The 72,089-nt window shown below is 37.2% G+C and overlaps 3 protein-coding genes across 8 annotated transcripts in view; 2 read left to right on the forward strand and 1 right to left on the reverse strand.

The window, feature by feature from the left end:
• The window catches only part of LOC113281115, a 4,570-nt gene extending 476 nt beyond the window's left edge, over window positions 1–4,094 (forward strand). The window contains exons 2-8 of one of the 6 annotated variants that reach the window (XR_003325916.1): window positions 469–609; window positions 1,815–1,949; window positions 2,401–2,539; window positions 2,841–2,906; window positions 3,143–3,258; window positions 3,464–3,540; window positions 3,760–4,094. Coding sequence is in view for 2 of the 6 variants with exons in the window: in XM_026529764.1 (XP_026385549.1) it covers window positions 1,907–1,949; window positions 3,143–3,258; window positions 3,464–3,540; window positions 3,760–3,838 (315 nt within the window). In the remaining 4 variants the exon portion in view is untranslated. Of the gene's footprint in view, window positions 1–463; window positions 610–1,814; window positions 1,950–2,400; window positions 2,540–2,840; window positions 2,907–3,142; window positions 3,259–3,463; window positions 3,541–3,759 lie in introns of all 6 variants that reach the window. The other 5 variants (XR_003325918.1, XR_003325915.1, XR_003325917.1 and 2 more) reach the window with 5 other exon arrangements.
• Window positions 4,095–26,970: 22,876 nt separating this feature from the next.
• Window positions 26,971–29,693, forward strand: LOC113281116 (trichohyalin-like). Its single transcript, XM_026529765.1, has one exon. It carries the CDS (start codon window positions 27,144–27,146, stop codon window positions 29,469–29,471), a length of 2,328 nt encoding a protein of 775 aa, XP_026385550.1. The 5' UTR covers window positions 26,971–27,143; the 3' UTR covers window positions 29,472–29,693.
• A 1,056-nt stretch (window positions 29,694–30,749) lies between these two features.
• LOC113281117 (translocon-associated protein subunit beta-like) lies at window positions 30,750–33,394 on the reverse strand. The gene is made up of 6 exons (XM_026529766.1): window positions 33,163–33,394; window positions 31,890–31,988; window positions 31,685–31,793; window positions 31,523–31,594; window positions 31,386–31,391; window positions 30,750–31,273 (listed from the first exon to the last, which is right to left on the reverse strand). The coding sequence occupies exons 1-6, from the start codon at window positions 33,339–33,341 to the stop codon at window positions 31,154–31,156; spliced, it is 585 nt and encodes a 194-aa protein (XP_026385551.1). The 5' UTR covers window positions 33,342–33,394; the 3' UTR covers window positions 30,750–31,153.
• Between the last annotated feature and the right edge of the window lie 38,695 nt (window positions 33,395–72,089).

Here is a 72,089-nt window from a genome sequence, read left to right on the forward strand (position 1 = left end):
AATCTTCAGTAATCCATAAATTTTTGCTGGCTTATCCTGATAGTGTTCGATTAATTGGGTTTGATGGAAAATTTTCCCCTGTCAATATCACTTATTTTTGTGTTTTTGATTTGTTTGATTTGGTTAAAAAAATAATGGACATTAGCTATGCAGCAAAAGTATGTTTTGAACATGGTAAAATTGTTTTTTTTTTCTCACTTCCTGTTGTTCTTTTCATTTCATGTTAATTTTGTTAGTAATTAGGTTTGTTACTGATGAAGTTTTTGGGGTCAGGATTCCTAATCGAATTAGGTATGGTATTCCAGTTTGATTCTCATGATTTCAGCCAAAATCCAACTTCTCAGTTTGGATGTTTGTTATTTTTGGATATGATTTACCTAATGTTACTTTTATATTGTGATTATGCAAGTATTGGATGTGTTTTTCGTTGGCATAGATTGGTAAATTGACATCAAAATGGCAGCGCAGGTCAAATGCAACCCACCAAAGGTGGGCTTCTCAGCCAACCAGGAAAACTTCAAGTGCTTGCGATCAGCGGAAGAAGGAAAGTCAAATGCTGTCACAGTTCGAGTGACAAGGAAATGGGAAGAGGTTATCGTTGACGAGGAGGTATTCATACTTCCATTTAGTTTGCTTCACTATATTTAGTCGATTTTGTTTTAAGTTTAGTGTTAAAATACCCCATGAGGGGCTCAAATATACTGCTGATCTAAACAATTGATTCCAAAGGAAGACCAAATTTCAGCTGTGCTCATACCAAGACTAACTCATGAATCCAACAATTGAAGTTAAAGGAAAGTTCGTAACCCATGAATCTAAATTTCAGCTCCGCTAACTATCCTATTTAATGTGTATATACATTAAGAAAAGCCATGAGTTTTTGGTGATTTATTAATAGGTTTTTCTCACTGTCTAAACCTCTACTGAGAAACAAATTGAGATAATCTGATGCTTATGATTTCAGTCGAATCAAAACTGTTTAAATTCATTTGCGCATCGTTAGTGAAACCACCTGGAGTTTGAGTGAATAATTTTGTTTCTACTTTATCACTGGAACGTTAAATTCACTACTGTGTATGAGTGTAAGTGTGAAAATGTCATAATACAGGCGCATTTGCTACATGTTGTGCTTTATTTTATGTTAGGATGACCATGAATTTGATAAATGCTGGCCCAAGTGTAACATGCCATCGATTCATTGCAACATTGTATAAAAACGATACGGGATTGCTTTGTAGTAATTGCCATAAGGATTTTGATCCTGCTTAGGATGCATTACATTTTTCTCAAAAGGATATCGCGGTATATGTTAACATGAAAGTGAGTTAAATCAATGTACATTGACGCAAAGGGAACTTCAGTATATATATGTATGAAGCAAGTTGGAAAATTTAGGCTTTACATAATAGTCAGTGGTTGAATGTTAGTTCTTAATGGTTGGCGAAAGTGTCTTGGAAAACCTTGCGTATACTAGAGCTTATAGAGATAGAATGTTGCTCTCAGTGGAATTAGTCGCTCATATCTTTGCAGCCCGAGGAAGTTTGATGTTAGTCTCTGTAAAAACACACTAAATCGATTAAATTGACTCATAATTGAGATATTAATGTTGCTTCAGTTTGTTGTGTGTAAATTGACTCATAATTGAGATATGTGATTATACATATGCTCTCTCTTTGTATCAGTAACTATCAAGTAATTTCAGTAAACCAATATCAGTACTCTTGGTCTTAGGTGGAGTGTTTTTGTTATTTGTTTTCCAGGTTTAAATTATTAACCTTCTATGATTTGACATTAGTGTTGTTTCTTGGATTCAGGCGGAGCAAATCAAAGATATTTCCAAGGAAGCTTGAATTATTTGATCCTGGATGTGAAAGAAGATGCAGAAGCCTTATATAAAGTAGAATGCATGACTATTCATGGAGCATCTTATAAATTTTTTCCAACTGGAGGTAATTCGGCTTCGTCTCTGAAGTAAGGGATTCGTTGACCACTGCTTATGAAATTTTAGTAAATAGACCAATCTTCTCGTATCTATCATTGTCGCTGTGTTCTCTGCCAGACCGATGCCATTACCTTCTATATTTGTCGATTGTGTGGGTCAACACGGAGAAGTGTTAGGAAACTAAATTCAAGTATCCCGACAGGAAAAGAGCTCACTTGACATGTATTTTGTTCCCCTGACATCAAGACTTTAGTGTACCAATGTTGTCTTGACATTCCTAAATAAAAGACCGAGTAACTTTTGAGAACTTAGGATGGACAGTGGAGCTGCGGGTATAGATATACTTCGGAACTAGGGTTTAGGAAAGGAAGAAGTAGATTCGTAGTCAAAACTATGCATAATATTGAATTAATTACTTATATATCTCATTAGTTAATTTCGCGCATACTTGACTGCAGAGGCTATAATTATTCTAATGTCATTGGTGGTGAATGATAAAGTGGAGCTAACGCCATATCTTTCCATGATAAAGGCAGCTCCGAACTGGGATCACCTGCCTTTCAACATCTTTGGATTCTTCATGGGATTGACTGTTAGGTATTACTTTCATATACGTCTCGAACAACATATATTGGTATTCGTTCAATATCATTATTTAATATGAATATGGTGAACCAGGATTTGTTTGAGTTATGATCTGGAATATTAAAATAGAACATTGTTCTGTGGTTATCGCACAGTAATATTTTTTCTTTTATTGGCTCTTTAATAGTTGGTGAAACATGACCTACCCTGTGCGTGAAATTATAGTTCTATATATCCTATTTCGGATTGTAAGTTCCATTAAGAATGGTTTAGTTGTAGACATGTGATGTTGATGAATCTTTTAAGTTTGCAGCCATGACGCACAACCCGAAACTCCACTATATTGTAGGTCACTAACTGTTATTTTGAAGGTTGGAAGGTGAGGAGCGTGTAAAGAGTTAGGTAGATAATGGCGGTAAAATTATAATCATGACAAATAGAGTGGGTTGATATATTGGAGAGGGCTTCGTGTGTGCGAATACTAGGACAAGGATATGGTTAATTGCAAATCACCAGTAAGGTGTTGGCGATATATACCATCAGTTTTCCAGAAAGATCTATCGTTAGTGTTTCTTCTTGCAGCCTGATGTTTGTTTGTTCTTGGATTAATTGTAGGATATAATTATATTTACAATAACACTTTCATCAAGGGAGTAAAATATATGGGTGAAGAGATTCAAAGCTTCAAAGCGACAGGTTGCCTTGCTGATGGTTGGAAAAGTAATAGTAAGGTTCATCTTCTTCTCCTTATATTGCACCTCAACTTTATTTCCTTATCTTTGATATAAACCCTAGAATAAGATTCATATACAAACCGTTGGTGCTGAGATTCTGAGCAAATTTGAACTTTGATGTAGTTACATTGTTAACTTATTTCTTTTTCTAATCTTATAAATTGAATCCAATCGAGTAAGAATACTGACTTGCACTGCACAGTTTGAATTCAACAAAGTGATTGGGACATCAGATTCGTGGAGGAATTCCATGAGTGACCACAGCGAAGAACAAATCAGGTAACGGCAGATATAATACCAACTGAGATGCTCAGTTGGTATTAGAGTATTTACATTTCAGTTGGTATTAGAAGTATTTTAGAGTATTTACATTTCAGGAGGATATACTTCCCACAACCGTTGATAATAATATCAGCGGGTGAAAAAATGGTCCTCAACCACCATCATTTGATCTACTTCAATAAATTGTTACCTGACGTCCATTTGTGTCATCTACAGGAAAGTGCTCACTGGGTTCAACCAATGCGGCACAGCCTACCCACGATCGGCATGCGACGCAGGAATGTATTGCAAGTAAATTTCCAAGAGTAGGCAAATTGAGCGCATGTAAATATCTAGCAGCCCTACACATAGTAATAAATGTAATATGATATATTCATAAAAGTGCATTTAAACATACTCAGTCTTATTTCCATGTTTATATTCATGTTGTATACTAAAGTCCTCTTAAGTTATTGACACGGAGTAAGAACTCAGTTTTACACTGGAATGTGAATACCCGCTGTAAAGCTCCATGAATATGAGAAAAAATGAAAGAAAAATTGTAAATTTGAGGCTGCTGCTTTTCTACTTCCTTATCATATAAATAACCAGCTAAACCCCCTGAGAAGATAACTGCACCTAGAGGATTTCCGAGCAACATGAAATTGTATGTGACACCAAAATGCTTCAATCCAAAAAGTTCAGAGGCGGTAAGGACCATGACAGAAAACTGAACCCCATAACATACTCCAAGTAATGCTTCAAAGCTGATGCAAATAGGAGGTAGGCTGTAGCCATGACAAGTTGAGACACTGTCATCCAAACTGTGTCCGGGATTGTTTTTGACCTGCCAAGTCAAATATAAATCAGAAGGATAACCTATCTAGGTGGTCAGACTTTCACTTAGAGAAGTATAGTTACATAACTATGCAAAATCGCCCGGGAAAAGATATATGGTTGGTGGTGTTGACACTAATTGATTGTACATTGGTGATTGAGAGTATCTAATTCAAGGCTAAATTCTCTACCGGTACGGGAAATCACATGTAATTTACTAGGTTAAAATTTCTCACTCATGATTTTACTTTGCACTCTGTGGAAGCCCTATTTGTACAGTGGATGTAGATGCCATAAAAATAACAGAAGTGTTGAGTTGTATAGGGGTGTAATTGATGATGGAGATAAAACTTCCAACAACATGCCTTGCTAACTATTCCCTCCGTCCAGTAACGTCAACAGGAGATCGCCATTCTCATATGCTGGCCTGTCGATGCCACTATTCCTACGAAAGGCAACATCATCGCAATATCAATTAAAACACAGATTACTACTTATTGCCTCTAGGACGTCAAATTTGGAAAAAATATTTATTTGGGAGGATTAAAAGAAAATCCCATTTGTATTACACATTAATTTTGAGTATTTATCGTTACATCTGATACGTAGTTATATTTAATTAATCTGAATTTCAAAAATACATGTAAAAAATCAATACGAAATTCAAATGCCAAATAAAATGATTACATATCAATAAATTAATTTGTGCTTAGAAAATAGTCAATGCCCCAGCTTAAAATTGTGTGAAATAGCCCGTGCCGCAAGGCACGGGTCATTCCCTAGTATATATATATTATTTTGATATTCTACTTGCATTGTTTCCTTTCCATCTTTGTAGCCTACAACTCATCAAGGTTCAAAGCTTTTAACTTTTGGTTTCTTAGCTAAGTATATGTCATCTAGAGAGTTTATTTTACTCCTGAGATTTGCTTAACTTCACTCATTATTGTTGGATATGTTTTTAGTCCTGATCTATTAAGATTAGCAAGTTGTCCAGTAAGACCAAAGTCTTTAAAAAGATCAACTAAGTTATGAGAAGTTTTAGGAATTGCTTTACGAAAAAATAATGCGGTCAAAGCAGATGACTCGGCGAATGAACATGTTTTGAGATTTTAATACGATTTATTAGACTACAACTACTTTCATTATTCGTAATGGTTCTTCATACAGAGTTTATACGTATAATGAATAAATTGGGAAATAACGGATCTCCCGTAAACCTCTAGTTGGCTTAGATAAATCAGTAGAAGATCTATTCAACAATACAGACAAAATTGTTTTATAGATGGACTAATAGACTAAATCACACCTGCATCAGAAAACCTAATATTTCCATAATTTGTATTAACAAACACAGATGTTAACAAAATCTTTCCTTTTAAATTTTTTGAAACTTGGTTACATGATAAGTCTTGTATCCAATTAATTTGTAGTACCTGGGACACATCATTGATAGAAGCTACTGATGTAGAGTTATACAATCTAAAAAACCTAGGGGAAAATCTTACAATCTGGAGAAAAGTGTTTTAAGAGTTCCAGACAATTTTTTTTTTTTAAATCCTAAAAGATATATACCATCTGAAGGCCTCTGATCACTTCCAAACAAAATGATTTCTTTTGAATGACAAAATGTTTGAGTTAGAAAAACTTTATAATACACAGGAAACAATATCTATACAAATCTTCAGATATAATTATGTAAAATTAGGAGAAAGAAATACAAAGTATTTTCATATTAAAACTCTCAAAAGAAGGGAAAAAAAATAGGATAGATTAAAGGCTTAACCAAATGGAGATATTCTGAAGAAGAATTCTGAAATTACTGATGAACTAAGACTTCACTTTGAGTCATTTTTTACTGCTATACTTCAGGGGCTTATGGGTCTAATCACAAAAGTCATATCTTATCAGGAAAATGAATCTCTGCTATCGATTCCAAGTGTTGAGGAAGTATGGAAGGTTGTAAAAGCAATTAACCAAACAAATCACCGAGACTAGATGGCTTCCCGGTTATCTTTTTCAAACATAATTGGGAATTAGTAGGGAATCAAATTGTTTCAGTTATACTTCAAAAAGAAAAAAAAAATCCAAAGCTAAATTAGAATTTTCTTTGCTTAATCCCTAAAATAAAAAACCCAAAAACCCCTAATGATTTCAGACCTATTGGATTAAGTAACACACCTTACAAATCTTTTGTCTTTAAGACAAATAGCAGACAACAACATAGTTGCCCATGAAGTCATACACTCTCTTAAGAAAATGAAAACCAAGAAGGGTGAAAATCGACATGTCAAAAGCTTTTGACAGGGTCAATTGGGAGTTTATGCTACAAACTCTCCCATCCTTTGGTTTTAGTAAAGAATGGTGCAACTTAATACATCAATGCGTCTCTACTGCTTCTATTTTAGTCTTACACAATGACATGATATGTGAATTTTTCATTCCTACAAGAGGATTGAGACAAGGAGACCCATTATTCCTTATCTCTTTCTAACTTGTATGGAGTTTTTTAGACATAGTCAACCAATTTCTGACCTTCTGTTTGCAGAAGCATTATTAGTCAGTTTAGCAAATCTAGTCAATTGCAAAAATCTCATATGCATTATTAGTCAGTTTAGCAATGCATTTGGACAACTTATAAACTTTTCAAAGTCTAGTATATTTTTCAGTAAAAAGATACAGTATAAACGCCATAGAAGATCGAAAACTAAAATAACTTGTTGGTGTTTTGGCTCTTCGAATCGGTCTGACTCGGGCGATTGAATCAGTCACAAATTTTTTTAAAAATTTTCTCGTTTCTAGTGATTTCTTCATTAATTTCAGGTGGTTTTCAAGCAAATCTGATGATTGGTGGTGGAAAACTAAAGTTTATTTGATCATTAACAATCAAAAGGTATGTCGGAAACTATGGAAAATCAACCAACAACTGATTTTAATTCTAGGTCAAATTCAAAAAACTTAGGATTTTATTCTTTGGATCCAGAGAATTCAGCAAATCATTCTGAGATTGTTTTAATTGGTGATCACCCAGTATGTTTCATCCCAGGTGATCTTATTGATGAAAACTTGGACGAATGGAGATACAACTTAATTGGTAGATTGGATTTAATAAAGCTCAAGTTGGATTATGTTGTTGTGATTGTGGCATACGTTAATGGACCATTTAAGGTATAATTAAATTCATTCCACTAGATGAATGTTTTTTCATAAATAAATTATATAATATTGAAGATAAGCAATATATTAGGGAAGAATATTTTCCTGTTGAATCTCAGTCTTTAAAGCTCAGAGCATGGAAACCTAATTTCAATTCTGACAACCAAAAATATACTATAGCTTTTGTATGGACTCAATTTCCTGGTTTTGTACAAACCAATTAAGCATGTGAGTATCATTAATTCAAGGAAGCAAGCAGAAAATTTAGTTTTAAATGGGGGTTTGAGAGGAGGGAATCCTTCTCAATCTCAACTTTCCCAATGCAAGTAGTCTTTTGGATATCAGAGGCCTTAGGAGAGAAAAGGCCAAAGTCAAACTAAAATGTTTAGTACATTATTTTTGTCCTTCTCTAATTTTTCTAACTGGACCTAAAGTGAAGTATTCTTTTGAGTTTATAAAAAAAACTAAAATTGTCAGGTATGCATTATGAGACAATTCATAATTCTAGTGAGAATAATAAAGGGAATATTTGGGTGTTGTGGAGTGCTTCTTTAAATCCTCCAAAAATAATTTCAATTACAAGACAAGCAATCACAGTAGTAGTGGGAGATGTTTTATTAACTGGGGTACATGCTGCTTCTTTAACTGTAAATAAAAGAAAACTATGAGAGGAAATGACTGATCTAGTTACAATGAATAAACCTTGGTTGTTACTTGGAGATTTTAAGACAACTACTAGTATGGGTGAAAAAGTAGGTGGACTAAAACCATTAAGGATATCAATGCTAGAATTCACAAATTGTTTGAATAGATGTGGTTTAATTCAAGCTCCAAAAACTGGTTTAGAATTTTCTTGATGTAACAACAGAGCCGGAAGGAAAAGGATAGTTTGTAATCTGGACAGAGGTGTCTATAATGATAAGTGGTTGGATTTATACTTTAATTGGAGATACAAAGTGGGAGCGAGAGGTGTCTCTGATCATGGTGTATTATATGGATCAAGTGCTAACATCCCAAGACCTAAAAATGTCCCTTTCAGAGCTTTGAAAGTGTGAAAGCCTCGTTACTTTCTTGCAAACAGTAAAATAATCTTGGAGTACAAATATAAGAGGAAATCCTGGTTTTGTTTTTATGAGTAAGTTAAAAGGAATCAAAAAAACAAATTCAACAATGGAACTGGACTACTTTCTGGAGTGTGACAGAAAAACTTAAACATCAGAAGAAGATGTAATGAAGAATTCAGTTTTGTCTGACAGAAATCCATTGGATTTAAATCTTTTGAATAATTTGATGACTGCTAGAGGGAAGCATGAGTTATTGGTGGAACAAGAAAAGTAAATACTTCAACAAAAATTTAGAATGAAATGGCTGAAGGAAGGTGCTTCAAATACAAGATTTTTTCATGTAAATCTCAAAATTATACAAGCTCAAAATGCAATAGTGGAATTGGAAAAACCAGATGGTAGTATTGTATCAAATCAAGATAAGTGGGAAAATATTTTAATTCAACATTTTGAATATAAATTTAAATTTCAGGAAGTCACTTTTTCCCAAGATATTTTTCAGGATATTCCCAAAGTGGTGAATGAGGAAGATAATCAAATATTAGAGAAGATTCCCACCGAGGAAGAGATCAAAAGAGCAGTATATGAATTAGATCCATAAAGCTCACTAGGACCTGATGGTTTTGATGGATGATATTATAGAATGGCCTGGGGAATTATTGGTGAGGTTTTGACAAAGGCAATAAAGTTTTGTTGGAGCAGGGCTTTATTCCAAATGGTCTCAACTCAAATTTCCTTCTGCTTCTACCAAAAGTAAAGAATGCTAAAAGAGCTAACTAATTCAGACCAATTGGTCTGATGAATTTTATTTTCAAAATCTTCACCAAAATTATCACTCCAAGACTGGCTCAAATAATCCAGAAGATTGTATCTCCTCAACAGGGTGCATTTATAAAAGGCAGAAATATTCAAGAGAAGGTTGTACTAGCATCTGAATTGATAAATAATATGAATATAAAAAGCAGAGGAGGCTACATGGGTTTGAAGATTGACATTACTCAGGCATATGATTCATTAAGTTGGGAATTTTTGTTTCAAATTAATGAATGCTTTGGTTTTTCAGTGAAGTTTACTGATTGGGTACAAACCTTATTGGGTTTGCCAAAATATCAATCCTATTGAATGGGGGTCCAGTTGCGTAGTTTCAAATTGGCAGAGATTTAAGACAAGGGGATCCCTTGTCACCTCTTCTCTTTCTTATTTCATAAGACTTATTCAGTAGAACTCTAACTATAATGGTTCAAGAAAGACAATTAATTCCAATGATTACAAGAAATGGATAAATCTTCAGGACAAGTTATAAGCTTAGAGAAAAAAAACAAAGTCTTCAGTGGTGGTACTTCTGAGATGAGAAAAAAATCAAATTGCAGCAGAATGCAACATGACTTTATTTGTTTTTCCTGAAAAGTATCTAGAGGTGATTTTGGAACCTAGGAGCATAAAAACTCATCATGTGTGGTATATAGTTAAAATGTTACAGGAAAAATTATCAGGTTGGAAAGGTAATCTTCTCTCGCTTCAAGAAATATTAATACTAGTGAAGTTTGTGTTATGCAGTATTCCCAAATACAATATGATCATTTACAAATGTCCCCAAAAAGTAGTTAAGGAATGTGAAAAAATAAATAGAAATTTCTAATAGACTGGTGATCCATCTACAAGAAAAGTGATCACTTTGAAATGAGATTACGTTTGTACTCCAGTAGATGAGGGAGGTATGGGTTTAAGAAGATTGGAGCAAATAAATAAAACAATTCTTATGGTATACTAGAAAATTCTAAATGGTGAGGATGAAATGGCAAGATACTTTAAAGCAAAGTTTCAAAATAAAAAAGGAGAATGGATTGAATATTACAAAAAATATTATATTTGGCTAGGGCTAAAGTGGGTAGCAGGGGAGGTATATAATCATTCTTGATGACTAGTTGGAGATGGTTCAAAGATTTCTTTATGGAAAGATAAATGGATTAAAGAAGACTCCCTTATAAATTTGTATCCAGAAAACGACTACTTGAATCAGTTTTAGTTTCCAACATGAAAGTAGTGGACCTACTTCTAGAGGGAGAATGAGTGATACCAACTGAAATGATGGAAATGATTGATATTAATGAACTACCAACTGTAGATAAAAAAAGGGTTATATAAGGACTTGGTGCGGCACAATAACTGGTGAATTTACAGTAGCTTCTACAGTGGAATGTATAAGGCAAAAATATCCAAAAATACACTGGACAAAGCTGGCATGGAATAATTCAGTCCATCCAAGTATTTAAATCAATGTGTGGAAGTTAGTGAGTAATATAGTCCCCACTGATGATAATATGAGGAAAAGAAAGTTTTGCCTAGATTCAAGGTGTCCTTTCTGTAAAAATGCTGAATAGTCCTTGAGCCACATTTTATGGAACTGCAATTTCAATGAGATTATTTGGAAGTGGTTTGGGGTTATGTTATGCTTTGTAAATCCTACATCCTTTGAGAATATTTTCAACTTTTCAAAAAGCAAGAGCCCAGCAGTGAAGGAAATACGGAAAAATGTTGCTTTCATTACTCTTAAAGAAATCTGGTTTTTGAGAAATGAATGTGTGTATGAAAATGCAAACTGTAATGGAGATAGACTGAAGACTAGAATAATGAAACTTATTGTAGAAAGTGATGTGAGGATGAAGGCTTTAATGTGGAACTCTTCTTATGATCTACAAGTGTTAAAAGCATTTGGACTGAGTTGCAGAAGAACTAAGACTATAAGAATTCAAGAAATATATTTTCATCTCCCAAAGTCTAATCAAATACTTTTATGCTGTGATGGAGCTTCAAGAGGGAACCCTGGTATGGATGGGTATGGATTCATTGGCAGGAATAATAGGGGAGAGGCTGTAGTTGCTGTAGCAGGGGCTTTATAGGTGTTACTACAAATTTTATGTATAAGTCATATCAATACTATGTGCAGGTGAATGGGCAGTAGGAAATGGTTTCATCAACATTTTATTTAGATCAAACTCATAGACAGCCGTTGCAACATTTTATCTAGTACCTTGGTTTACCATTACAAGATGGAATAAAATATGTGATAGAGTAAGTACATAAAGGTTTCTTCAGAGTTTCAGAGAAATAAACTTCTCTGCAAACACATTAACAAAACAAAGAGTTTTTTTTTTTAATTTGACAGGGGTGAAGTGATGTTGTTTACTAGTATACCAGCCTTTTTACATAAGTTAGAAGTTGAAAATCAGTCTTACTTCAGATTTAGCTAGTTTTCTGTTTTGATGCTAAAATGGGCAATTTTTGTAAGTTTTGAATTATTTTCTCTAACCAGAGATATTTGTATTCCTTTTGTTTATTAATAAATTCATTATTACTGAGAAATAATAAATAAAATATAAACATCATAGAATCATGCTTAGGATTTTAAAAAAACTAAAAATAAATAGCATCACAGACTCTTATTACACATTTGTTCATAGATAGACCAATAATAAAAACTTTTGGCAAAATAGTGCAAAATATGGAAACTAGAGCTAAGAGTTGGAACGGTAAAGTATGGTACAAGTAAGTAAGTTGATACTTAATAAGTCTATTCTTTGTGGTCTTCCCATCTACCAAATGGGTTGCTTCTCCTTTCCTAAGAAAATCATGAATAGAATCGACGCAATCCAAAGAAGTTTTTGGTGGGGAAAATAAAATAACTCAACTGATTTTTACCCAATTAACTGGGAATTTCTTTGTTAACCAATGGAATTAGGTGGGTTTTAAATAGGCTAAAAAGATAAACAAAGCAATGGTTTTCCAAGCTTGCTTGGAGAATAAAAAATAAGCAGAGTACTCTATGCAGTTCAGTGTTAAAAGATAAATACTCTAGAGATACAATTGTTTTTCCTTCCAAGAAACATTACAATTCTTCTTGGATATGGAGAGTACTCTGCAGGGTGTCTCTCTGATTTATTAGTTCAGCTGTTGGGAGGTAGGTGATGGTAAGTTAGTTCATGTATGGACGGACAAATGGAGAACATGTATGGGCAACAACCTCTTATTTTTATGTGTACTCAATTAAACTCTTTAACACTTGTATATGAGTTATTGGACTCAAATACGAAGAAGTGGACTGAAAAGGAAGTTAGAAGTAGATTTTCGATTGACATTGCAAAAACAATTCTTAGGTATTAGAATATTCACAGACAGGAAGGTATGAAAAACCAGATAAATTAAGATGGCTACTTACTAAAAATGAGATTTTCATTATAAAATCTATATATCAAAAACTTAAAACTTCATCGGTTGAGCAGAATAGGCTAGAAAACGTGTCTTTCTGAAAACTAAATATCTCATAAAGAATTAAGATTTTCTTGTGGAAATGTATTCATAATGCTTTGCTTGTTAGAAACAAATTAGGACAATTCATGAAAAACATAGATATAAAATGCATCTTTTGTGGGCATGAATGTGAATCCTTAAAACACATGTTTTTCTTATTGTCCTTATGCTAAGTATGTGTGGATGCTACCTCATATGGTGAGTATAAACTATAAAAATGATACTACCTGCTCTTTTTCTTCCATGTAGTCAGATTGGATTGCAGGTATCTATAATGATAGTGACATATAAAAAATGGCAAATGGCTACAAAATGTTGGTTAATTTGGAAAGAAAGATGTTTTAGAATATTCCAGTCTAAGGCTGGGTTTGGTAATGCTTTTATTTTTTCAAAAAGCACTTTCAAAAAATATATATAGTAATTATTTTTCATATTAGTGTTTGGTAAAATATTTTCAAAGTGCTTTTAACACAAAACACTTCCAAAATTTCCCTAATTTTAAAAGTTGTGGGAGAGGAGCTTTTAAAAGCTCTAAAAGCATAAGCTTTGGTCCCACCTTATTTTAATGCATGATTTTCCTTCTATATCCCTACTATATTATATAAACGACCAAAATTTCCCTTAAATCTTTGATAATCAATTTCTTATTCTCCTTATTTTAAAGGTTGTTATTTTAAATCTATGTTACATTCATCAAAAATTATTATTTTCACTTTTATATTATAAGAACCAATATTAAATAGATATTTGATTTTAGTATAAATGTTTTTTTATCCTAAATTATATCAAATAATAAAAAATAATTACTCAATATATATATAAATATCTAATGTGTGTATATCACATAAAATAGAATAAAACTATCTTAAAAGATTATGTCTGTTTTTGTCATTTGTTACGACTACAATAAGTGAACCTATATTTTACCAAACACGATTTGATCATTTTTTTTAATCAGCTTTAGCTTTTAGTATCTATTTTACCAAAAACTTAACTGCTTTTTTTGCACAGCACAACGCAGCACAGCACAACAGAAAAGCGTTTTTACAAAAGCCGCAGCATTACAAAACTAAGCCTAAATCTACCACAAGCCTTCAATTAGCTTTAGCAGTTCTGAGACACATAAGGTTCTATTCCCCTATGAATGAAAATAAAAATGTAACTATAGATTAGAGGACAACATCTGCATCTGCTTATCCAGGTCAAACAAATTGCATAGATTACAGATGGCCAAAACCTCTCCGTATCTAATCCCAAATTAACTTTGATGCTTCTTGGATTGAATTTTCATCTCGTGATGGTTATGGTATAATTCTCCCGCTTTGATACATGAACAATTATCCAAGCTACAGATGGGACTCTTAATGTCTCCTCTGCAGAAGAAGATACTTGGGCAAAGAGTACGAGTTTAAAAAACTTTTGGGTGGAAGGTGATTGTCAAAGACTAATACTCTATGCACGAGATGAATCAAACAACATTTTTTTTTGGAGGAACAAACTCTAGTATCAGAAGTTATAAAGCATGTGGCAATTTTTTTGCGCGTTCGTTTTGAACAAAGAAGATGTAACGCAATTGCTGATATCTTAGCAAAGGAAGCACACAAAAAAAAAGAATCCATAAACAACAATAGATATAGATGGCTGACTACATCGTATCTGCTCTTTGTATAGTATGTGAAATTCCATTTCCAGTCGTTTCTTTAATTTCGAATAATGGGATTAGCAATATATTGGTCGATACTAATATCTCAAACCACTATAACGAGATATAAATACCCAACACTTTAGATATTCCTTTGTCTTATTAATCATTTGTTAAATCTACTTACATTTCAAAAGAATTTTTATTTTGACATCCATTAGCATATGTTTTATCAATGGTTCTAAACAAACCGTGAAAAATCTAAGGGAAAACTTTCCTTTCACATGTTTGTTGGGGCCCAATCCTTGGGAGATTAGCAGGGGGCCATTATTGGACCCCACACAATTGCAATGAATGTGAGAGACGTAGTTTTTGCTGGAAAAGAGTTACTTCCAATTTGCGCAATTTTTAGGGCAAATATGTGAGAGAGTAACTTTTTAAATTTATTTCCAAAACCACCCTCAAAAAATCATTTAATTATCACAGTTGTCACTATTATCATTAGTATGGGGAATGATAATTTTGGATGTTTAGCCTATTATAAATGAAAGTTTCTCTTTTGTACATACAAAATTTAAAAAGAAAAGCAACTTTTTTCCGGAAACGGAAGGAGTATAATCTACCAAATTTTACGACTTATATCAGTAGGTTATTATTAGATTGTAAGCAAAATAAGCTACTAGCAACATGTATACCAAAGTTTTCTTGCTTTTATATGACTTTTCTCCTTTTTAAAGAGCACCTTTTAAGCATTGCTCCTTTACCATAGAATATATAGATTGAGGGTTTGACCCTTGCTGTTAACAGGACTGCTATCTTATTCGCAGGTCGGGACTTTTCATTGAGGGCCAAAACTATCAAACTTCTTTTGAGTTGTGTAGATGGTGGATTTTCGACAAAGGGTAGAATTGTAAAACTATACTCCAAATTCGGCAACCAGATGAGTATTGAGACTCATGTCTCTCATTAAAGCATGAAAGCTCATGTCATAAATCTCTGACTGAGAAGGCTGTCTCTCAGAGTACGTGTAGATGTGTAGTCTCTCAGCTGAGGCCACGACACATCTCATGAATACTGAGCAATTTCAGTAATTACTCCGGATCTGGCAATCAGATGAGTATCGAGACTCATGTCTCTGTGCATGAAAGCTCATGCCACCTCTGATGGAGAAAGTCTCTCAGAGAAGATGAAGATGTGCAGTCTCTCAGCTGAGGCCACGACACATCTCATACTGTATAAAATCGAAAGATTGGGCGGCTCCTAGACAGCATGTCTGCTAGTATAGAGCGACAACGTCTTCGGGATGTAACCATATTTCCCCCGACTATGCAAGAGGAATACGATGCTCCAGCAAGTTCATATTGCTCAACCCTCAGATAATTAATGCTCCTAGACAAGAAGCCCTTCTAGTATAAAGCCAACAATTAATTATCTTAAATCGTCTGAATATCCAGCAATATTCTACGAGTCGTCAATTAATCGCCTGAATATTCAACAATATTCTACGATTCCTCGCTATATTTCGTTACTTCAATCTGTGGTTCTTCCCAGCAGAATTCCACAGGTTAGTAATAAATATTCAATGAAACAGGCATCTGGGCATCGAATAAGCCCTGACAAAATGGTGCAAGTGTAATTGGCAGATAATACACAGACCAGCATTCTGAATGCACGAACGAGCATTTTAAAAATACGAACGAACGAGGAACCTATGCAAAATAGGAAGGGAAAATAATAATAATAAAATATTAAACAAAAGCGCCAGGGGACTAGGCTCACCAGCCGACCAGTCATGCCGTGACTAGTCCCGCGCCCAATTTTATATTTTACCATATTTTTACTATTTTCACGATCTCATGAAAATCCTCTCGTTCGAGCAAATTTCCTTTATTTCAAAGAAATTATCTAAATCACATGATTTTATCAAAAAATAATAAAATTAGGGAAAAGTGTCGCGAGACCGAGGACCAGCCGGCCATGTCTTGGCCGTGGCCGATCCCACACCTCACGTCTCCATTATTTTATTATTTCTCTAAAATTATGAAAATTCCTTGATTTTATGAATTTTTCCTAAAATCATGAAAATTACCTAATTTCATGTATTTTTATCTAAATCACATGATTTTGTCAAAAAATAATAAAATTAGGGAAAGGTGTCGCGGGACCGCCGGCCGGCTGGTCACACACCTCACGTCCCATTATTTTATTATTCCTTCTCAAATTATGAAAATTCCTTGATTTTATGAATTTTCCCTAAAATTACCTAATTTCATGTATTTTCTCTAAAATCATGGAAGCCGACCGGCCATGCCCTAGCCGGTCCCACACGCCCATTATTTTATTATTATTTGGTGTTTGGTTTCCTGATTTCATGAAAACTCCCTGATTTCAACAAAATATCTTGGTTTTCAAAAAATCCCTTTTATTTTATGAAAAATTATCTAAGATCATCAAAATTACATAAAATTGGGAAGAGTGCCTTGGGGACCGCGCCCGTTGGCCGGCCGGCCATGCCACGACCATTGTCGGTCCCACACTCCCATTCCCTATTTTATATTTTAATTTATGTCTCTCATCTCATGGAAGTTCCCTAATTTCGCCAAACTCTCCAGTTTCATGGAATTTCCATTAAATCAGAGAAAAATACATAAAATCACATAAAACTGGGAAAAACATGTGGGACCGCGTGTCATCCATCGGGCCATGCCCTAGCCGTGGCCGGTTCCACACCTTGTGATTCCTTGTTTATTTATTATTTTCATTATCTCATGTATTTTTGCCGGTTTCAGCAAAACCATGGATTTTGCATATTTTCTCCAAATGTTGCTCAAACGTGCATCAGAAAATATCAAAATTCTCAGGACTGAAGCACGGACACTATGGTGACACGGGAACATCCCCTTGACCGACCAAGGGTGACCCTGAGGCTTGCAAACAGCTGGTCCCGCATGTTTTAATGATTTTAACCTAATTTGCTCAGCTGCTCATATTAGGTTCGAACTCTTTCCAAACAATTGGAAGTTCGCTCAAACGATCATCTACTGGTCCCACGACCATCAAGAGCCGGTCTCATGACCTCTTGGTCGACCCCTCATATTTTCTACATCAGGTTTTATGATTTGTTGCTCACACGAGCATTATTTCAGTAAATGATTAAACCAGCATTTAATCATTCTTTCACCAACTGGTCCTCAAGATACTTTGGTATTTTTTGCTCATTCGAGCATCCAGGATATATATGGTGAACCCGTCATCCCATGTAGTCGGTCCCGTGTTGATTTGCAATAAATCATCATTTCGGTAAAATTAGGGTTTTGAATCCAGAACTCTGCAGAAACGTGATTCTGTGCAGATTCTAACACTCTGATAATTTTATGTTGATTCCATGATTGATATTCATATTTATTTTGCTCGACCCAGCAGTCAGTAACTTAAATTAATATTTTATTTGGTCCAGCTACCAACAATTCATCAAAAGAATAATATTTGCTCGAACTAGCAATCTCGAACCGGCAATATTTATTCAATTAGCAATATTCGCTCAGACTAGCAATATTTGCTCAAATCAAAGAATATTGGTTCAACTACCAATATTCAACAATTTAGCAACACAGTTTTGCTCGTCTTAGGTTATAATGATACCTCATCTCAGCAGACACATTAAATTCATGAGTTTCGAAACATTTGATAATCATGTTCAACTCAGCGCTACATGGACTCATCGTCCCATAAAGTCAGCAACTGAATCCACAATCACGAGATTTCAATCGTTTCACATGGGGGGATATTAACTTGGGTTTTGGTCTGGCGGTCTACGACACGTGTTTTCACCCACAACGAGAATGTGAGCAAGTCGTGCAATCAGTTGGAAGAGTCAGCAAAGTAGTGGGTGGAAAGTTAAACAAGTCTCCGCACGATGAGTAATTGGTTTTGACACGATTTCCCCATTTCCCACTCACTGACTCTAGCAACTGTCACACTTCATGGGATCATGGTGTTTTCGACTCCAGCATTATAAAATGTCTCTAAATCCTGATTGAAAAGGAGAGGTTTTTTCGAACAATCGAACAACATTCGCCAAAACTAGCAATTTCTCATCAAAGTTCATACAGACAATCTTTCGTCTACACGAACTAATAAAAATTACTCTCAATTGAGAAAAATTCAATCATTCAGAGCATTTTCACGCTGAATTCACAACACACCTACAATCTCAGATCACCATTGATCTCACGCATTTCTCAGCTTCCCTCCTACAGATCAACCCATCCTCTCTTGTGACCGAATTGACTCTGGAACGGCCATTGTTCTTGGTTTAGGCAGGGGTCTTACAGATTGATCTCTCGAACTTAAAGTACTCCCTTCTTGCAGTGCATCTGTGTGAGGTTCAACATTTTGCTCGGTTCAAGGAGTCTCCACACGGCCGACTCTCCAATTCCGTAAAAACCAACAAATCGTTTTTCCCCATTCACAAGTTGTTATGCACACGTCGTCACCTCCGGATGAAGTAACCGGCTGTCACCACCGTTCCTGCTCTTCTTCCTCCCTCTGAGTTTTACCTGTTATTTTTTATTTTTGATCAACCTTCAATCATCTCCAACATATTTTTCAAATCCCTTCGATGATTATCCGAATAACTAATAAATCCAAAACTCCACCAATACTGTGAATGTATTCAAAAGCTTCAACATCACCACTATGAATCTCATCTGTACCTCGGGTACATGCTTACAAATTTTAAAATCAAATGTACAGACACATTAGAATAGGTCGCCAAAATCTCTTTAATAGTCACTTAATCTTTGTCCATGGATCTAGCTGATAGATCAGATGTTTTAATGATGTAGGTAAGAGTTATAGATGTTGATTGATGATTTAAGACAGAGATATCGATGAGCAATAATTGTAGACAGAGTTATTGATAATGATAAGCTGTATTCATTAGATAAGAGATACCTAGGAGATATGACATCATAGTACTTATAGGGTGTCATTACAAGCTGTAGAGAGTGACAAACCCTAAAGGAATAAACCTAGGATATTCCAGATAGATGCAGACAAACATAACGGTAAAAAGTAAAGATAACAAGCAAGTGAGCAATACGTGCACAAGGCACAATAACTAACTCTAGTAATTCCTGACACTCCCCCTCAAACTGAAGTAGTGATGGCGCAGAAGTGCATCAGTTTGTCCCTTAAGCTGTCGAGAAGTGGAAGAGGTAGGCCTTTGGTGAAGACATCTGCAATCTGAAGAGCTGGAGAAATAAACTCGACATCCATAGTACCTGTTTGGATCAGGTCTCTCACATAGTGATTAGTGAGCTCAATGTGCTTAGTTCGAGCATGGAAGACTGGATTCAAAGCCGAGGCCCGAGCTCCTAAGTTGTCACATAATAGATGGTGTGGCATAGACACAGAGATATGAAACTCATCAAGGAGAGCAGCAAGCCACATAACTTCAAAAGCTACACAGGAGAGAGCTTTACACTCAGCCTCAGTGGATCACTTGGACACGTTAGGCTGTTTTTTGGATTGCCATGAGACTAAGGTTGAACCCAAAAACACACAGAATCCAGAGATAGATTTCCTTGAGTCAGGGTACCCGTCCCAATCCGAGTCGGAGTATCCGGAGAGTTGAGTAATATCACCAGGAGAGATAGTAATACTTGAGCCCATAGAGTGCTTGAGATATCGCAGAATGCGCTTGACCAGCAACATGTGTTCATATGTAGGAGAGTGCATGAACTGAGATGCGTAGTTGACAGCAAAGGCGATGTCTGGCTGATGAGTGCCAAATATTGTATATATTTGCACCCCTTTTATTGGCATTTAACTCATCTTTTGTGCACTAACGCTCCATTTTATCCCATATTCTGTGTTTTCGTTGTTTTCAAGAATAAATACTTTTCTCAATTAATTTTGCATTTTTAGGTACTAAATAAAGCCTGGTTAACTCACGGAGCGAAAAGAGCAAAGAAACGGCAAAGACTCCCGCAGAAAGGCAGCGAAGAATGATGTTTGCAAGAGCCGGATCAACTAGAAGTGGGCTTGAAGAGGAAGAATTGTCCTTAAAGAAGATATGGCCTTGGCATACCCAAGGCCCAAAACCATTACCCAAATCCATTTCCAATATCCATACCCATTTCCATGAGAGCCGTCAGATTGGATCCATCACATCATCCAACGTTCGCCTCATCACCGAGCATCAAATATTGAAGCTCCTGTCAAACATCATAGTACCTAACTCCAATCTAAGCCGTCAGAATTGTTGTATCACGCATCCAATGGTCGCTGCAAGGTTGTTCCATCTTAGACGTTCGATTCAATCCAGATGTGATCATCCAACGTATCATCTTCGCTGGACATCGAATTTGCTACAACCGCTCAACACTACAACACCTAACACCTATACCCGCAAAACAAACGCACCTTTCTCCAATTCTATCGACTCCATCTTCTCCCTCACCGTCTGCAGAGAAAACTCTGCCATCACCACCACCTTACGCCACCTCGAGCTCAACCACCACCTTCCTCAACTACTCCATTCAAACAACTACCAAAACCCATCATCACCATCACTTCCACCAACCCTTTAACCAGTTATTTTATTTCCTTCTCCTCTATACAGAAAACCCTAGGTGAGGAGTTGATAAGATAGATCGAGCTAGAGACGCACATGGAGCAAGACAGGGAGCATGAGAAGAAGAAAAAACATGGGTCGAAGTGATAGAGCAGTTATCTAGCATGGGTGGTACGAATTGGTTAGGTAATTTTCGAAACCCTAGTTTAGGGATTTGTTTAGAACTCATTGTAACTATAAATTGAGTGTGTGGGTGTGAGTAGGATTCATTCCCGGGCTAGCCGGAGCACCAAGCTCTTAGTATTCTGTAATTTTACTATTTCATCTGTTTCATCCAGTAGTATAATTTGATCATGTTTTAGTTCACTAAGCTAAGGTTGAGATGAAACCATAGCTTTGTACTATGTTATTTATGTTGTTTGTGTGATTCTTGAATGCTTAAATTGTTCTAGAAATATTTCAATCTTGGTTTGTCACATTTTGCTCTCACAGTGCATGCCATGTATGCATTGTAGTTAGGATAAAACTATGTGATTATACCACAACTCATGCCTTAGAGACTGTTATGAATCCTCTGACTAGTTGTGCTTTAGTTAGACAGTTAGTGCTTAGGATTGATATCTTAGTTGTGATTGAATCATCCATTGGTGAAACACCTTAGGTAAGTAATAGACTTGACACCTCTACCTTATCTGTTAAAAGGACAAGAGTATCATAATCAGTTGAATACATAGTATGAGTTAATGGTGGATTCGACAATCCTAGTACCTTCATTCTCAGTGTTTACTCCCTATGTTATTTGCATCTTTTACTTTTATTTATTTTTTGTTGTAATCCTCACCAACACCTTGTCGTTTCGACACATCAAAACAACCCCCATTTTGGTTACTCTTTCTTGTTTAGAATCATTTTAAGTGAGACCATAGTTTCATCTTTACACCCACCTTGTCCCTGAGGATCGACCTGTGCTTGCCCTGTGTTGCATATCGACATTGTGCACTTGCAGTTAGACATAGTCGTAGGCTTCTTTCAAGTCCTACCACTGGCCTGGTGAGAGTCAAGTATTGCAGATCTCCAATGATACTCCTGTATTCTAATGGATTAGACAATAGTTCAACATCATGTATAGATACTCTAGTGCCACTGGCAACTGGGGTTGAACATGGATTGCAGTCAAGCATATCAGTCTTCTCAAGGAGATCAACAGTATATTTGGACTGAGTGAGGAGGAGACAGTTGTTGCTGGAAGACTTAGTAGCCTCAATCCCTAAAATGAGATGCAGATCACCAAGGTCCTTCATGGCAAAGGATCTGCTGAGGAGAGAGACCAATCTGGTTCTTAAGGAAGCTGAACTTGCAATAAGGATGATATCATCTACATAGAGAAAGAGTAGAAGAGTTTCACCACCAGAGACATATATAAATAAGGAGTGATCAGAATCACTCATGGTGAAGCCAAAGTTGATCAAGAACCCACTGAACTTCTCAAACCAGACCCTAGGAGCCTGTTTGAGGCCATAAAGGGATTTGTTGAGCTTGCAGACATAGTTAGGTTTCTCAGGATCTACAAACCCCTGAGGCTGCTTCATCTAACTGTCTCATGCAAATCTCCATGCAAAAAAGCATTGGGACATATAACTGTGTAATGCTCCAACTCTTGGTGACAACAATAATAAGAAGAGTCCTTATGGTGTTGGGTTTCACAACTGGGTTGAAGGTCTCATTATAATCCAGTCCATCCACCTGGTGATAGCCCTTAGCCACTAATCTGGATTTAAACCTCTCAATAGTGCCATCAGATTTGTACTTGATCTTATAAACCAATTTGCACCCCAAGATGATCATAGATGGATGAAGAGGAACCAAAGTCCATGTACTATTGTCCCGTAGAGCAGTATCTTATTCAATCATAGATTGCATCCACTTGGGGTCATTTACAGCAGTCTTGAAAGTCTTGGGCTCTTGTGGTTTGGCCAACTCAGTGTTAAAGGTAGAATGAGGTGGATGAGCAATGGTATAATGAGTAACATACTCAGGTAGGTATTTAGGCTTATGAGTACCCACTTTTGATCTGGTGGTCATGAAGTGAGTGGGTGAAGGTGGATGAGTGGATGTTGGGCTTGTAGGAAGTGTAACATCTGTAGTAGGTTCAATATCAGTAATAGGGGATGCAACATTCTCAGCAGCTGGTGGGGTATTGAGAAGTGTTAAAGCTGGAGAATGAGGTATAAATGATGGGTTTTGAAGAGGTGGTAAGGGGTTAGTGGGGAAAGTGCAGAAAGGAAAGCTGGTTTCATCGAATATGGCATGTCTGGAGATGAAACTTTTCCTAGAGGCATTCTTAAAGCACTTATAACCTTTGTGCATGGGGTTGTACCCAATGAAGGTGCATTTAGTATACTTGGGACTCAACTTATCCTTTCTATTTGGACCTAGAAAGGGGTAACATGTGCAGCCATAGACCTTAAGAGATGAAAAATCAGGGACTTTATGAAAGAGTACCTCATAGGGTGTCTTGTAGTCAAGCAACCTGGAGGGAGTTCTGTTGATGACAAAGGTGGCAGCCAAGAATGAGTCATACCAAAAATTCTTGGGCATGCAAGCTTGGATAGACATTGTAGTCCCCATCTCAGTGATATGCCTGTGTTTCCTCTCAGCAACTCTATTCTGCTGAGGAGTGTTGGGACAAGAAGCACAAACTGTTATACCAGAAGCATCTAAAAACTCCCTGAACTGATCCTTAATCAGTTCATAAGCACCATCTGCCTGAAATTTTTTGATTGTCTGAGACAAAAGATTCTCATTCAGCCTCTTGAAGTCTTGGAAGCACACCAAGCTCTCATATTTGGTGGTCATGGGGTAGATCCAATGAAATTTGCTGAAGTCATCAATCAAGAGAATATAGTATCTATATCCCAAATTGGAGACTACAGGTGCTGGTCCCCAAACATCACAGTGGATAAGCTCAAGAGGAGCAGTGGTGGTTCTAGTGGAAGCTTGAAAAGACAACTTCTTACTTTTGCCCAACTGGCAGGGAGAGCATAATGCTTCATATGCAGTCCCAATGAGCTGAATGTGAGAGGCTGTGGACAACTTCTGAAGAATTGTGTTTGATGGGTGCCCAAATATGCTACGCCAGGTGATGGGTGAAGCCTTCAAAGAGACATGAGCTTGAGTAGCTGATGTAGAAGGTGTATGAATAGGATAAAGATGCTTGTCCACTTTCCCTTCAGCTAATACTTGATGTGTGTTGAGATCATGAATCCTAAAACCCCATGGTAAGAATTCAAAGGAACAAGAATGTTCTTCAGTGAACTTCCCAACAGATATTAGATTTCTGTGTAAGGTTGGGACATAGAGAACATCTGGTAACTGAAAAGATGTTGTATTAGTTTGAAGTACTGAGGACCTAATCATAGTAATAGGCAAATGAGCACCACTGCCAACAAAAAAAAAGTCTGAACCTGTGTATGGAGATGCATGTTGAAGGACTGAAAGATCATTTGTCATATGTGCAGTAGCACCTGAATCTGGTAGCCAGTCTACAGCTGCAAGGTAAAATGTCTCCTCAGAGATGGATGCAGAATTTACTTGGACACAAATATTTCCATGTGTTGAGGAGGTACTGCCTTGAGAGGGGTTGCTGTTATTAGTTTTAGAGGTGGTATATCTGTAGAAACACTTGTTGGCAGTATGGCCAGTTTTTTTGCAGCTTTGACAGGTGATTGAGTTAAAGTCAGTGATTTTATAAAGTGCAGAGGTATCTTTATGAGGTTTATAAGAGTTATCATAATGAGGTTTAAAAGAGGTATCTTTCTGAAATTTTTGAGAGTTATCTTTAGAGGTAGATGGGTGAAAGGTGTTTTTGGTGAAAAAGGCAGAGTTCATGACTGAATCAAGACTTTTTGAGATGTCAGATTGTTGAGCAGCTAACCACTGTTCATGTTGAATAAGGCGAGATCTCAATGCAGCAAAGGTAACAGGAACATCTCTATTTTGGGTTGAGATAACAAAGCCATCATACTCTCTTCCAACAACATTGAATGTATACATAACAAGATCAGAGTCAGAGATATGTTCATTAATAGCAGCCAGGGCATCAACAATTTCTTTTATCTTGAGCGAATAAGCAGACATAGAATCAAAGTCTCTTCTAATATTATATAACTAATTACGCAGCATGGACTTTCTAGCAACAAACTGATCTGAGAACTCTTTCTGAAGAGAGAACCATACCTGTTTCGAAGTAGATAAACCCACAATAGCAGAAGAAACAAATGAAGAGAAGGTAGCATTCAAGCAGCTCATTACAAACCGATCCCATTTCCTCCATTTCAGGTATGAAGGGTTTAAAACCTCAGTTTCACCAACAAGAATAGACGGCGGCGGCGCTGGTATACTTCCACCAATAAAACCATACAGATCTGTACTGATAAGGATAGACTCCATCTGATTCTTCCAAACCAGGTAGTTGTTTTCACTCAGCTTCTCAGATACAAGACTCGTAATAGAGTTGAACGGTACAGATTGAAACGTGAAATCAAACTCAGGTGGGAATGGTGGGTTAGGTGGAGTACCAGGACCACCTTCAGATGTTTCAGAACTCATTTAAATAAATGCAGGAAGAGATAGAGATGACGATAAAAGGTAAAGGTTTTGATGGTGACGACTCAATAGATAGTGGACAGAGATCCCAGGACATACTTAATGATTTCCTTCTGATACCATGATAGATCTGATGTTTTAATGATGTAGGTAAGAGGTACCGATGTTGATTGATGATTTAAGACAGAGATATCGATGAGCAATAATTGTAGACAGAGTTATTGATAATGATAAGCTGTATTCGTTAGATAAGAGATACCTAGGAAATATGACATCATAATACTTATAGGGTGTCATTACAAGCGGCAGAGAGTGACAAACCCTAAAGGAATAAACCTAGGATATTCCAGATAGATGCAGACAAACATAACGGTAAAAAGTAAAGATAACAAGCAAGTGAGTAATACTTGCACAAGGCACAATAACTAACTCTAGTAATTCCTAACACTAGCTAGGTTCCATAACTTTAACAATATCAATTCTAGTATGTTTAGTTTCTTTACTTTCTTCTTACCCCTTTCTGATCTCAAGGCTGTGACTGATAATGCACTATTGATACTTGAATTCAAATCAATAACTCCTTAATCACCTTCGTATTCAATCTCTTAAACAAATTGAGGCCGTGGTTGCGCTTAATCTTGCTGCCTATATTTATTCTTCCAGGCTGCGACCGGCGCTGGAAACGTCTCCGGAGAATAACTTTTCAGTTTTTCCCAAATTTTCCGCTTTCTATCTTTTCTGGCCCTGTCAATAACATTTTCCGGCCCTGTGAATATCTGCGGTCGAGGGTTTTGGCTGCTCTTTTTTTCAAGTTTCTACATTTGTTTACGAAACCAAGTATAGAAGTGCAAACACTGAAACGATAATATTCGTGGCACTCCGTTACGGGAAACCATGCGAAATGGACGGCCAACTCAATAAAGAAAAGAGTTGTGGACGATCACACCCTTTACCGTTCCAGATTAAGAGCATTGGTAACTTTGAGATTCTGTCAAGATCCCGAAACTGTCATGATTGATTGATGAACATCTCCTAAATCATGTCCACAAATCTTATGATACACCAAGAACCACTGTATCTTTTTAGGGACCATATAAAAACTGCATGTTCACGTGCGGTGTCTGTCTTGTTTTTTTGATTACAGTGTGCTTTGTCAGTAAATAAGTGAAAAGTACAGAGTAATAATCAACAAAACAAAAGGATAATATCGTCAATTAACAGTCCCAAATGTTTGGCTTATTCAACATAGTTTCGCCACCTGTACATCTAAACAATTTGACCGGCCTAGCTGTGCACTGTTTTGTTGACTTATGTGAGTGAAAGAAAAAAGATCACTCTTGAATCTGCATCTAAATCAGCCTCACTCACTCTCAACAGCAGCAGCTAACAGCTCAGAAAATGAGGTAATGAAGATTGAGCTCAGAAGAAGATGGAGTCTGAGAATAGATCAACATCATACAGAAGAAGAAGAAGTGGGAGTGAGCTATTCATATGCTTCACATCAAGAAACTCATCATCTGTAAAGGTATGTTCAAAATCAGCTCAAAGTCCAGGAAGAAACAGTGGAAAGTTTAGTAATTCATCATCATCTTCATTGTCCTGTTCATTGAGTAGAAGATTAAGAAGTAATGGTAGTATCAAAGGGTCACCCATGTTTCCAACTGGAAGTCAAAAGAAAAAGGGTTCATCTTCAGAAACAACAACAGCAGCAGCAGAACCATCATCACCAAAAGTTACATGTATTGGTCAAGTCAGAGTTAAAACAAAGAAACAAGGTCAGAAGTTTAGGAAGAAGAAGTCTAAGAGAAGAGATGTGAGTTTTAGAAAAACAGATGATGGGAGTTTCCATTCACAGCCATTACAACAGCAGCAGCAGCAACAAGAGTGTTTACCACATAGGAGTCAGAGGTGGGTTCATCTTCCATTGTCTATTTGTGATGCTTTGAGAGCTTTTGGAGCTGAGTTTAGTTGTTTGTTGCCTTGTAAGCCTTCTTGTTTGACAAGGAGAATGAAGAAGAGAAGGCAACCTAGTGGTACAGAGAGGAATACTAGTTCTTGTAGGCAAATTTTTGAGAAATGGGTTATGACTAGTTTACATGAAAGTGAACATCAAAATAGAGATAATCATAACAATAATAATAATAATAATGAGACAGAGTTAGTGGTGAGTAGAAGAGAAGATGGAATTAGAAGGGAGAGAAGAGAGGAAATGGTTGGTGAGATTGAGATCCACATCTCAGAAGAGAAAAGGGTTAGTATCTGTAATGAGGAGGAGGAAGAAGAAGAAGAAGAAGAGGAGGGAAGAGTTAGTATTTGCGTTCCACCTAGAAATGCTTTGTTATTGATGAGATGTAGATCTGAGCCTTTAAGAATGTCTGCTCTTGCAAACCATTTCTGGGAGTCTCCTGTAAAAGATAAGAAAGAAGAGGAGGATCTTCAGCCAAACAAACAAGTACTAGTTGCAGAAGAAGATGATGTTAGTGATAGTGATAGTGATAGTGATGAAGAGGAAGTTGAAGATGGAGAAGAGGATAAGGATAGTGATGATGATGAAGTTGAAGATGAAACTGAAGTGAAATTACAGCTCATAAATCCTAAAGAAGATAAGTTGTTGAAAAATGAAGAAAGTACAGAAATTTCCTTGGAAGAACATCATGAAGAGGAAAATCAAGATAATGCAGAAGAAATAGTGGTGAAAAAGATAGAAGAAGATGTAAATGAAAGTGGGTATTCTGCTGTTGAGCCTCTTAAAGGGGAAGAAGAAGAAGAAAAAGAAGAAGAGCACGAGATTCTTAAAGTAGAGGAAAATGAAGAGGAACCCAGATTGCAAATGCCAGAAGAAAAAGAATTGGTAGTTGAATTGAAGGAAGAAAGAATTGAAAGTAGGAGGCCAAGCACATCTTCAAGAAGAGCTAGTTTTTCATCATGTACAAGGTCTATTCATGAAGCGGAAGAAGTAGAAGAAGTTAAAGAAAGAGAGCAAATCCCAGAAGCAGAACCAGTAAAAGTGGTTGATTTCGAAGAAAAGGTCAACAATGCAACTGAAGATAAAGCTACAAAGCCCAGAACTTCTGTAGAAAAAAGAGGTACAATGAAAATTAACAACCGAAAGAATAGCGAAGAAGAAGAATTACCTGATTGTTTGTTGTTAATGATGTGTGAACCAAAATTATCAATGGAGGTTTCAAAAGAAACATGGGTGTGCAGTACAGATTTCATCAGATATAGACCTGAAAGAAGAGTGGTTCAAAACAATGGTGGTGGAGGAGGAGATCACGATCATTCTAAGAAAAGAAACAGTACTGATTCTAAGGGTAGACACAGTCTTGATTCAAAAACTAGACTCAGTACTGATTCTAAAAGTAGGCTAAGTACTGATTCTAACCCCGGTAATGGTCGTCCACCACTCCACAGCAAACATCAGAAACCACCAACACCTCCTAGAAGATCTATCTCCAAACCTACACCACCACCTTCAGTTGCTAAATCTACGAAGCCAGCGCCACCACCTGCTAAACTTAAGCCACCAGTTGAAGTTTCTGCAACACCATCCGCAATGGCGACGGTGATCGAACAGAAATTAGTAAATGCTGTAGCATATGAACCCTTAGTGCTGACTAGATGTAATTCAGAGCCAATGAGGTCTTCAGCTAAGCTAGCTCCAGAAGCTTGTTTCTGGAAGAATATGAAGCTTGAACCTCATACTCAAGGTCCTCCAAATCTTGGTGTTGGCGCAGCTACTGGTATTGGCTTCTAAATAATTCTGGCTAATTCAAAGCCCAGCTTTCTTAGAGATAATTTGTATTTCATTATTCATTAGTTTGAAACTCTGCTATCTTCTATTGTTATTGATAAGTCCGCGTCTCAGTCCGGGCAGTTAAAGTGGTTTTTAGGGTTCTTTCTCATAGCATTAGTGATTAGTGTACATTCCCGCTTGTTTAATGAATTTAAATTATTTCAGTCAGAAAGCTTTCAGAAATGTGTTGGCTCAATTTGTTTCTTGCATTTTTAGTCTCTGATGCCATTTCTTCCGGTGAACTAGCACATGTCTGAATTTTGATTTAATATATCTATTCATCTGTACAGTTCATGATAAATGGAATTTAGGGACTTCATTTGATACCTAGTACAGTTCATATTTTGATATCTGAAATACTGATGTATAAGATGATATTCTTGATCCCACTTACCTTTTGTTTTCACTCTTATGAATTTGGTATGCAAGACGAGCACATCCAATTCATTCATTGTGTGGAGTATTTCATTTAGAATTGAAGTCTAATATAAATGGAGATCCTGTTTGGACATAATGCCTTTCCCTGAGAATCCTATTGTTATGGCCTACTGTACTGAGTTAGGACCGACAGGTATGAACTTTTTATGTGTTGCATATTGCTACATGATTAGGAACTATCCAACTTCCTTGAGCAAAATGTCTTTTATCATTGCAATTAAACGACATAATCTCACTAGTCTCGTTCAGACTCTCTTCATATTTGAGGCAGTAATGTCTTATTTCTAATACTAACACTGTTTAAGTGCTAACTTCCTTTGTAGGATTGTTAAAACTTCGTGCAAGTCATTTGCAATGCCTGCCTCCAAATGTATCCCCTGCCTATAGCTTGTCAAGAACTACCAGTGCCAGTGGGCATCATCTCTTAACCTTGCTATGTAGGACGAGTGGATGAGACATCTATAACTGCAAAAATCAGGCCTTCAATAACTATGTGGAGACGCAAATGAAGCCCTAATGGATAGTGTCCATATTGTTCCTAACTTGATATATGAGATTATCAGATACATATAGATAGACATTTCATCCAAATAATTGTTGTAGGTGGAGTATACTGGTGCTACAATGATGTGATGTTTTGCTTTTCTAGAGCAAGAAATAATAATGAGCGTTGGCTACACTACATTTAAGATGCTTCCTTATCTGTTTGCCTTAAATGTTGGAAAACTTTTAGATGCTTGGGAAGAGAAGTAACCTAACTTATTGACTAGTTGGTAGCTTAAGTTTAGAACTGCATTAAGATGATCAGATGTGTGTTGTGTCATCCTATTTAAACAAATTCCATTTCCGTTTGAAATAATTTAGACTAAATTAAGAACTCTAAAGCAAATATGAGGCGAACGAATACAGAATAGTTCTGATATATAGACATCAAGGAAATTTCTGAAACGGTTCAGTGTAGATGTCACCAGAAATATGTTCCTGGGAATTCCGTTCAATTCCTGAATTTACCAAGGATGAACTTTTACCAGTTAGTTGACAGAGGTGTGTAGCTGGGAGGGTATGTGGAACTGAACTTACGATCTCCCAACTCTTCATCTCGAAACGTTCTTTCATCAACTCAATATTCAACAGTATGCCTTCAATTGTAGAAATCCCCATCTCCAATTGCAGACTTTCATGAAGAATCCTCGTTTTACGATGGTTCAACGTCTTTTCTTGCCTGACTTAGCACTGCCAGATTTTGATGGAGTGGCAACAAGGTATACAAACGTTACCACCACGGAGATCACGGTAACGAGTGACCCATATTTTGTCAACAACCTCTGCATTTACAATGAGTACAGAATGTCATTATATTTCGTCGTACAGTATAGAAATGGAAGACCAAACAGAATACTATTCAACAAATTAAGGTAAGGATTGTACGATGAATACCTTTGCCTGAGAAAATGGTAGTTGCAATTGATGGAGATTTCATGGAGAAACAAACAGGTAAAGTTCTTTAGTACGCAGGATACTCGACAAGTCAAAGAATTCAAAATGAAAACCCAAGCTTCAAAAAGGAAACATACCAAGTCAATTTTCTTTTCTGCTGGTCTGTCAGCAAGGACATCCAAAGTTAGCATCGGATTCGAGTAAGCCACCTATTTTAAACAAGTTATCGAGCTTAGTATCATCAGAAATCTTCTAACTGCAAACCAATATAAGTAGAGAGCGTAGAATGTATGCCAGACCTGTAGAGCTGCCTTCGTGGGCACACGGAATTTAATAATTGCAGATTCACCATTGAATATCCCTTTGACTTGGGAAACCAAATCAAAAGAGTGAGAAACAGCAGAGCCACTGCCAATTACGTGGACTTGATTTAGCTAAACAAAAGAGAAATGGAGAAATAAAGAAATACAAGGAAGGTGATTTTGAACATATAAGAATACTCACGCATCGAGACTTTCCCATGATTTGGAAAAGTTGCCTTTAGCAATATCAAAGATATGATGAGGCCAGCTATCATCAGTAAGACTTACATCATATGCAGTCCTGAAACATTAACAAAATAGATAAAATTATTCAAAAGTTGATAACTTAAAATATCCACACCTAAGCTGCCTCATTCTTAACCATCTATATCAAATTATCAAGAGGATTAAGGTCGTTAGGACACAAGCCAACGTGTAAAGGACTAAAAGGGAAAATGATGATCTCAACAGAATCCCTTGTAGTTTGAACAATGGACAAGATTGTCAACATTCCTCTTCCTGAATCACCTACTTGAGATACCCTTAGAGATTCAGCTACAGTGCATACTATATAATTAAAACACATTCTACTATTGGTGGACTGCGACATCTCTAGTAATATTCCGGAGGGGCCCAAGTTGGAGAGTGCAACTAGAACTCAACATAAGAGAGTGACAACTAACTAACCCGATTTCCTCCATTAACTTTGCGACACATACCTTTGCCAATACTAACCCGATTTCCTCCATTGACCTTGCGACACATACCTTTGCCAAGACTACCTTTTTTTTTTACTATACCTAGCCCAATCCTCCACCCTATGTTGAAGCATTTGAAAGTTGGACAACCTCATCCAAATAGATTTGATTTTGATTTTGCACAAAGCTTCTAATCCTAATTCCCCACAAACACCCATGTGGGAGAGATTAAGTCGGTCATGAAAAGTGACCATCAAACTACCTTGGACTAACACATCCAAAGCATCTTTTTTTACAAAATGACTAAGACTAACACATCTTCTTTTGAAGATTCTTCTGAGGAATCTAAACAAAAGTTGTCAAGATAATCAAGAATTCTTATAAAGCATAAATGAAAACCTGGAACGAAAGATACACACACATTGAAGGTTCCTTTTAGGATTTTGATTATGGAATCTTACTACCCATTGCCAGATTCGAATATCTAAATAACATCTCTAGCTCAATCTGATCCAAGGGGTCACAACAAGGACACGACTTTATCATTCTAACACTGCGTGATCATTGAATTGAATCTAAGTGAGGTTGAATCTTCTTCAAGCTCATCCTAATCGAATCGAAACCTAATCTAATCTAGTAATCATAATTAAGTAGGATTAAGTCATGATTTTGGCATTTTATACAATCCCTAATTGCAATCTACTGTATATTATAGTAGAATTAAGAGGAGGGACAAATAAATAAATCCAGAAATCAAAGTCGTAGCAAGGAACTTACTCAGATCCACGATTGTAAATGTCGATAGTAACAGAGACTCGTTCCATACCAGATCTAAGCTTGTTAAGACTCACTTTCTTGTGAGCAACAATGAATACGCCATCTCCTAAACAACTCCCTAATGACGATGCAGACAGCAAGAAGAAGAGACAGAGAGTACTGATTTTTAGGTTCGCCATTGATTTTTGATTTCCGAAAGAAACTAGTTGTTACTAGTACCACTCGTCAACGATCTCAGTTTATGGCCAAAATTGAAAAAATCATCTATAAGTGGAACCCACGCTGGTTCAAAGACTGGAAAGGTGGGACCCACTCAACAACCCTGATGTGAGGTTTTCTGGTTCGTCTAGCTTCATTTAGTGCAGTTGGTATGGACTCAACAAACATGAAATTTGTTCATTTTGATCTCACTATGGATTCAACAAACATGAAAACGGATGGACAAACCAACAAATTTGTTGGTTCGTTGAGTGAGATGGAAGAACAGGCGCGCGCTTAACGGAACGCTGGGCGGTTGAGGCACACTCGTTGGCGTGTGAGTCAGAAACGCTGGCGTGTATCTCGAACTCGCCCCTTCATTCCACCCACGCCAGCGTCTCTGGTGAACTCCCCGCATTTTTCTCATAACCGTCAACAGTTACTTTCATCCAACGGCTGTTATTCCTTTTTGTTTCTCTATAAATTCAGTTCATCTCCAAATTTAAAACTCACACCTTCTTCATGTCTACCTCAAAATTTCACAATTTCATACCATCGCAATACTCATTTTTCTTTTATTTCAAACAAAACTATTCATATCAACTCCATCTACCAGAAAAATCTCATCTTTATAAATTTCATTCCTAACAAATATGGCATCCTCGTCGCACCGATCATAACAACAAATACAACAACAAACACAACAAGATACACAACCAAGAAACACAAGAATTCGTGGTGTTAAGTATACGATGGATGAAGATGAGTCAATTTGTAGGAATTATATATTATATACATTAGAAATCAATGGTATCTATCAAGAAAAAAATCTTTTTATGAAAAGATTTTGCGAAAATTTTATGAAGAAACCGGTAACATCAATAGACATGATGTCGAAGGGTTGACTCATCGTTTTCACACAATTTCAGTATCCGTTAGTGAATATGTAGCTTTGATCATTCAAATGTGGCACAATAAAAAAAGTGGTGAAGGCGATCCGGAAGTGGAACGAAGATGTCGGGAAGAGTGGCAAAGATCACACAAAACGAGTTTCCAACATGAAACTTGTTTCACCATTTTGAGGGTGCTTAACAAGTTTAATCGATACTTTCTGAAAGGTAATCAAGTGCCTGCAAGATCACCACATGGTCCAATCTCGCAGGATTTTCAGAATGGTGGGCCTGCTTCCTCACCTGAAGGAACTGCATCTCCATATACCGGGTCTCCAAGTAGTCAGGAACAACACTACTCTAATCTAGACATTAACACCAACGTCAAGAGAAGAATATGAGGGGGTGAGAAAGCTGCAAAAGCAGCGAGAGACGCAGCCCAACGAGTATTAGAAGGAGATTCAAACAAGTTCAACTATGCTGAGCATAAGGAAGTTGAATTGAAGATAGAGCCAGGGATCGTGGCATTGATATAAACCAACAACGAAAATTCGCGAGAACAATGCTACAGGGATTGTAAGCTAAACAAGCTACTCTTCTTGAACACAACGAATGCACGACAACTTGCTGTATGGAATAAGGAAATTGATACGGCCGACAACACCAAGTCCCTCAACAAACTGGCCAGTATGAGAATGTGGAAGAAGACGAAGATGAATACAGTCTTGATAACTAATTTTAATTATTGTTTAGTAGTTAAGTTTAATTTAATTTTAATCGTTTAGTTAAAATTACTTTTAATATAATTGCGTTAATTTCATTTTTAATGCAGTCGTTTTGTTAAAAACAAACAACTTTAAATTAAATAACACATTAGTTAAAATAAACAACAACAAATTGAAAATAACATTTATCTGCCTCTGCCTCGCCCCCACGCATCGTCTCTTGCTCCTTTTAAAACCCAAAGGTGCTTAGTTAGATCTTGTCTTAGTTGTCCATAGATTCCCCGGTTTTGGAGTCTGTTAGTGGCAAGTTTATATTCTCTTCTCGGACGCCCATGCTCCACCACAAGATTCGGCCTCAAATCATCATCTGGAAAACTAGTCCAGGTTGGGTCACGTCTGGTTCTTCAATGACCATATTATGCAGAATGATACAAGTCAGCATAATTTTATTCATTTCTTGGAGATCAAAAAAGTTTGTCGGTCTAGCTATGATGGCAAACTTCCTTTTCAGTATGCCAAAAGTGCGTTCAACATCCTTTTTGCATTTCATTTGTTGGGTGTTAAGGTACTTCATATCCTTCGAAGTCGTCGGTCCAAAACCTACCTGACTATCACTTGAACCATAGTTGACCATTATGGATAGATTCCGTACGCTAGATAATAACCCTGAGTGTAGTGATGACCGTTGATGGTGAAATTACAGTGCAGCGCGATCCCATTCTTAAGATCTTCAAACAAAACGTTGAGATCGTTATTTGAACCCGGGAGTCCAAAAAAATCTTGCCAAAACCAACAATCATAAGTAGCTGAAGCTTCCAAAATTACAGTTGGTTTTGGATAATAACCCTTATATTGGCCTGCCATTCAACCGGACACGCATACCACGTCCGGTGCATGCAGTCAAGACTACCTAGCATTCCTGGAAAACCTTTCGCGGTGTATTATGCAGTTATTCTTTGAACATCTTCCTGAGTAGGCTTTCTTAAAAAGGTTGGACAAAATGCTCGACTATTTTTTCGCAAAACAATTTGAGATATCTAAAGGCGGTTGTTTTCCCAATACAGATGTAATCATCCCTGCAATCCGCTGGTACCCCGTAACTAGTATGAGGAGGGCCGCAATGACCTTTTTTTCTGGACTAAAGCCTCATACATGTCGTGCATCATACTGATAATTAAATAAAGTTTCTAACTGACAAAGCTCGGCAATAATCCTTTGTGTCAAGTTGCGGCCCATGCGGAATCGTCGCTGAAAATCCTCATCGAAATAGACACAATCATGTTTAAAATAATCATGCATCATCTCTTCGTGGTAAAAATTTCGATCTCGCCACGTCCGTCTTCTAGTCGTAACTTCATATGGATCTAAAGGCTTTGGTATGATTCCGGTTTGTAATTGCAACATAAAATTTCGCATTCTTCTGTCTTGAAATGCATCTTCATCCATTTGACGCAAAAACTCCATACACATGTCTTCCTATTCTTCATACAATATTTCATCCATCTCCATATCTTTCTCAGAAGAACCAAAATCAGGATTCATGGTTGAAAATCGAAAACAATTGAAATTAAGAAAAGATTGATCGGATGAAAGATTGTTATGAATTTGTGAGATCAAACTCGATCTGTATTTATGGAGGTAGAAACTAGTCGTTCCTGTAACCATTTAAAAGTGGTCGTTGGCGGTCTTGGTTCAAAAGCCAGAGGCAGCACTTCGTCCTGGCGCTTGACGGTCAACCGCTAACTTCTTTACTATGGTGCAAAACCACATTTGACCATCCACCTGTCTCAACAGAAATTTGACATTGTACATTTCCATAGGAATTGCCCTTAGTTTTACACTTCTGCTTGAGTTTGTTATGGTGTGGACCAATTGGTCGTGGACCTGCACCTCCACTGTTGGATTGGTGGATAGGGTCCTACTAGTAGGTTAAAATCCCACCTCCTACCAATAATGTGGTGGAGAGGTAAGTCCACCAATTGGTATACACCTAAGTAAGCCGGTTTGTTATATGAGATGTCAAGATACAAAATTTCGAACTTGTTTGAATTTGAGTTTGAGTTTGTTATACCATTTTTTTATTATTATTTGGAAGCAGAGTTGATTTGGGTACATAGTTTCATAATCACTTCTAAAAGCAAAATAAAATTACCTCTTTGTGAAATAAAATCATTTTGTTTCTTCTGCTTCTAGTATCTAAATAAGATATTACTCGATTCATTGGATATGATAAAGAAGGAAACGAATTCCGCACATGGTAGGGTTCGAGTTATATTAAAAAATTGGACCCAAAAGCGACGAGTTCGGCTTTATTGATTTCAACACCATTAAAACCATTAAGTTCGGTTACGAACCCAATCAGTATAGCTTAAAACTTGTTAATATAGTAAACTTTCCATCAAAAAAAAGTTAATATGGTAAATTGACAGTGTTGAAGCTGAAAGCTAAAGAAGGGAACGCTCAACTAACTTGCTTAGAGACAATTAATAAAGCTAAAACTTTTCATAAAACTTCTCATACCATCAATATATACCAGTAAAAGAGTATAACTTAAAACATAAAACCATTTTGTAACTTATATTTACTTATACATATGTAGCAAACTGGAAAAGAAACCACTGCTAGAACTATACACAAGCAAAATCTCACAAATCATTTTGTAAATCTCATTTTTCAACTGCATAAAATAGACATCATATTTGTTGGTAAACCAAAATAATTTCAAATACTTTTGCTGGTTTGTAGTGTGAAATTTCCTCCCACCATCAATAGCTTCCATGTACAAATTTATAATACGGGATTAAGGATCAAAGCCTGAGCTATATGGAATGTAGAAAATTTAGCACGTCTATTGGTTGCATGTGTATATTTCCTACGGTCTAAATTAGGTGAAACGTTAATACACAAATTTATAAGAAAAACCTAGATTTTGAAACTAGGTATTGTCACCAAATGTCAATCAAATGATCATATTAGTTCAGAATTTACCTGAAAAATCCTGGAGAAATGCAACAAAGAAAGAACATGAAAGATAATAAAGAAGATACCTTGATAAGAAAATGTGAACTAAAAATAATTGTTGAAATAACACAATTGCTAAAGATAAGTACGCTTTTAACAGGGAGATATTAATCTATATAAAATTAAATAAAACAATCATAGTTACTGGACATTTGGATTGGTGCACGTCTTAGCATAAGAGGTACTCTCCTTTAGCAATCACGGTGAACTAGGCTCCAAGATATTGGTTCGAAAAGTTCAGTGGTTTTCTTGAAATATGGTTCGGTTATATGTAGCCATTCCTTCGAATACGGGTTCAGTACTTGGAGCGTAACCTAATTCCCTTAGGATTTTCAGTGAGGGGAGGGTATTGTTGTTATTATGGTTGTATTTCAACTAGTATTATGAGTTTGAAGATGAATAGAACCAGGTCAACATCTTAACATCAAACTCTATGGACTTTTCAGCTAATGCCTTCTCTTTTATTAAAACTGTGGATGTGGTCTTTATTTTTAGCGAGGTTAGTTTATTTTATCAATTTACTGTGTTACTTATATTTGTACATATTTTTCGTAAAGAAAAGGGTTAACAATTTATTCCAGTTGGTTTAGGATTATTAGAATTCACTTATTAGGTATTCGTATTTGTTGTAATTTGCATGCGACGGTGTTTCAAGTGTTGCATTACGTCTTTTCTTGGTTATATATAATGTATATATTGTAATAGTCTTAAGTCTCTATCTAGTAGCTCTAGACCTCTTATTCATATTTTGTTCATGAGAATCTTGTCATGGTATTGTCGGAACTTCGCAACTCTACAACTAGAACTGTTATATGGATGTTGAAAGAGTCAGAATCCTGATGTTATTTTCTTATGTGAAACTACAAATGACTCCACTAAAATGAGCCAATATATGAGAAGATTCAGCTATCCAAATAATTGGATATTCCCCTCAACTAGTCCCTCTGCGGTATAACTTTAATGTTGAAGAGTGATTTTAAATTAGAAAATTTTCAAGACATTAATAAAATGATCAATGCAATAATTTCTTATGATCTTAGTAAACCTGAATTCCTTGTTAAATTTATCTATGCAACTGTATACCATGATGAGAAGTTACAATAAATAATTGTATGATCATGAAAGATCTACTTTCACTAGTCCCACTAGATACTTCTAAGTTTCCTATTATCCAACAAATAATTGATAAATCTAACTTATCTTATCTGAAATTGGTTTTGTGCGATCTCAAATACTTGGTCTAATAGGAAGTATGGCAATGATAATATTAGAGCAAGATTAGACGGAGCTTTGGCAAATGGTTTTTGGCTAATCATAATGTAAACTCCAAAGTTTTTCATATTGACACCATAGGTTCAGATCATTCACCAATTATCTTGGTGAGTAAGACTCAATGTCATCAAGGTGAAAGGCCCTATAGATATTTTAAATGTTGATTTAGTGATTCTTCTTCCGATGAAGTCATTAAAACTACTATTTATAGTTTTGTTAGAGGGTTATATTCCTATTGGCTTGTTAACATACTTAGGAATGTTAAAATTGATCTTATAAAAATAATAATCTTATCTTGGTAAAATTGACCACAAGGTCAGAACTCTTGGATCCCAACTTCGAGGTCTGAACAGTCAACCTAATACCACTCAAAGCCTTGAAGCCATTCGGAAAGTTGATACAACTTTGGATAATTGGCGAAAAATAAATCCAAGAGAAATTTTATGCTCAAAAATTAAAGTTGAATTCGTTAAAAATCATGACAGAAACACTACCTTCTATCATACTTCTACGAATCAAAGGAAGCACTTAAACCATATAAGTGCTCTTAAGCTAAGTAATGGTTAATGATCTAATGATATATAGGAATCAACCTGAAGATCTATTGGTTTCTCATTTTAGTACCATAGGTACCACTTCTAGTCATTTTCGAAATAGAGAGTTCATGAATTGCATAAAACCTTGTATAACTCGTAAGGATAACAAAAACTTATTGAGTCCCATTATATTGCATGAAATTATAGATAATATTAAATAGATGGCTCCATGGTCTACTCTAGCACTAACGGTTTTCCACCAGGGTTCTATAAACATAATATGAAGCTTATTAAAAATAATGTCCTTAACACTCTAAACATCTGCTTAGAGAAATGAATCAGAATTTTTTGTATCTAATACCAAAGGATAATAATAATAATGTTTCTCTTACAGATTTCAGACCTATATCTCTATGTAATTCCAATATAAAATAATCTCTAAAACCATAGTAAATATAATGAAGCCATTGCTAGACAAAGTAATATCACCATTTCAGTCTGCTTACTTTCCGAATAAGAACATTCAGAATAGTGTGATTATTTCCCATGAGTAAGTACATATTATGAAAAGAAAAAAATAATATAAATGTAGTGTTATGGAACTCAAGTTGGATATGTCCAAAGCATTTGATAGAGTAGAGTGGTATTTTCTCATTGATGATCTCAAAAGCTTTGGTTTCTCTAGTATATGGTGTAATCTAATGTATCAATGTATTAGCACCATTAACATTTCCATTTTCTCGAATGGGTCTCCTTGTCCTGCTTACAAACCAGCCTCTAGGGGTTTAAGACAATGAAGATCCATTATCTACTTACTTGTTTAATCTATGTATGAAGCCCTTGTCCGGATATTTGATGGATGCTGAAAATTCTCATATCATTCATGGTATAAAAGTTAGCATAGAGGCCTCTAGTACATCCCACCCCCTATATTGATGATTGTTTGTTATTCATCAAAACCACACTGAGGCTAGTAACTTAATGTCTCTCATTAAGGATTTTAGTCTTATCTCTGACCAGATAATAAATTTTCAAAAATCAGAATGTTTCTTTAGTATGAATGTAAATCCAGATCAGTGTGTTTCCCTCATTACTCATCTCTTAATGTCAAAAAAAGTTGATCTCAATGAAAAATATCTGGGTATTCCTCTCTTTAGCAAGAAATCCAAGAATGAGACTTTTTCACATCTTGTGGGTCAATTTGATAAATGAGTACCAAATGGAAGGGAAAACAATTGTCTCAAATTGGTAGGTCTATCATGTTTAATAATGTTTTGTATTCCTCTTTCATTTATCATATGAACTCTTTTTTACTACCAGACAATTTAATCCATAAAACGGACCAAGCACACAGAGATCTTTGGTGGATAAAAGGTTTAACCGGTGGATCTTATCATAAAAAATCGGACAAAATATGTTCTCATTACATGAATGGTGGTCTAGGATTTAGGAATCTCTAAACTACCATTGCATCTTTACTTGCTAATTAAGACTGCTTGACTGCTTGGAATCTCATTCGTTCCCCTAATGAGCTATGGGTGAAAATTTTGAAATGCAAATATTTCAAGAATTCTCATCTATTGCATCATAAAGAAGTCAAAGACTCTTCGTACTTCTATTAAAGCATTTTTCATGGTATTAATACTGTTATGCATAACCCATCTGGGAGGTCGGACATGGTGTCATTATACATGGTTTTTTTTATTGGATAGTTGGGTCCCTAATATGTCTAACCCTAATATGCATGTTGAGAATTTTTTTCATACAAAACACTAAAACTTGGAACTGTTTTTGTGAATGCCTTTCTTTACTCCTGAGAACTAACAAAAAACTATTGGCGTGTTTGGTCGGAAGGAATGAAATCGGTAGCATAGGAATACAATTACATTTTCATGCCTGGTAAATAGGATTGAAGAGAGGTTAGAAATAGGATTCCCAAAAAGTAATGGAATCCAAAATCCGGGGGGTGGTGGATTTAGGATTCCCCTATTTTGGGAATAGGATTCCCTTCCCACCAACCAAACACGCCATATGAGCATTAGGATTCATATGACTTGTAATGATAAACTGATAGGGCCTTATGCTAAAAAAAATAAAAACTTCACAGTTAAGTCTGCTTATAAGTTATTACCCGTTGAGTTACCTATTGTCAATGTTGCCAGTTAATCTTATATATAAAAGTCTTTGGAAATCTCCCATTCTGCCCAAAATCCAGTTATTCATATGGAAGTGCATAGAAGGTAACCCACCAACTAGGTATAAGTTAGTTACTTTCAAGCCTAATCAGGATATTTCTTGCAGTATATGTGATACTAATCAACCAGAAATAATTGAGCATTTGATCTTATACTGCCATCATTTTCTAAATCTGTTTGGGTTTTTGTTCCTTTTGGCAACCTTGTTCTTCTTGATTTTGATATAACTATCTTTGATTGGATTAATCAGCATCTCTTTTCTGTGTTGTTCTCTCTTAACCACGCCTGATGCTTATGGAGGGACGGACACTTTCACATCTTTCAACATAAATAACTTAATAATCTGAGTACTGTTAGACTGGCTGAGAGCAAAAATGAAAAATGATACTAAAGATCGTTAAGTCTCATGTAGCTGTAACAATCACTCAAATATAACTTATGCTCAAGTTCATCGTATAAGTGAAAACCTCATTGAAGACTGCATTATTGACAATGTGATATATATTTTGAGATAAACACTAAGAAATCTTATGTTGATATTGTTTTCTCTAATCTTACAGGAGAATTCAGCGGGTGTAAGACGATCCTAATTCTTTCCATGAACTCAGAAGAAGCTGAATGCACAACAAAATTTAAAGCGGTGAAATGTGTCAATTCTACACGCTATAACAAGACTTGTTTTAAGGGTGATGATACGAATGTGATTTCTTTTCTTCGTAATAAAACAAACCAGATTAACTAGTTCAGTTCCTCAATATTAGAGGATTGTCTATCTATTTTAAGTAGTTTTAATTATTTTAACACTGGATATATTAGTAGAAATTTCAATGGTTGAAATAATATAGTACAAGATTTAACGTGTCTGGTGAATGGTTGGAAAGTATCCCTCTGTTCTAATGGGTAGTCTCCAAAAGGAGACTAACTCGCTCATATGAACGACCACTCAATCAAACGAACGAGTGGTGTCCACTATGAGCAAATACAAAAAAAAGACACTACACGGGAGATAGTTTCCCGTGCAAGTAAAAAAAATTGGAATTTTGATCTGACGGGGGACTGTTCCCCGTCCAAAAAGAAAAAAAAAAGTTTATCCAAACGGGAGACTGTCTCCCGTTTGGAACTAAAAACCTTCTAAAACGGGGGACTGTCCCCCGTTTGGTGCAATTTTTTTTGCTACACGGAAGATAGTCTTCCGTGTAGCCCTATTTTTCCTAACTGGAGATAGTCCCACATCTAGTGTTACACTCCCAACCATCTGAACGAGTGTATGAACGGATTTGGGAGGAAAATAGGGTAAAGACTACCCGTAACAGCCTCAAATCTGATCAAATAGTGCACTCTTTCAAGAGTAACACTACCCACAGAATTGGCTCTTATAATAGTCGGTGAATCTTATGTTCTATATTAATAATTAATTCCTTTCTAACAAAAAAAAAGGCTAACAATCAATCAACACGTCAACGAGTCAACAAAATCAGCTCAGCTGGTCAACATCACAACCAAACAATCCAAATACACTAAGGGATAAATTCGCGACCCAAATGCAAAACGGATCTGTTAATCAAAGTCTAACGACTCTAACCTGATTAGCTTTGGAAGTTGGTTTTATTTTATTTTGCTTTTAAATAATAATAACTTGGTAGCACACGTATACAAGAAATTCAGAGTAATGCATATTCTTTCTTTCTTTCTTTCTTTTCTTGTTCAAATTATAGCTCCCGGAACAATACGTACCTTAATCAATTGACGAGGTTTGATCATCCAAGATTACTAGCAAACACAATAGAAAAAAATCTTGAGTGGCCGAAAAGCTGATCACATTTCCACCGAAAGCAGCTTTGTAGGGAGTAGGAGGTGATCTAGCATGAAAGACAAGAGCCAGTTAGACTAGCCAGGATAACTTGCCTATATTATCAGCATCTCAATCTACTAGCCAGTTAGAGATGAACATTATATAGCTAGGCAAGTCATCCTTGGCTACCAAACACAGACAAGACTCTTCATCTTCATGTAAGACCAATCTATTCCTTAGCTGCCGCAGTTGGCTTAGGACTCATCATCATATACTAATATATACTGTAATGGGTTTCAATCTAGATCATAGAGATGAAGATATATACTATATCAATTCCGTTAGCTAGCGACCCATGTTCCTGATTGCTTCCTAGCTCATCCATGTATAAGAACTGATGTTTTTCCTATCTAGCCAGTTACATGCACCACCAACCACTAGATAAACCAGCCTGAACATCAAAGGGTATCAACCTATCCAATTCTATCCTATTTATAAATGTGTGTGTGCACATAAAAAGGAATATGTTCTTCCCATCTGTATGTTACCTGGGGCCAGCAACTATCCGATTATAGTTCCGTCTCGTTATAATTAAAATTAATTTAGGATAGTATGAAGTCCCATCCAACCGATGGATAGAACATTTCTAATGGGCGGATCAAACAGATATAGTGGTAGGGGCGGAGTTAGGAATTATGAGATGGGGATGCAAAAATTTGCTATGGGGCGCAACCAAAAAATTTAGGGGTGCAGAAAAGTAAAAATAAGCTTATTATATATAGAAAAAGAAAATTTTATTGGGCCCAAAATAGGCTAGGTAGGGGGTGCAAGTGCACAACACACCCTTGTAATGGGCTGGCTCCGCCCCTGTTTAGTGAGGTTAGTTGGTTAAGATGTATTCTTACCCATATTAACGGGATTGATAACTATCCATATAAAATGAAATAACTGTCACAGGAGTTCTAGATTGGTACTAGCCTGCTAATATTGGTATCCCCTTTATCAATCGTGAAATATTCGGGTCAAAATTCTCGAAAAATTGTTTAAGAGTAATCAGGGACGGAGCCAGAAATATTTTTCAAGGGAGGCTAATTAGCCAAAACATAAATTCAAGGGGCTAACTAACAAATTTTTCTTGTAAATAACAAAAGTTCCAAAGGATTTATAATGAATTAACCAGAGACAGGGGAGGCGGGGGCCACCCCTGAACTACACTTAGCTCCGTCCCTGAGAGTAATAGATTGGAACTAATATAGTGCGCGTTTGGATACAAATCTACTTCCGACTTCTGCCTCTCCGGAAGTAGAAGTTAGAAGCAAAACTATTTTGCTTCACAAAAAGTTGACTTTTTTGCTTTTAGAAGTCGTTCTGAAAAGTTATTGTCAAACTGAATTATGACTTTTCGACTTCCTGAAATCAAAAAGCAACTTCTGAATGTACATCCAAACACCCTAAAATCTGGTGGATTCCTATTGCCTTTCTTCCGAAGACAATACTTTGATTCTTACCCCTCCAAAGATTAGCTTAACCATCTAGAATTAGATTTGTATTAAAGAAGTAAAAGGCAACTCAAGGAGAACGAAAATGGCTGCTGACTAGCCTTTTTTTCTGGTGAGTTTTATTTTCTGTCATACTAAATTACCCATCCCTCACAACCACATGAACTAATCCCGAACTATACAATTTAACCAGCCGTCACGAAATTTGCTTTCATTATCTTACCATTTATTATCTTACCATTCCCAGTTATAGTTCTGATTTTTTTAGAGTAGTTTAAAGTGGTGTTATATGTTTCGAATGCATAAAATTATAATAAGAATATATTTCAAAAATAAAAAGTAACTTCAAAATTGTTATCGTTAGATTTAATGAAAACAGGAAATAATTAAAATTATAAAACAAAATAAGAATAACCATGTTAGCGGATCTGAACCTATGAACCTCTAGTCTCAGGTTGGGACTTGATGGTGAGCAGGACTACTTCCGATCTACTATTACTGTTCTCTTTTCCCCCCTACCAAATGGCTCTCTTTGATCAGCCCACCTATTTAAAAAACATAATTAACGGGAACCATAGATGGTTTCGGACAATCCAAGATGACACAAATATAATAGTGGTGTATGGCGTTCAGTGCGGAACTCAGCACTTCTATAAATGACTCACAATTCCTGGATTTAAAATTTAAATTATAATCATGAGAAAATGTATAAAGGCTGTGATCGAGCCAATTCATTCCAGCACTTCTATAAGTCCCATCTCATATACTATGCTCATTCAAGTGATAATCCATAGCCATTGATATATATTCCATTATTGATGTCACAAATGGCACATGATGATCCTCACCCAAATCGTAAAAAGTCAATGCCCCTTTGTCACATGATGTATGGCTGACTTATTTACCAATAAGATCATGCATATATGCCAAGCTTGTGCTTCACTGATCTTGTTAGATATGTTCTTGACTTGTCATAATAGCGGTCAAGGGATCGAATAAGAATACACAAGTAGTAACAGTAGTACGCATTTTTTACATGCCTGGAATTACACGTGGTTTCATTTCAGTACTTCAAATAATACCAAATCGCTAACGGCTAATTCTTTAATTTTTTGGGTTCTTTGTTTAGTTCAGTCACATCACATTATTATTATTTTTTAAAATAAACTTTTGTGAAGCAATCACATTATCATGTTTATTGTGGTTGATAAAAACCTCAACTTCCAAAAAAAAAAAAAAAAAAAAATTGTTTTCAAGTTTGATCCAGAATACCAACATCCCTACAAAGAGTAAGGGTTATGGGATAACCAACATTATGTTGAAATACGTTATTTCTTTTCAAATAGAATAGACAGAAGATGAATGGGTATTTTTTCCGTTATGGAAATTAGTACTAGAAGTAACTAAGTTATTAATCGCATGCCTTATACAAAAAAGAAAAAGAAAAAAGGAACGTCAACCAGCTTGCTTGCTGTCAATTTTTTTTCTATAAAATATCTGAAATTCCATAGAATAAAAACTATTTTCCGTTTTGAGCAGAGAAAATTAAAAGTGTATTCAAAGTGGCGTTTTCATTTAGTTGATTCATACGATAATCCATTTACCGTATAGTGAAGAATTTCAAACACTGCTTCGCTTTAAATAGTGTTTAGTTAAGAATAGATGATGTATTATTTTCCCTAGTCCCCATGCTGGGAACCAATGTGCTCAAATTTGAATCTCTAGCTCATTTTGAACTTGTAGCCCTTGCTCTAGAATAATGACCTTTTTATCAAGAAGATAAAATAAAACCCCATGCTCACATCACTTGGAACCACCCAAAATATTTCCGACATAGGATGGTAAAATGAAAACTCTAGCTTCTTTATGTTTCACTCTCTCTTGCCATCTAAGAAGAAAAAGAATGCAAATTGGTGCCCACTAAGTTTCTTTACTGAAAAAATATATGATTTCCACTTGAGGTTGAAAAAACAAAATATCGAGATTTTGATGGAAAAGGTATCAGAGAATTTTCCTTATGTACTGACAATTAAGGTCCTCAGATTCCATATTTCCGTTTACATATATGCTTATAACTTGTTTGACAAAATTAATCTGAGAATTTTCTGTTATATTTGCTAGTTATTTTTGGTGAGCTTGTTGATGAGCTTGATATGTGTTTCAGATGGAGATTGAACTTTTAACAAGATGAATTTTGTTAGTCCAATTGGGGACAATTTTTTTTTAGTTTTTTGCTTAATGTTGTTGGGTCTTCGGTTTTTTTTTCTTTTTTTCTGGGGGTTGTAGACTGAGGGATCTTCTCTCTTTCTATTTTCGTTTTTGGGTTTTTGTAAATTGCTTACTTTCTGTAAGCTATTTCAATATAATTCTTATCTTTGTCTAGCCCTAGGGAGGCCTTCCACAGGATGGTTGAATTGTCAATCACAAAGTTTGTACAAAAAAATTGAAATTATTATTTTTTCTTCTCACAATTTCCTAAAATTAAGAGACAGTTTGAGTTAATTAATCAAACTGTTCTTAGATTTCCTTCAACTAGATTGAAACAATCAAATTACTAGGCGACGTTTTTTCCGAAACTCCATTAGATTGATCAGATTTGATGAAATTAAACATACTGTAGGTTTAACTGTCAGATTTTGTCAACAAGTTCTCAGAACTACATATACAGCAAAACTTTTTTAATATAATACTCGATAATATAATATTCTCGCTAAAATAATAGAATATTCTGATCCCAACTCGGGCCCTTAGTATTAAAATAATAAACTCGATAATATTATAATATAATACATTCCAAAATTTTCCCTTAAACATTAATAGGTCCCATATAAAATAATAATTCTATTAGAAAATTACAAACAATTTTCATCAATGTCAAATTTATATGTAAATTATATATTAAATACTATTTATATTAAGTTAGGGTTTTTGAATACATTGGATGTAACATAAAAATAAGAACCACAATTTCATCAAATTAGTTATTAATGGTTGTACACTCTAAATACTTTATGTCAAACCGGAATGGTTCAAATTCAAAAAAAATAAGAACTATATATTCTTTAAGTTAATATGTTTCAAAAAGAAAAATATAATATTAACATATTTCTTGGTTCAAAAAGGAAAATATATTATTAACATATTTTATAAAATGATAAAATATTAATTATTGATTATACAATATCTCTTTAAAATAATAGGATTATGGTGGCCCCAAGCCTATTATTTTATAGATGTTTACTCTACATGTATGCCTGTTAGTGATTCGAACCTTTGGTTGATATAGTAGTATCGTATGGTGTCGGAGAAGGGGGATCATTGTTTAAATGTAAGATTTCATAACTCAACTAAATGCTTTGGTTTGGACTGGGAGAAATTTTTGTTTTGGTTGGTTTGCTAAGAGACTAGTCTAGTTGGACTAGGATGTGATATCCTGACAGAGAAAAGACTAGTTGGACTGGATGTGATATTTTGACAGAGAAAAGACTGGGATATGAAAGCCTGTAAAAGACTAGATCCACAATTATCCAATTAAGGTAGGTAGAGACTTCTACCTACCTTGATTGAAAGTAGAGAATACCCAATCAAGCCTGTAAGAAGAGACTTCTACCTACTTCTAGCTGCATAGAGGTAACAAAAGTAAAGAATACCCAGAAAAACAATGACAGGTAAGAGAAAGAAAGAAAGTAATTGAAAGATAATATGATGTCTCAGTATATCTGAAACTGATCAATGGTGTCCATGAGAGTAAACATTGCATCTTACCATATGTCTAAGCAGCTGTAATAATAATACCATCTAAATCTATCAGTGGGATGCGGCCATTCTCATTGAGTATTAGTAACATTTTGCGATTCTTGCGTAGCATTCAATTAAAATTGAAGCTTTCAGAAAAACAAAGTCTATTTCAACTGATTTCAGAAAAACCAAGTCCAAAGTTTGATGTAGTTGTCTAATTAAAAAGGTATCAACTATGTTAAACAAAAAACATATGGATCAATAATGCAAATCAAATGAAATTTTATTGCTGATACAAGTACACTTCCAAGTCTATAAAGTGGCTTCATTCCTTGATGTCCTGATAACCCGACACATAAAATAGAAAAAACCTATTGCGGCAGCTCTTGTACATCTTAATAGACTACATCGTGAGAGGGCCGGTGGATATAAGGATTAACTAGGAGGAATTGGGGTAACCACATATGTTGATTTAGGATTAGGGTTGCAGATTGTAAGATGATTGAGAAATTTTTTTGAGGTGAAATAAGTCGATTATCGCCCGATTTACAGAGCTTTTTCTTGTCGATGCCTATTCTCATGTATATATCTTCTGAGGGGTATATGATAATGAATCCTTATGTACACTGATATGTAAAAACATTATAAATTAAAAATTTATTAATTAATATTTTTCTATTTTCTTTGTCGTGGAAAAAGATTATGATAAAAAAAGTGAAATTGAACAGGTGGTTCAGGTGGTTCGGCTAAATGAAATGGAAGAGTTAGACGAGTTAGGTAACCGTACGTTCCTTGAAGCTTTCAAAAATAAATGCAAGGTCTGTTCAAGAACTTTGGATTTTAAAGATAAAATGATAGTGTAACTTGTGAAACTTTTACTTAACATGATTGTAATATTAATGGGGACAGATTAAGAGGCAGGAAATATATAAAACAAAAAAAATTAGCGATAAAAGGACCAACTTAAAGAAAAATCAAAAGAAACATGAAAATGGAAGAAACATAAACCTAGACCCAAATAGGAAATCTAAAACTACTTGAATCTAAAGTGAGGAAGACACGAACAATAGATCACACCCAATATGACAACCAAGAAATGTGGTGGGGGATGACCACCACAAAAATGAGACATACAATCCAGAGGCGTGCAGAATGTTATTACATGAAGGAGTACTTCTACTAGCTAGACATTCTTAGTTAGTTATTAGATCCCTGCATGAGTTGTTTAATAATACATTTGCCAGTTACTTTAGCAGCGTACTTAGCACACAATAAAGAAGGAATCCGATGAAGGCACTAGATATCATAACGATAATCCATCAGATCGAATAAGGGCGATAAACCCATATCAGCACGACGAGATCGTTGACCAAGACTAGTATGATAAGGAAACATCGGAGAGAAGATTTAGCCGAGTTTGTAGGAGAAGAAATCACTTTATTAGTTGTTACCCACTATGTCTATATAAGGAGAAAGAAGGCATTTTAGAGGGTAATAAGGTTTTCTCTAGTCTATGTAATATATCCAGAGTGAATAGAGAGAGAAAGTTAGGGTTTGTATGCTGTGAGTGATATTATCTTTGTGTATAAACCTTCAAGAGAAATAGTATGGCTTGATTTCAATCTTCTTTACTTGTTTTAGTAAGTTTGTTTGTTAATCGTATCAAGGGTGTGGTTGTGGGATTTCCTGCAGCTATATTTTGGCGCCAGACAAAGAGACTGAATCTGTGAGTTTTATTTGCAGTCATGGTTTGAGTGTTTTTTTTTTTTTTCAAGTTTCTTTACAACCGTCATCATAGGCCTTGTTTTTCAGTTTTTTTAAGTTTTCTCTTTCACATAAGTTATATCTTTTTAGTACAAGAATTTGGATCTGTGAGTTTTTACTTCAAACATCATCAAATTTGGAAAACTTGCTACCAAAGAAACTTTATCAAGTTTTGCAAAGCTTGTCATCACATCTTTTCTGAACTTTCCAGATATAAGAAGTTTCCAGGATTCTAGTGAGTTTTCAAAGCTAGATTAGTTACACTGGTAGTAAGAGATTACCAAGCCTGGAAAGAGAGTTTGATGCTTGATGTTAAGATTTCCATAAAATTCAGTGGAGTTTTCTTTGTTTAAAAATGTCAGTCATTGAACAGCTGATTTATGGGATCTGTCAAATTGCTATTTTTTGAATCAGTGAGAAAAGTATTGTTGTACTGAGTCATAAATCTGAAATCCTAAATCGTAAAATTTAAAGTTTAGGGTGCAGGATCTTGTCAGAACTGTCTATCTAAACAAAACCGGGCACAAACTATGGCAAGGGCACCAAAGAGAGCGAAACGCTCGACAACAACTCCATAGAATAAGAGAACAACAGGAAGGAGGGGACTAAGATTTGATGTCGACGAAACTTCAGCAGTGGGAAGAAGACGCAGATCCATTCGACGACAAGGCATGGATACAAACAGAGGCATCCAAGAAGAAGGGGGGATACAACGAAGAAAGTGCCAGAGGAAAGGTAAGAACCAGGGAAGACATCGCAGGGAACATAACGAAGAAAGAGATCTACAAAGTGCTATAGGGCAAAGTACGCAAGAACGCAAAGATTGGAAAATGGTGATGAGACGGGATCAGAAGAATAAGAGAAACGAGCAAAAATGACAAAGGAAAAGCATGTAGGCTATGCGACATCAAACTACATGGTAACGCCAAGAATCGAATCTTTTGTTAATATGAAAACAAGACAGGGAGAAAGTCTAGAGGGACTGGTAGCTCGATGGAAGAGTTTATGCAACGAGTTCGCTAATCAAATGTCGGAAAGTGATTTAGTTCTCACATTCACGGATACGTTGAATGCGACAGACACCTTGTACACACAACTATTCAAAATTAAAAGCACCTTGAGGATGAAGAAGTTAAGGGAGTATCAGGATGAGTATATCATTTTGGAATAAAAGAAGAAAAAAGTACGGGAATACCTCGGATCGAGGGTGTTTGAGGGTGAAAACAGTTTCTGCTGATTTTGGTAATTTCGAGTGTGTGGGAGAGAAACGAGTCTAAACCCTAAACAATGTACTACAAGGGAGTACTTTGATTCGAGAGATCAATCTGTACAAATCCGGCCTAAACCAAGAAATGGTCGTTCCAGACTTCCTTCGGTCACAAAGTGAAGGAGAAGGATTGGTCTACGGAGGGAAGCGAAGAGAGTATTGAGACCAGAATAGTTGATTTGGGAAGAGTAGTTGTTTGACGACTTGTATCAGAAAGTGGAAAGATAACAGATGGGAAAGCTAACAAGTAATTTCTGAGTGTTGTATTCTCCTGACCAAAAACTTGTTCTTTGGTGGAAATAGGCGAGACCTATTTATACAAGTCGCAACGAAACGTAGCCTGGCCTCGTAAGAAGTGGAAACGGTTTAGTAAATGGAAGAAAGCGGTAAAGGGTAACGCCTGGAATTGATGTTTCCATAATGAAGGAAACGTTTCACCATTACTTCTTGTATTTACTAACCGCCTCACTCTTATGACACTTTCTTGTAACAGGCGTAGTGTACGCCGCACGCTGTAAACCGCCAGACCAATACCCTGATGAGTATCCCCCAGTTTGTGACATGTTTTGATGTCTCGTGTGTTTTGTGTAGCATGTTTCTATTGTTTGGCAAGTTGAGATTGGGAGGCTTGCCGGCTCGGTGGTGACCTTCGACGGTCGAGATTTTGCATCTTGAGAGGGAGGTTAGCCGTTGATTGTGGTTACCTTCCGTTGGTAGCCAGTGGCGTGGCCACGGTGCTGGCATGGCTTGCACATGCTCTTGGCGTGGCTAATTAAGGTTTGGTGTCGTGTCCATAGAATTGGCATAGCTAAGTGTGTGCCGTGGCCAAAGAGTTGGAAGCGTAGCCAAAGGTTGCCACAAGTCGTTTTGTTTAGTGGCGAGTTTGTACGGCTGAGATTTGCATCTCAGAAGGAAGGATAGCTGTTGATTGTTGCAACCTTCCGTTTGGCAGCCAACGGCATGGAGGCATGGCCCGCATGGCTTTGGCGTGGCCAAATTAGGGCTTTGACACCGTGGCCAAATTAGGGTTTGGCACCGTGGCCAAGAATTGGCACCGTAGCCAAGAGATTGCCACAAGTCGTTTGGTGGCGAGTTTGTACGGCTGAGATTTTTGCATCTCAGAGGGAAGGGTAGCCGTTGATTGTTGCAACCCTCCGTTTGGTAGTCATCGTGGCTTTGGCATGGTTTAGGCGCGACCAAGCTATGATTTTGGTATAGTTTTAGGCGTGACCAAAATTAGGATTATGTCATAGTTTAGGCGCGGCCAAAATTAGGACTTGGCATTGAGCCAAAAGTTTCCACGCGTTTGATGGCGATCTTGGACGGTTGAGATTTGCATTTCAGAAGGAAGGGTGGTCGTTGATTGTTGCAATCCTTCATTTGGCAACCAACGACATGGTGATCGCTGTCGTATGCGTCAAAAATAAATTTACTTTCTCACTACTCAGAATATAAAATATAGCAAGGGTAAAAAAGGATCGTTCCCACGGAGAGGACTAGGTTGTCAATATGTTTCGGTTTCTTATGTAAAACAAGGGGGGATTTTTCTGATTTATGTAAACTAAAATAAAATAAAAGCAAACAAAGAAATAAACACGCAAATCAAGGATATAAAGATAATGGTTAAGGATTCGTTTTCATTCACAAACATGTTCTTGTCTTAATAACTAGAATTGATATTTAATCTCTTATTATCAAAACCCTAAGATACCTAGTCAAAAGAATATCCCGTAATTTCCTGATTTCATCACACATACATGTAAAACGATGCAAATATGAATTCTACCAAAAGGATAACCTAACACCTTACGCTAATCAAGTTCAATTCCCATGGAGTATTAAGAATCATGAAATTAGACTAATCATGAAATTAGACTAATCATGAAATTAGACTAATCATTGCAATTGAAATACATTACGCAAACAATTCGAACAAAGGTCACGGTTCACATATGATTACAAGGATGTATCACTACGAGCTATAACCATATTTATGTTACTTGTGTTCAAGGATTATCGCTCGATGATGAACCCTAAACTAGCTATAAATATGAATATGAGTTCTACCAATTTACAACTTGACAAAACAAATATTCAAATCATGTTGTAATACGTCAATCATACAACTACATTTTCAGAGAATCATGAACGATAAATATGAGACAAAACTAATATATTGAATCAAAGAATCATGTTATGTGAAATCCAACTCAAACCTTAAACCGATAATAAAAACTAGCTCATGTTCATGAAGTTCATAACAAGAAGAAATAGAAAAGATTTCATGTCTAAACCCTAGAACAAAAGTATAAGAAAAAGATGTAGGCAGGAAGATGTTTCTCTTATATGTTTCTCTTATACTCCCTCCGTTTCTAAAGAATAGGCAAGTTTGGTTTTCACAAAAATTAAGAAAACCAATCATTGTAGCAACTTTTTCATGTTTTTTGCTAAACTATCCTTTGATCCTACTCATTTGTTATTAGAGAAAGAGGAGATAGAAGTGGTCCTCTTTTTGTATTAGGAGAAAAAAAAGGAGAGAGAGAAGTGGTCCCTTTATGGGTATAATATTAAAATCATAACATTTGACTTTCCACATATGAAAACAAGCCTATTTTTTTGACATACCCAAATAAGGAAACCTGCCTATATTTTAAAAACAGATGGAATATGTTTCTCTTGGTCCACCAATTTCCTAGTCTGGGCCAGAGCTTACCAAACGAACCCATGTGTACACCCATCTGGTCATGGCCCAATACCACCAATTTCCTTAAGCCCAATAAATCTCTGGCCTGTCAGTTCCATAGAACTGACCGCCTATTCTCTTGCTCAATCAATTCCTCCTACTGCCGGCCATCTCCCTTGCATTCCTAAGCATACATCCAATGCAACCATCAAACTCTCTGCTCACTTCTGGCACTGTAAAGATTCATCCACATCTCTTCACTGCAGCAACAACTTCAGACTCGAACTGCAAACCCAACTCAGTGCCACCTGAAGCAGCAACACCTTATCTTTATTTCACCGGAATTCGATCTCCAGCTCTCTTCATTCCAACACCACACAGCTTCATTTCCAGACTCGCCCATATCATAACTACCACTGTAACTGACATGACACTAATTCTAGCTGCAATCCCGTCTTCATCTAACTTCCTTTCCTAACTGCGGCTGCATCTAATGAGCAACAAACCATTCCCTGTAACCATTCTGCATCTGTATCACTTGTACATTTATACATTGGCCGCAGCATACCTCCTTGTTCATTCAAATGCAGCTGCAAATTACTTCAGTTCAGCTGCAATACTCTCCATTCCTTTCACCATTCTCGCTGTAAACCCCACCTGCAGTTCACGACTCATTACCCTTTATTGCTTCGCCAGTAATCGCCGAACCCTGTAAATCATCAAACCAACAACTCCAGCCCATCTGACCAATTCAATACATGTCTTGTAATCTCAGTGGAGACTTAGTCCTATTCGAAACCAACACCACCATTATCTGCTCATTAACCAACACCAGCTGAGCTGCCACCTCCCGCAACAGCATCATCTTCTTATCATCAAAATCCATCTCCTGTATCAAGTCTTCAACCTCCACAGACATCCCCTCTTCTAAATTAACCGTTCTTACTGCAATATCACTCCCTGCACTTGAGCTAACACCACCACTGCCATCTCCAACTGCAGCTCAAACACAACAACACAGACTTGCCTTTGAGCCTCTCCCCTGCCAAATACAAATCCAACTCACAGCCTCTGCATCAAGCCCGCACCCTGTAGTTACATAGCACCAACTTTACTACCACCAGGTGCAACACCATCCATATCAGATTGCACCTGTCGTACTCAACACCATCATCTCAAGAACAAATCCCATTTCCAACAGTTCCTTAGTCACCACAACTTCGACAGGAGTACCATTTCCTTTGTGTTCTCAGCTGCTCACAACACCATCATTTATGCCGCTTCAGCTGCAAATACCCGTTGCAATCTCCCATGACTCCACTGTAAACACACGGCATCAGTTCCAACTCTGGCTGCCACCTGCAATCATCATAAACCCATTTTCTTTGTTCATCTCGTTCTCAAATCACTTCAGCTAAAACCTTTCTGTACCTTCTTAACACACACCTCAATTTTCAATTTCAGTAAACCCTAACTCAATCCCCATCTTCTAATTCAAGATCAGTTGAGCTTCAGACTCATAATGGATTCAAACCCTAACCTGTAAATCGAGAACACACAGACCCAGAAACCCTATATTCAGTTATTCAAATCGAGCCAAACGCATCGATCCCCATCTTCTTCTCCATCACCAGATCCCCTTCAACAGAAAATCCATCCTCTGTAATCTTCTCTTCATCATCTCCCTGAGTTACTCTCTTGCTCTCACCATTAAACCCCCTCAATTCTTCCTTCTCGATCTCCATTTCCTTTACCAGCGGATGCTCTCGATTTCTCTGACCTAATGGTGCAGCCATAACTTACTTCACTTCTCTCTGAATTTCAGACGAGAATGATTGAGATGATTTCTCTAAGTTTTAGGGTCTTGTGTAGGAATGAGGCTAGTAGATATAGCCACCCTGGTGAGGTAGATAAGGGCCAACCAATAATGTCTCTAGACACCCGCTCATTAGATAAGGGCCACCAAAGTTTGCCGGCTCAGCTCAGTTCCGCCTCCAAAATGACAATTCCGCCTTTTATGCTCAAAATGGATGCTTTCTGCTTCTTTTGTTCATAATGACTCCATTGCACCTGAAAAAACTCAAAAGCTCATACGATACATAATTTACAAGAAAAGTAGCAAAGAAAGAATAAACAATAGATAGTAAATCAAGGCGTTTGTGATACCTATCAAATTTCCCCACACTTAGACTTTGCTAGTCCTCGAGCAAATCAAACAAAACAATTCTAAAACATACATACAACTCCGTCTCGTCGAGTCTACGGTTACTCTTAGCATAAATAACAAGCCTTTAAACCCCTAAGTGTCCCTAGTGGACGAGGTTTAGTCTCGTGAAGGTTTACAAGAGGTGTACCTACAAAACCTTTTACTCCAAATTCCAACAACCTGTGAAAAGTCTAAAAATGACACTAAACATTTTGTAATTGGCACACTATCAATGATTACAGGAGGAAGTACCCACTTTCAAATCCAATTCATAAATTAGTGAAATAGCTTCATTCGGAAAGTTGAACACAACCAAAATACTCAGAATATAATCAACCACAATCACATGAAAAGATTAAGAAAATGGATATATAAAGTAGATGGTGGCGAACTGTTGATTAAGGTGAACGGTGTTTCTCATATCTATCTGAAGGTCACTGCCAAAACAAACCTAAAAATCCTATTGGATTGAGTTACTGGTCTGAATTCTAATATCAACACAGCTGGCATGTACAAGGGAACCAGCGATCGACAAACTTAATTCTAGATCAATTCACTGGCATATACAATGGAACCAGTGATCGATTTTATTCAACACAATAATAATATATTTTTTTTTCTTTTTCTTTTCTTTTTTCAATTTTTTTTTTCTTTTTTCAAATCAACAACATGATTGGATCTTTTGGATCCAAGGCATGATTCTTGTCAGCAGATTACATGGTAATTCCCATGGATCCTGCATTCCACGCTTGTTTAGGCAACGGAGACAGGGAGAACACACACATATTGCCATCCAAGTGTCAATTTTTTTTATGTACACCGTTTGGTCAAATTGGTCTGGTCTATTTTTTTTAGTAACTCAATCTCTCTATTTCATCTTAGCAGTGATAACAATTCGATGTTGGTGCCCCACCAAATCACTTAGAGAAACAATAGATAAATATGGAAAAATAAAAATAGAACGTGATATGGTGAAGACTCCGAGATATGGTGACAACTATCATGTTATTTGTTTTTATATTTTATTTATTTTCATATGAATAGACTCTACTAATGGGTTTCTCAACTCCTACAACCATGATGTTTCCATTAGTGTAAGGCACAAGTTTCTAGACTTAGGAGTTTATCATCTTTTTTTCCTTTCTTTTTTTAGTTTTTCTACTTTTTTTTTACCTTATAAACACAAGGGAAAACTAATAAGGCTAAAAACTCTATATGAGAACACTCCCCCACACTTAAACTTTACACTGTCCTCAATGTAAATCAAAGTAAAGTTCAAGATGCGAAATTCATAACATGATACATATACACAAAAATAAAATGCATAATAAAAACCGATACTCCAACTCATAGTTAATTCTGAACAATAGAGGATAAACACTAAACAATCTATTTAGCTGGCATCTAATCCCAACTCAGCCAATATATACCTCATCGTCAAGAAAAAAAAATTCCATCTACTTAGAAAGGCTAGTGTTTATTCTAAATTGTTCAAAAATCTCTAAAAGTTGGAGTTTTGATATGCAAATATCCAAAATAAGAAAATAAAGATAAAAGACTTGAGAAATAAAAAGATAGAGATAGATACACAAAACCAGTGGGTTGCCTCCCATTTAGCGCTTGGTTTAAAGTCGTCAGCTCGACTTGAAAGACGAATTCTCCATACACCAATAATCGGAAAAGTTGGGGATCCACCCATAACACCTGGTTCGCAAACACTAGCTTCACACAAATATTAGTAATATAAAATAGAAATGAAGCTATTAACCGATAAAAGTTTCCCCCACACTAGTGGGTAAAGAATATAGAATTCAGGAACTTCCACGGTTTCTTGTTCCAAAACCTGCATATTAAGAGAATCAAGTATCTCTAATGGAGGATATCGAGAAACAAAGTCATTCAACAATATTCTCGAAGCACATACATTCAAGCCAATAAGAGGTAAGGGAGAAGGATTAATAGGCAAAGGGTTAGACAAACCTTGCAACTCTTGTGTTATGGTATCCTCTTCATCCTTAAAGAATTCACGTGAATTACTTACCTCTTCCACATCGTGGTCCTCTATCAAACCTTGTAAACACTCTCCGCCCGTCTCTGCCTCAACCAAAGTCTCGACATAAACATCATCATTACAATCATGTGCAAGCTCAATCGGGTCTTCCACAACATTATTTAATTCAGTCATATTGTTAACATACTCCTCTTCGTCTTCATTTTCAGACTCACCAAAATCAGAATCGTCGTCGGTTTCCCAACCTTTATCACGACGTCGATTAAGTTCCATATGAATGGTCCTACTAATTTCATCGACAAGCTCTTCCTAGTCTCCATCATATTCCAACTTGTATAATTTTTGTGCAAGTTTCCTGACATTCACACGCTTACCACCGTTGACTACAATAGGTTCTCTTTCCCATGACTCTTCCCTTTGAATGGGTGAATGATCATAACTACGATCCGGAGTCGGGTAAGAAAACGTATTGCAGAAATTGGTTTGTGCGACGTTATTTCTATCACGGTCAAGTTGGTCTAGTCTTTGTTGCATGTCTTGCAATCTATTCATAATCTGCATACAACTCGAATGAAGCCAATTAGAAGTAGAATTGTCCCACCTTGTTGCTTGACTTACATACCCACTATAAGGTTGTTGTTGGTATGTATGAAAATCACCGTAAGGTTGTCTAGCATATGCATCATAGCCAATAAATTAGTTTTGATTGTATCCCATAGATGGTGGGTAATTGTCATAGTGTTGAGGAGGTTGAAAATCGTATCCATTGCTCCAATATGCTCAGTCCATAGTATTGGTACCTGAAATAAGATTCTCAAACCAAGTTTAAAAACCAGAAAATAAGAAATGTATAAACAAAAATAAAAACAAAACTAAAAACAAAAAATAAGAAACCAAAAACAAGTGACAATCGCTGCCTCCCCGGCAGCGGCGCCAAAATTTGATCGATGTCGTATGCGTCAAAAATAAATTTACTTTCTCACTGCTCAGAATATAAATATAGCAAGGGTAAGAAAGGATCGTTCCCACGGAGAGGACTAGGTTGTCAATATGTTTCGGTTTCTTATGTAAAACAAGGGGGGATTTTTCTGATTTATGTAAACTAAAATAAAATAAAAGCAAACAAAGAAATAAACACGCAAATCAAGGATATAAAGATATTGGTTAAGGATTCGTTTCCATTCACAAACATGTTCTTGTCTTAATAACTAGAATTGATATTTAATCTCTTATTATCAAAATCCCTAAGATACCTAGTCGAAAGAATATCCCGCAATTTCCTGATTTCATCACACATACATGTAAAACGATGCAAATATGAATTCTACCAAAAGAATAACCTAATGCCTTGCGCTAATCAAGTTCAATTCCCATGGAGCATTAAGAATCAGGAAATTAGGCTAATCATTGCAATTGAAATACATTGCGCAAACAATTCGAACAAAGGCCACGGTTCACATATGATTACAAGGATGTATCACTACAATATATAACCATATTTATGCTACTTGTGTTAAAGGATTATCGCTCGATGATGAACCCTAAACTAGCTATAGATATGAATATGAGTTCTACCAATTTGCAACTTGACAAAACAAATACTCAAATCATGTTGTAATACGTCAATCATACAACTATATTTTCAGAGAATCATGAACGATAAATATGAGACAAAACTAATATATTGAATCAAAGAATCATGTTATGTGAAATCCAACTCAAACCTTAAACCAATAATAAAAACTAGATCATGTTCATGGAGTTCATAAAAAGAAGAAAGAGAAAAGATTTCATGTCTAAACCCTAGAACAAAAGTATAAGAAAAAGATGATAAGATAAAGATGTAGGCAGGGAGATGTTTCTTTTTTATGTTTCTCTTGGTCCACCAATTTCCTAGTCTCGGCCAGAGCTTACCAAACGAACCCATATGTACACCCATCTGGTCATGGCCCAATACCACAAATTTCCTTAAGCCCAATAAATCTCTGGCCTGTCAGTTCCATAGAACTGACAGCATATTCTCTTGCCAATTGTTTGAGGGTGAAAACAGTTTCTGTTGATTTTGGTAATTTCGAGCGTGTGGGTGAGAAACGAGTCTAAACCCTAAACAATGTACTGGAAGGGAGTACTTTGATTCGAGAGATCAATCTGTACAAATCCGGCCTAAACCAAGAAATGGTCGTTCCATACTTACTTCGGTCACAAAGTGAAGGAGAAGGGTTGGTCTAGGAAGGGAAGCGAATAGAGTGTTGAGACCAGAATAGTTGATTCGGGAATAGTAGTTGTTTGATGGCTTGTATCAGAAAGTGGAAAGCTAACAGATGGGAAAGCTAACAAGTGATTTCTGAGTGTTGTATTCTCCTGACCAAAAACTTTTTCTTTGATGGAAATAGGTGAGACCTATTTATACAAGTCGCAACGAAACGTACCCTGGTCTCGTAAGAAGTGGAAACAATTGAGTAAATGGAAGAAAGCGGTAACGAGTAACGCCTGGAATTGATGTTTCCATAATGAAGGAAATGTTTCACCATTACTTCTTGTATTTACTAACCGCCTCACTCTTATGACACTTTCTTGTAACGGGCGTAGTGTACGCCGCACGTTGTAAACCGCCAGACCAATACCCTGATGAGTATCCCCCAGTTTGTGACATGTTTTGATGTCTCGTTTGTTATGTGTAGCATGTTGCTATTGTTTGGAAAGTTGAGCTTGGGAGGCTTGCCGGCTCGGTGGTGACCTTCGACGGTCGAGATTTTGCATCTTGAGAGGGAGGTTAGCCGTTGATTGTGGTTACCTTCCGTTGGTAGCCAGTGGCGTGGCCACGGTGCTGGCATGGCTTGCGCATGCTCTTGGCGTGGATAATTAGGGTTTGGTGCCGTGACCATAGAATTGTCATTACTAAGTGTGCGACGTGGACAAAGAGTTGGCAGCGTAGCCAAAGGTTGCCACAAGTTGTTTGGTTTAATGGCGAGCTTGTACGGCTGAGTTTTGCATCTCAGAAGGAAGGATAGCCGTTGATTGTTGCAACCTTCCGTTTGTCAGCCAGCGGCATGGAGGCATGCCGACATGGCTTTGGCGTGGCCAAATTAGGGCTTTGGCACCGTGGCCAAATTAGAGTTTTTGCACCGTGGCCAAGAGTCGGCACCGTATCCAAGAGATTGCCACAAGTCGTTTGATGGTAAGTTTGTACGGCTGAGATTTGCATCTCAGGGGGAAGGGTAATCGTTGATTGTTGCAACCCTCCGTTTGGTAGCCAGCGGCATGGAGGCATGGCCACCGTGCCTTTGTTATGGTTTAGGCGCGACCAAGTTAGGATTTTGGTATAGTTTTAGGGGCGACCAAAATTAGGGTTTTGGCATAGTTTGGGCGCGGCCAAAATTAGGGCTTGGCATTGGGCCAAAAGTTTCCGCGCGTTTGGTGGCGAACTTGGACGTCTGAGATTTGCATCACAGAAGGAAGGGTGGTCGTTGATTGTTGCAACCTTCCATTTGACAGCCAGCGGCATGGAGGCATGGCCTTGGCGTGGTTTAGGCGCGACCAAGCTAGGATTTTGGCATAGTTTTAGGCGCGACCAAAATTAGGGTTTTGGCATAGTTTAGGCGCGGCCAAAATTAGGGCTTGGCATTGGGCCAAAAGTTGCCACGCGTTTGGTGGCGAACTTGGACGGCTGAGATTTGCATCTCAGAAGGAAGGGTGTCCGTTAGTTGTTGCAACCCTTCGTTTGGCAGCCAGCGGCATGGAGGCATGACCGGTATGGCTTTGGCGTGGTTTAGGCGCCGCCAAGCTAGGATTTTGGCATAGTTTTAGGCGCGGCCAAAATTAGGGTTTTGGCATAGTTTAGGCGCGACCAAAATTAGAGCTTGGCATTGGGCCAAAAGTTTCCACGCGTTTGATGGCGAACTTGGACGGCTGAGATTTGCATCTCAGAAGGAAGGGTTGCCGTTGATTGTTGCAACCCTTCGTTTGGAAGCCAGCGGCATGAAGGCATGGGCGGCGTGGCTTTGTCATGGTTTAGGCGCGACCAAGCTAGGATTTTGGCATAGTTTTAGGCGTGGATAAAATTAGGGTTTTGGCATAGTTTAGGCGCGGAAAAAATTAGGGCTTGGCATTGAGCCAAAAGTTGCCACTCGTTTGGTGGCGAACTTGGACGGCTAAGATTTGCATCTCAGAAGGAGGGGTGGTCGTTGACTGTTGCAACCCTTTGTTTGGCAGCCAGCGGCATGGAGGCATGACTGGCGGGGCTTTGGTGCGGAGGTGTGGCTGGCATGGCATGTCATTGGCACGGTGGTGCGGCTGGCATGGTTGGCATGCCTTTGGCGCGGAGATGTGGTTAGCATGGCATGCCATTGTCACGGTGGTGCGGCTGGCATGGTTGGCATGCCTTTGGCGCGGAGATGTGGTTGGCATGGCATGCCATTGTCACGGTGGTGCGGCTGGCATGCCTTTGGCGCGGAGATGTGGTTGGCATGGCATGTCATTGGCACGGTGGTGTGGCTGGCATGCCTTTGGCGTGGAGATGTGTCTGGCATGGCACGCCATTGGCACAGTGATGCGGCTGGCATGGTTGGCATTCCTTTGGCGCGGAGATGTGGCTGGCATGGCACACCATTGGCACGGTGGTGCGGCTGGCATGGTTGGCATGCCTTTGGCGCGGAGATGTGGCTGGCATGGCATGCCATTGGCACGGTGGTGCGACTGGCATGGTTGGCATGCCTTTGGCGCGGATATATGGATGGCATGGCATGCCATTGGCATGTTGGTGCGACTGTCATGGTTGGCATGCCTTTGGCACGGAGTTGTGGCTGACATGGCATGCCATTGGCACGCTGGGGCGGCTGGTATGGTTGGCATGCCTTTGGCGCGGAGTTGTGGCTGGAATGGCATGCCATTGGCACGGTGGTGTGGCTGGCATGGTTGGCATGCCTTTGGCGCGGAGATGTGGCTGGCATGGCATGCCATCTGCACGATGGTGCGGCTGGCACGGTTGGCATGACTTTGGCGCAGAGATGTGGCTGGCATGGCATGCCATTGGCACGGTGGTGCGGCTGGCATGGTTGGCATGCCTTTGGCGCGGAGATGTGGCTGGCATGGCATGCCATTGGCACGGTGGTGCGGCTGGCATGGTTGGCATGCCTTTGGCGCGGAGATGTGGTTGGCATGGCATGTCATTGGCACGGTGGTGCGGCTGGCATGCCTTTGACGTGGAGATGTGGCTGCCATGGCACGGTGATGCGGCTGGCATTCCTTTGGCGCGGAGATGTGGCTGACATGGCACGCCATTGGAACGGTGGTGCGGCTGGCATGGTTGGCATGCCTTTGGCGCGGAGATGTGGATGGCATGGCATGCCATTGGCACGTTGGTGCGACTGTCATGGTTGGCATGCCTTTGGCGCAGAGTTTTGGCTGACATGGCATGCCATTGGCACGGTGGTGCGGCTGGCATGGTTGGCATGCCTTTGGCGCGGAGTTGTGGCTGGCATGGCATGCCATTGGCACGGTGGTGCGGCTGGCATGGTTGGCATGCCTTTGGCGCGGAGATGTGGCTGGCATGGCATGCCATTGGCACGGTGGTGCGGCTGGCATGGTTGGCATGCCTTTGGCGCGGAGTTGTGGCCGGCATGGGATTCCATTGGCACGGTGGTGTGGCTGGCATGGTTGGCATGCCTTTGGCGCGGAGATATGGTTGTTAGGGTTTAGCGTGTCGAAACCCTAGTTTAAAATATGTGGCACGCGTGAGTGGCACGTTTGGCTTGCATGCGCGGGTGGCATGTGTAGAGATGATGCCAGTCAGTACCGAGGGCTCTGCCGTGGAGCATGACATTTACATAAAAAAAAAAAGTACCCCGGTAATTTTACACAGACATGTTGAATGGTTTAATAAATGTGCTAGTGGCGACATTATTACTCAAGTGTGACGTCACTGTTTGACTAAGGTTTTACGATTTTAACCCTAAACTAAAAACCACCATCAACAGAGGGAAAGAAGAAATCACTACCTCGTATTCTCACGAAAGAAGATTTGAATATATAAGGATATAACGGTAAGAACACTATTTAGGCGGAAGAAGTATTATGGAGAATGAAAATGTATAAATGAAAGAATATATTGATCAAGAAAAAAATGTTTTAATAGGAATGAAGTATTTTGAGAATGACATTTTTTCGCAAAGCAAAAACAAAGAAAATAACTGCGACAAAACAACAATAAAACAAATGCGATAAGTCCAATGCAAAAGAGCACGACAAGTGCAAAAGAATACAAAAAGACCTTTGACAGCAAGGCAAAAGAAGAAGCAAAAGCAAAAGAAAAGAAAAATACAAAAATAATCAAATCCTCAAACGCGAGGCTAGGTACTCAATTTTTTTTTTTTGGCATGCTCCCTAGTTTGCATCATAATGCAAGATACAAGAATAAGACCTATCGGACGTCATATTGAGAAAACCCTAGGAAATGAAAAAAAATATATATATTGGGTGTTGATCGTACTAGTTAGACAAAGTCCTAGCACGGGATGCATCCGATCCCCAAAAAACCTCACCTAGGGTGTGATCTCAAAACCAAGAGCCTCATTGGAGAAAGGATAAGAGGTCAAAAAAATACTGATTGTTGTCATAACCAGACGGGAGGAGCCCAACTGCATTAGTTAGGGGTTATCTTCGGCATCCTCCACTAGGGAGTTGTACAGTGCCAAAGACGACAATGTTATGGGGCTTTTTACTCACGGGAGTATATTAGGCCTATTGCATTGTCGCATACCTGCAGAGGATACAATACTAGAGCAAAAAAACTAAAGAAAATAAAAATACAATGATAACGCGAGATCAATGGCCTTTCGAGCCATGGAACTGCGATTTCGTCGCCAGGGTTGGGTCTATGAGGGCATCGCTCAAAACGAGTAATCAAATATTGATAGGTTCGGAAACCTACAATAAAATACTGCAAGTGCACAGTGTCTCACTAGTAGAACAATGGAAAGTCAGGTCGTTCTCACGAGGAGTGTGAAAATACTACTTCTAATTAATACCAAGACCAAATAATCAAATAGATAATGTTTAATGAGTTTTCAGAAATTTGTAACAAAATGAAACAATAAATAATTTTAACGAAAAACAGAACGATAGAAGGTTGTTAGGATTTTCGGTTTCCACCAATTAATTATGCAAATTCTACTAATCTTTAAAAATCTATTCCATGCATTTTCAAATATTATTTCTCCGCTCTAGTTTTCTTCGCTTCATGAGTAGTGATTCTAAAGCATTACCTATCTATCCTTGCATACCACGTCTAGGGATTTAACCGAAGCACGAAATATCAATTCAAAAGCATAAATAATCAAGAAAATCACATGAACAATAAAATACCAAGCTATATGAAGAAAAACTACTAGTCATTTAAATCATTATTGAGCATATAAATGTAGAGTTTACACAATTAAATTGGTTTCTACCCAAACCCTAACATAACTCTAGCTAGACATGGCTTTCTCAAAAACCATAAACATATTAAAATCAAACTTTAGCTAAAGAAAAACGAAGAATCGAAAAAAAAATCCTAAATCCTTCTCCTGTTTCTCTTCCAGCTCTGTGGACGGGCGCCCCCTAGTATATTTTGAAACAACACATAAATATAGCTCACAAATGAATTCACGTTTTTCTTCTTCGTCGCCACATCACCTCCCAATAGAAGTCTGCCGCATGTCATGAAAATATAAATTCACCCAATGATGTTGTGCCGCGTGTCATAATATGACGAGACATTGTAAAGTATCACCGAATCTCAACTTTCCATAGTATATGAATTTCATTTAGAAAGCATGATATTTTCTTGCATGTGCTGGGTCCCACCTTAACTATATTTGCAAAATGACGTCAGTTGGCTTCAAATATTCCTTCAGATTCTTTATATAAATATAACAAGAGAACTTATGTAAGGACAAGATATATTAATCTTTCCTTTTTCTTCATTTGCACGTGGTCATGGAGGTGATATTCTTCCATTCTTATGCTAACAATAATAAAGTCACTCTTGACCAATCTTAGGTGGCATTAGTGTGCTAACATCGACTCGCTTCACCATTAAGTTTTTTGATGTTTATTCGCTGGAAGATCGATTTCACTTGTACTTTCTGCAAAAGCACTAAAATAGTGTCATTAGTCAAAATATTGAGTCCTAGCTAATATAAATATGGGTATAAAATGTAGCACTTTCGTGCTTACCAACACCCCCACACTTATATTTTGCTAGTCCTCGAGCAAAACAAAGAATTGACCCGCTACACAGCTGGTCATATGAATATAGAGACCCGCTACACAACTGGTCATATCATTTTTTTTCTTGTTTTTTTAGACCCGCTATACAGCTGGTCAAATAATAAGATAAAGAGAGAGAGACCCGCTACACAGCTGGTCATAGAAAGTACCATACAAAAGACCCGCTACACAGCTGGTCATGACCCTAAAAACCATAACGATAATAATATTTTTTTTAAGACCCGCTACACAGCTGATCATTTTTTATTTTTTTAGACCCGCTACACAGCTGGTCATAATTTTTTTTTTTAAATCCTAACCAAAGTGCCATTCCCCCACACTTAAATATTATATTGTCCTCAATGTAATTGAGTCATCCAACGTATAAATCAAGGTGGGAAATTATAAATTGCAAAAAAAAAAAACAAATAAAAAAAAAGAGAGAAAAGGGAACAAATCTGATGGGTTGACTCCCACGAAGCGAAATGTATTGTTTCCCTGCTTTCAATACATAATCTCAAACAAAATGAGGTTGATACCCCAAAGTAAGCTGCCAATCATATATATAGAGTCTGAAAAGTTGGGGATCAACCCAACCAATCCGGTCAGCTGAAAATATGCACCTGCAAAAACTATAATCATCCAAAGATATATGTGAATCCATTCCCCATAAATAACAATCCTTAGTAATCAATCCATGCATTGTCAGGATATGTAAATCATTCACACAAAGAGGTATAAATTTTTCAATAGCTTCTAGTTGAGGTGCACGCCCTAAATCAGGTTCTAAATCAGCGGAAATAACTTTTATGGCTGATATTGGTTCCAGTTGAGCAAAATAGGGCACACGAACATATGTTGGCTCAAATGGAGCAATAATATCATGACTCATAGACCCGTTATCATCTAAAACGGTTTTTATCAATATCATCAAGACAAAAAAATTCTGAACTTAATGGCTTAAAGGTCATGGTCGAAACTTTCTCGACTGATGGAACTAGTCGAGACTCGAACAAAACTAGAGGTTCTAGTTTGGATTTCCATTTATTAGTGTCTAACAGCGGTGTGGAGTCTAACAAGGCATTGACTTCACAAATAACACTATCGTCATCAAAATCATACCCAAAATGAGCTAAGCAAACCTCTAATGGATCTCCCAAGTAGCTCTTGCAAATATCTTGCGAGTGCATACTTTCTTTTCGCCCGCACTTCAGACTAAAGTACCTAAAAAAAATCAAACAAACTGCGTAAAAAGAACTAAAAGAACAATAAAAATAAATTATTTGCAAAAATTAAAAATAAGCTATATACAATGATATCAACTAGCGAGTATTTTGCTACCACTCCCCGGCAGCGGCGCCAAAAACTTGGTAGGTTCGGAAACCTACAATAAAATACTGCAAGTGCACAGTGTCTCACTAGTAGAACAATGGAAAGTACAGGTCGTTCCCACGAGGAGTGTGAAAATACTACTTCTAACTAATACCAAGACCAAATAATCAAATAGATAATGTTTAATGAGTTTTCAGAAATTTGAAACAAAAGGAAACAATAAATAATTTTAACGAGAAACAGAATGATAGAAGGTTGTTAGGATTTTCGGTTTCCGCCAATTAATTATGAAAACTCTATTAATCTTTAAAAATCTATTCCATGCATTTTCAAATATTATTTCTACGCTCTAGTTTTCTTCGCTTCATGAGTAGTGATTCTAAAGCATTACCTATCTATCCTTGCATACCACGTCTAGGGATTTAACCGAAGCACGAAATATCAATTCAAAAGCATAAATAATCAAGAAAATCACATGGACAATAAAATACCAAGCTATATGAAGTAAAACTACTAGTCATTTAAATCATTATTAAGCATATAAATGTAGAGTTTACACAATTAAATTGGTTTCTACCCAAACCCTAACATAACTCTAGCTAGACATGGCTTTCTCAAAAACCATAAACATATTAAAATCAAACTTTAGCTAAAGAAAAACGAAGAATCGAAAACAAAACTCCAAAATCCTTCTCCTGTTTCTCTTCCAGCTCTGTGGCCGGGCGCCTCTTAGTATATTTCGAAACAACACATAAATATAGCTCACAAATGAATTCACGTTTTTCTTCTTCGTCGCCAAATCACCTCCCAATAGAAGTCTGCCACATGTCATGAAAATATAAATTCACCCAATGATGTTGTGTCGCGTGTCATAATATGACGAGACATTGTAAAGTATCACCGAATCTCCACTTTCCATAGTATATGAATTTCATTTAGAAAGCATGATATTTTCTTGCATGTGTTGGGTCCCACCTTAACTGTATTTGCAAAATGACGTCAGTTGGCTTCAAATATTTCTTCAGATTCTTTATATAAATATAGCAAGAGAACTTATGTAAGGACAAGATATATTAATCTTTCCTTTTTCTTCATTTGCACGTGGTCATGGAGGTGATATTCTTCCATTCTTATGCTAACAATAATAAAGTCACTCTTGACCAATCTTAGGTGGCATTAGTGTACTGACATCGACTCGCTTCACCATTAAGCCTCACATTTGATGTTTATTCGCTGGATGATCGAATTCACTTGTACTTTCTGCAAAAGCACTAAAATAGTGTCATTAGTCAAAATATTGAGTCCTAGATAATATAAATATGGGTATAAAATGTAGCACTTTCGTGCTTATCAACACCCCACACTTATATTTTGCTAGTTCTCGAGCAAAACAAAGAATTGACCCGCAACACAGCTGGTCATATGAATATAGAGACCCGCTACACAGATGGTCATATCATTTTTTTCTTGTTTTTTTAGACCCGCTACACAGCTGGTCAAATAATAAGATAAAGAGAGAGAGACCCGCTACACAGCTGGTCATAGAAAGTACCATACAAAAGACCCGCTACATGGCAGGTCCGGAAGAGTGTATAGAAATGATGCAATGGAAACGGGCCTACAGTAATACCGCAAGTGCACGGTCGTCAGTTGTAGCTCGTGCAAGTACGGGTCGATCCACAGAGATCGGGTGTGTTTTGGAAGCGTTTTAGCTAAATGGGTTCCTAGATTTGCTTTGGGCTTAGAAGCCCTTTGGAAGTGTTGGGCTTAATGTACTATTGGGTTTGAATGCCCTTTGAATGGATTGGGCTTAGTGGGTTTGTTAAACATAAAATGAACTGAGCTTGGGCTCAGTTATATTTAAAGTGCAAATGGGCTTTGGGCCTTAGTGAAATGGACCTCAGTGAACTAGACCTTGGGCTTTTGGTTCAGTCAAGAATCTGGGCCTTTGGGTTTCACTGATTTGAATTGGGCTCAGTTGGTTTGGAACTTGGGTTGGGCCTCAGTTTGTGCTCTGGGCTTTTGGAAGTGAGCTGTGGAGAGCAAAGCAATCAGCAGCTATGCAACAGCCACAGAAGAGAAGTCAGTACTGCAACAGCAGCACAAGGCAAGGAGTGGCAGCAACAATGCAAGAAAGGCAGTGGCAGCAGCAGTCCAAGAAAGGCAGTGGCAGCAGGGGAAGCAGAGATGCAGTAGAAGCAGCTGCAGTAGAAGAAAAAGGCACAACAGAGAAAGCAACAGAAGTGGCTGCAGTAGAAGAAATGCAGTAGAAGCTGCAGCTTGGCAGCAGGGGAAGCAAGTAGTAAAGAGAGTGCAAAAACAGAAATACAAGTAGTAATGCAGCAGTGCAGGTAAAGCAAATGAGTGACAAAAAACAAGACTAACAGTTAAAGATGGATTTATGGATAGGAACTAGGGGTTGAATTCACTCTAACTTTTACTGTATATTCTCCTATAGGAAGTTAAACACAACTATGGTATTATTTCCAAAGCACTAATTGTCTTTCTCCAGCACAACTAGTCAAGAGATTATGAATTCAGCTTAAGTTGCAGCTTATCAGCAGCTCATGATCCTAACTACAAAGTATACATGGCATACATTGTGAAAGTGAGGTGATGATGAGCTAAGTTCAAATTTTACCTAAACTTGTTTAGCTTTCTAGAGCAATGTGGTCAATGTACTACACAATAAGACATTAGTGATTCATCAAGTCCCTAGCAAGGTGATTTAGAACATGACAAGCAGCATAACAGTGAGCTAGGAATGGCACTAACAAGACATTAACAAGACATTGCACTTTAACAGGAACAATTACAAATGAACAGGAGCATTAAACTAACAACACAACAGACAATTACACAACATCAAACAATTACATAGTGGTGAATTAGAGCATTAAACTAACAAACATCAAACAGTTACACACTACAACATCATACACAGCACAGTGAAAAAATATGCAAATGGTTAACAGTGCAGCAAAAATTAAAATCAAACCTAACCCAAATAGGGGGAAACTTGGCTAGTCCAAGAACAAGTTTTAACATCTCATACACATCCCCTTTTATACCCAAATTAGCAAATTAGGGTTTACACCCATTTTCCCCAAATCAGAAAATTAGGGCAATTTTAAATTACATAAAATTTACCTACAAACTCCCAAAATTTGCTCGACCCATGCTTCTTGATGTCCCTCTGATGCTCTTCCTGCTCCTATTGTCCCCTAATTTCTAGCTATTTTACTCACCCCAAAACCTAGGGTTTCAGAGGTTGTGAGATGAAGAAAATAGCTAGGCTAGGGTGTTGTCGGGTGTTGGAGATGGTGGTGGCAGTGATGGAACTGGTGGTGGTGTAAGCGACAGCGGCAGAGAGTGGAGGTGGTGGAGTTGCAGGCTCTGCAACTGTCGGGTGTTTGTGGTGAACTGGTTTTGGGAAGATGAGAAGGAAGAGCTCGATGGGATTAGGATTAGGGGTTGTTTGGTTGGGAATAGGGTATGTGTTGCTATGGTGTGAGGCGGGATATCAAATTTAGATGTTGGCGAATCTG

The sequence above is a fragment of the Papaver somniferum genome, chromosome 5 (genome assembly GCF_003573695.1).
Source record: "Papaver somniferum cultivar HN1 chromosome 5, ASM357369v1, whole genome shotgun sequence".
Taxonomy (NCBI): domain Eukaryota; kingdom Viridiplantae; phylum Streptophyta; class Magnoliopsida; order Ranunculales; family Papaveraceae; genus Papaver; species Papaver somniferum.

Excerpts from the sequence above, each read along its gene's own strand:
- LOC113281116 (XM_026529765.1), top strand. The coding sequence starts at position 27,144 with ATGGAGTCTGAGAATAGATCAACATCATACAGAAGAAGAAGAAGTGGG.
- LOC113281117 (XM_026529766.1), bottom strand. The coding sequence starts at position 33,341 with ATGGCGAACCTAAAAATCAGTACTCTCTGTCTCTTCTTCTTGCTGTCT. Across the intron at positions 31,794-31,889 it reads TCATGGGAAAGTCTCGATGC|TGGCTCTGCTGTTTCTCACT; the intron begins GTGAGTATTCTT and ends CGTAATTGGCAG. Across the intron at positions 31,595-31,684 it reads CCACGAAGGCAGCTCTACAG|GTGGCTTACTCGAATCCGAT; the intron begins GTCTGGCATACA and ends TGTTTAAAATAG.